General features: G+C 34.0%; 1 protein-coding gene and 4 long non-coding RNA genes across 6 annotated transcripts; 4 read left to right on the top strand and 1 right to left on the bottom strand.

The window, feature by feature from the left end:
• The first annotated feature begins 1,191 nt into the window (after positions 1 to 1,191).
• LOC144554344 (uncharacterized) lies at positions 1,192 to 2,203 on the top strand. The gene is made up of 2 exons (XR_013511605.1): positions 1,192 to 1,449; positions 1,688 to 2,203. It is a non-coding gene; the product is annotated as an uncharacterized LOC144554344 (long non-coding RNA).
• A 5,692-nt stretch (positions 2,204 to 7,895) lies between these two features.
• On the top strand, positions 7,896 to 57,578 carry LOC144554584 (uncharacterized). Of its 2 annotated transcripts, none has more exons than XR_013511655.1 (3): positions 7,896 to 8,046; positions 9,555 to 9,636; positions 10,640 to 10,852. It is a non-coding gene; the product is annotated as an uncharacterized LOC144554584 (long non-coding RNA). The 2 variants fall into 2 exon arrangements; XR_013511654.1 differs by lacking the exon at positions 10,640 to 10,852 and adding an exon at positions 57,260 to 57,578 and having other exon boundaries at positions 7,897 to 8,046.
• On the top strand, positions 19,034 to 20,315 carry LOC144553988 (uncharacterized). Its single transcript, XR_013511499.1, has 2 exons — positions 19,034 to 19,256; positions 20,021 to 20,315. It is a non-coding gene; the product is annotated as an uncharacterized LOC144553988 (long non-coding RNA).
• Positions 30,461 to 31,339, top strand: LOC144554830 (uncharacterized). Its single transcript, XR_013511770.1, has 3 exons — positions 30,461 to 30,545; positions 31,060 to 31,123; positions 31,310 to 31,339. It is a non-coding gene; the product is annotated as an uncharacterized LOC144554830 (long non-coding RNA).
• Positions 36,090 to 39,795, bottom strand: LOC144554426 (uncharacterized). Its single transcript, XM_078302746.1, has 3 exons — positions 37,493 to 39,795; positions 37,072 to 37,368; positions 36,090 to 36,981 (listed from the first exon to the last, which is right to left on the bottom strand). The coding sequence occupies exons 1-3, from the start codon at positions 39,793 to 39,795 to the stop codon at positions 36,090 to 36,092; spliced, it is 3,492 nt and encodes a 1,163-aa protein (XP_078158872.1).
• Positions 57,579 to 65,498: the final 7,920 nt, after the last annotated feature.

Genomic DNA, 65,498 nt, shown 5'->3' with positions numbered 1-65,498 from the left:
TTCATTGTTTGTTCTTTTGCTAGATGGGCCCCTTGAATATCACCATTAGCATCTACATTTAGACTAATCAGATATGTACCAGTATGTGCTAACATACAGATAGACTAATCTGATAAGTGAATTTCTATATTGCTACTTATATGTACCAGTATGTGCTGACCTCCACTGGTTCAGGTCTTCCATTTTCTGTTAATATCATTCTTCTGTGTGTAGTGCTAACATGTGCTTTTGAATGTGTTTTTTTTTTTTTGGGTACAGAACTTTTGAAATGATCAAGTAATTAAACATGTGCTTTTGAATGCTATTTTGAATAATCCAAAGCTACTGTAGTTACAGGTTTATATATTCTTTATACATCTAGATCTTTGCTTATCCTTGTTAATTTTTAAGCTTTCCTTCTGACACAACTGAAATTAGAAAAATAAATTCTGAGCACTCTCATAGAGTGGGGATACCAATTAAGAATGCATGCCATTAGTAGTGTTGTTAACCTCAATACTTAATCTATATATACTGCCTCAAAATTCTTTGATTCATGTATATTATGAATTAATCACAATGCATCCTTCTTTTGTGGAATTAAAGCAGGGTGTGAAGCAAGTGCTGGTAAAACTTGGGTGCAAGGTTCAGCTCTATTCATTGAAGGGGAGGAAACAATAAGACAACCTGTCATTCCTGCATCAAAGGTTGTCAATAATGAGTAAATTATAAATCAACTTCTTTTTTTCGTTCTTTGTTTTTTTAGCATATATAACCCAAACTGTACCAATTGGCTACTAACACCAAACATAATTGAACATTGCTAGGTTTTTTTTTCTTTTCTTTTTTCTTTGACTATCTAGAGGCGATTTGTTTCTGAACATGTATGGAGGTCAAGTGTAGTTTTGACAAAATGACTTTAACAATATCAAGCTGTTATGTAAATAGTGCCAATCTAACGAAATGCTACAGCTTGAGTTTGTCAGTTTAATGCCCGCTGCCTAATCATCCCAAGAAATAGATAACCTGAATTATGCCTTGCATTAGTTATTGATCGAAATCAGAAATAGCATCTTCATTGATTTGATTTGTCTCAATGCAGGAAACTGGTACAGCTCACCTTGATTTAATTCACAAGACTCGTGAAAAGGTACAAGTTTGATGCTGATTTAAAAATTGTTTTTACTTGTTGACCTGGTATGCTTTTTTAATTTTTTACTTATTTTTTCCATTGCAAATAAACTATTTCTCAGGTCATGATAATGAAACTCTGTTTGATATTATCAGTTTGGTTCATATGCTGATTTTTCATTTTGTTTTTTATATTTTTTATGTAGGTGAGGATGGAGTGATAACAGTATGCTACTTAGTTTTGGGAATTTGGTCTGAGAATGAATCACCGGGCCGGGTCACAAGGTACTGGCTGCATTGGGGTTTAATAGTGAAAATGCTAAAGAGCTTTCCAAAATCGTAAGCTTCTTTTTCTTTTCTCTAAAAAGTATTCTTTTTTCTTTTTATTCAATTGTTAGGTAGCCTGGTAGATAACCAAATAAAAGAATGATAAGGGTAAACCGCACAAATTTTGGTTTCTAATTTCAACCTTGCAATAATTTCTGTAATTTTTTTAAGTTACAAAGAATATATATTCATTTACATTTCTTGTCTTCTTTTCTGTATAATCATTTCAATTACTTGTGTTTTGTTGCAGGCCCATAATGATGCTCCTTTTGAGTTACAGATGATATAAATATGATTAAGAGCTTGTTAATTTTTTGATGAAGAAGAGCTTGTTTATAAATCAACAGGCGATTTATGGGACAAGTTGCTTCATGTGTTGGTGTTGGTTTGTTTGCCGCCCCCATATATTTACACATAAAATTGCCTGTTTATAATCCCATTGTCTCTGATGTGATGAAAATTTGATGTTATTTCATATTTATGTTATTTTAGTAAAAATCTTTGGATATATTAAATACTCATAAGAAGAGAGGGTCTTTTAAGTGAGATACTAAATGCTGCAATTTATATTCACGTAGAGAAGTGATATAGGTATTATCTAAAGGTATCATTTTGTAATCAAAGTTTTAGACTCTTATTATCAAACATTATAATCTGTAGACATGAAAATTGGAGAGGCATTTGAACCCTAAAAAAAATAGGAACATCCCGCGACAAAGGTTTGCGCAACTACTGCATTAATATTTTCTTCTTTGATTGGAAATAATTATTCATCTTTGTTTGCCAGTTAATTATTTTTTAGTTTAGTAGCATCTTATATCGATAATACAATTATCAACAATTTCCTTTTATGTTCCGCATTTAGCTATAAATGGTTAATATTTGTTCTCTGTATTTTATGTTTGTTTTATTACATATATATGGAGAGTTGGCACCAGGGTCTAGCCTCCTATTGAGGAAGACTGGAGGGCTTTTATGAAAATTAACCAATCATGGGAGGCTATGAGGAAAAATGAGGGATACTTCTGCTTGTATGTTCGGAGAGGCCAAAATGAATTGGCAGACTACTTAGCTAGAAAAGGTAGATTACAGAACTGGAATTATATTGGTTTTTACTTATCCCATGTTTTAGAAGTTGAAAGGAACATATATAATGCATAAAATAGGAACACTAATGTCTTGGATGTAAAATTTTGGCCTACGGGCATGAGAAATGCAAAATAAAAAAAAAAAAATCAATTTGACTTGCTTGTTGAGGCTTCATCTTCAATTGCACTAGATTTTTGTTGAGGCTTCATTTTTAATTCTCACGAGTTATAATTATTGAAGAGAAATAGTTGATGTTATTTACTGGTACGACCAAAAGCTCAGTACCGTATCAATATTACTTTGTATTAATAAGGGAGAAATCATCATATCTTTACTAAACATTATATGTAATCGGACACAAGTGTCATTTTAGTTTCGATGAAATTATTTTTCTTGTATTATGTATATTTTTTAATTAATAATTTTAATCATATTTTTTAATCATTTTTCATCTGACTTTTTAAGTACATATCATTAGATTATGCTACAGATAAAACAAATTTCCATCTGATTTTTAAAATACATATCTCTGTATAATTGACTACAAAAATTCAAATAATTGCATTTACATTCATTTCATAAAAGTGAGCAAAGTTAAAAAGGATGAAATAATTGTATAATTGATTTTTCAATCTCCACGACAAACGAAAACATAATGAAGAAATTAATTAAAAATTAATCACATTTAAAGAAAGTGATCAAAATAATATTTCACTCCCCGTTGCAACGCACGGGCACTTGACTAGTTTTTACTAAATGAGCTATCGATATGTAGCCAATCATAAACTGAAATATGGCTGTGAAGTTTCATACAAAATCTCGAAACAGATCGTGAGATATTAAGACTATATATCGGTCAATTTTCGTATGGAACTTCACTAAATTCCAAAAAAAACAAAATTCGGACCGTAAATATTCTATGCGGTCTGAAAGAAAAAAAAATTTCGGACCATAAATATTCTGTGCGGTCCGGAATTTTAATTCCGGGCTGCAAATATTCTGTACGGTTTGGGCATTTTTATAAATTTTTGTAAAACCTGGTTATTTTTAATAAAATATTTATTTAAATGGGTAAAAATAAAAATCACGGGATGAACAAAGACAAAAAAAATGAGACAATTTTTTAGTGCTTCTCGTATGATTCATTTAAATCTAATAAACAGAAAAATGGTGCTAACTTCTTTAGAATTTATAGAGAACTAATAAAATTTAGTAATTTAGAAAATGTGCCATTAAATATCACAAAATTTCCTGATAAGGTATTTAAAATGTAAAAAACTCAGTTAAGAAATATATTTACAATAGCAACTAATTAACCATGTGTACAAGAAAAATTACAAGATAACTGATTTTTTATTGACTATGCTTCGATTTCTTTTGAAAGGAAAAATCACAATCCATTAGGATTTATGTGCGTATATATGCAATTGATTATATATCGTAGATCACCTTCTCAAAATAATCAAACAATAAAGTAAGAGTGAAATAAATGAATTCGATAAATAAATAAACGCACTATTGAATTTGATCCATAATCCATGCTATCAAATATAAAATGTTGATCTATATATATAATAATAATATAAATTGGACCGTAAGACACTTATAATAAGTTGAAATTTACAATTTAAAGGGATAAGAAGGCACCTAAGGAGATGAGAACACTCATATAAATTTCTCAATTCATATTGTGGAGAGAAATATGTGCACCATTGTTCAGAGGCAAGTACAAACAGAAGAACGAACTGGTGCAAGAGATTCTAATGGTTGGGCTGAGTTTAGCCGAGACCACCATCTATTCAACACAGACTTAGGTGATATATATATATGTTTACTTGTGGATGCCATGGCCATTTCTTTGTTTTTCATTTTTGACAAAAATGGAACATTAATTGGTAGTAATTAAATCGTTTTGTACCACCAAAGATTGAAGAATGCAATTATTTTCTTTATCAAAGAAAAGGCCATTGAAACTTTTCAACCGCATCATATAACAAAATTCTGGAAACCAAAGACCAGACACAGAGCAAGTTAAGGGAAATTCACCTTTTTCTTCTTTGAAAGTTACTTTTATCTTTGCATGAAACTGATATTTAGAAAATATTTGTACTAAAGCAGTGCTTGAAACCTCAGTCAAGTACCAACAGAATAAAACAGTTTATGTTCTGGTAAAAACTGAACATAGGACCTAACCAGTATAATTAAATTCATTTAGTTTTATTATTTATTCAATGATAATAGCAATGACAAAGAAGCTCAGTACCAGAGCAAAAAGGAAATGACAAATGGATGCACTAAATTTATAAATCTTCTTTAATTGACCGCTTAGCTTAACACAAAATTAATCAAAAATTTATTTATTCTTTTATAAACTTTTTTTGACCGATTACAACGTACGACTTAGATTCACTAGTTAGAGAAATTCAATAAATTGTGGAGTAAACTTCACAAGAGATTTGGTGCGCTTAAGAAACACCGTAGGTCTACTTTTATTTATTGTCACAAATTAAGTTGACAAATTAATAAAATGATAGTTCATGGTCTTGGGGAAACATTAATTTATGGGTGGGGAATCTTCATTTATGGGTGCTGATAATCTACGGTGAAAAGACAGCTACACTCCAAATTCAAATTAATTTGATAGTGGAGGTCAGCAAATCAGCAAAGTTACCCAAGGCATTTGCGTTCTACTTTCACCGAAATCTTGTTAGAGTTTGTATCCATGAAGTAACTAAAATTTTAAATTTGAGTTTAGATTCGGTCTGATCAGAACCTAGACCAATCTGATCTTAGATAGAATGCACTGGTTTTCTTAATATCCGTGCCAAAGTTGATCGGATGGTCCGGATTCAAACTCAAAATTTGAGTTACCTTAGGTGACATGAATTCATGCTGTTATTAGTCAATTCCATGTAGCAAATGTTAATCAAATTGAGAGTGGAAGCAGAGGCAGGACAGGATATGATTTAAAAAAATATAACTGATTAAATTATAGCTATTATTAAAAAGTAATACTTAAAATATCCAATCCGGAACCAATATTATAATGGTAAGATATGAATTTGATTTAATTATCCGACCTGACTTGACTTCGGAGTTGATTTGCTCAAGTCCTGTTATAATTTACCAGTATAAAATGATGAAGATGGAAGAAATCAAGGGTCAGTGCTAATATTACTGGTATCAGTAGTGTACAATATTTTGGGACAAAAATGACGAGTGAATTCATGATCCTCTGTTTGCTTCTCAACACTATGGCCATGCAAACTGCTATTATTGGGGGCACAACGTTAGATCCGGATAGTCCCCTTAGCGCGCCCCCACCCCCTCCCACCAAAGATCTGGATAGTCCCCTTAGTGCCGCCCCCCCACCCCCTCGTGGAGGTAAGTGTTATATCTCGTTCTGAGTAACAATCAATATTAATTGATAGTTGTAGTATTTTCAAAATCAATAGATCAAACCATGTCTTAATTTCCTGTACAATGTAGTACGTCTTTCTTTTAAGCAAAGCTAACTTTAATTTTTCAATTTTTACTTTTTACGCTGTTTGATATATATAACCCGCCCCCCATATTCATATATATATATATGTTCTCAATTTTTTTACAAATTCAGCTATAAGTACTGCTCCGCCGGACCTTGTTCATGAGAGAGCCCCTGGTCGTGGTGGCCCTCCAGAGTCTAGACTCTATATATCCTGGACGCCACCCCCAACATTTTAATTTTTTTTACTGGCTATTGAAATATAGACTGCTTCTCTTTTCTATATGTATTATAGCCCCCTATATATAAATAATATAATAAACTTAAAGGGGTTAATTTATATATGCATGATTGTATTATTTAATAATTACCTAGTTTCAAGCAAGTTAAGAGATCTAGTTTGTATAACTACATTTTACATATTGTATCCATTTTGTTTCGGCTTATATATATTAATCTAGTGATTATTTATATATAGATGAAACATGCTGAAGGAACATTTTGAAGTGTTGACCTAATGCATTCAGTTCTAAATTCCTAAATTTCATCAATATATTTATTGGCAAAAGAAAACATTATTTATACATGCTCTAAATTGATTTTTCTTCCACTCCAACATGGGATGCCATTTACTTGTTGTACAAATTGACAAATATATACACAAATTGATCAAACTCAATCTGGAGCTAGTTGGAACTGTAGGGGGTTTGTTTTGAGATTCGTGCCACATGTAAAGAACAGTCCAAATTTGCAACATGCACCTCAGGTACCTGGAGTGATACGGATTCCTCCTCCTCAGTCCTCACCTATGAACAGGACTTAAAACTCTGCTGGGCCTCAAACAGGCTGGAGATGGATGGAGCTAAGGCATGCAGCAGGGAGACGAGGTGCTTGGCGCACCAGCTAAGCAGGGGAATGGCTGACGGTGGGAACCACACGCTGTCCCTGAAAGGTGCAGTGTTGTCAAGGAAGACATCCTAAGCTACTTGGCAAAGCACCTTCTCCTCGATATATTTACGAGTAGAACGATTTTGTTCTTAATTTCAACAACTTTCTTTGTGAATTCAACTCTAAAATCTATTATATGGACTTCAAATGACAAATTCGAACTGTTAAAACCCGTCTACTTTGTGAGTGATTCATCTACATGTAAATTTTTTAATATTTTTACTTAATTTAGTATAAAGTCAAGCGGTCAAAATTAAAAGACTTATAAATTAATTTTAATGCATTCATTTTTTGAACATTTTTTGTCCACTTGACTCTATACAAAATTAATTTGAAATTTTAAAATTTTTGCATGTAGATGCATCACTTGTAAGGTTGACGGATGTTACATTAAGAAATTTTTAATTATAAAAATTAGAATGTTTAAAATATAATTGAAAATTTTATTGGCAAACTAGGAGTCAAAAATTTAAAACAAATATAACCTTGGTCTGAATTTTCGAAACAACCAAATTTAATCGAATCTTGAAATTTATATCTTATATAAATTTGGATCAAGATACAATCTTTTATGCATAAAAATAGGTATAAAAGTTTCTTTTATTAATATCCAAAACTTTGAGGGTCTATTTAGCAAAATTTCCAAAACAACTCAACTCTTCTCTCTTTCTCCTTCCCTCCATCCCTTCTTTGTTGCTGCTGCCCCCTTTTGTGTTCCCCCAAAAGAAAGAAAAAGAGAAAAGAACCCTCTCTTCTCCCATGAAAATCCTTGAGAAATTGAAGAAGAAGTTGGAAATTGTTGATTCACTCTCTAGTAGCCATCTTGCTCTCCATTGGTACTCACTTTCTCTCCTCTTCTCTCAAATCTAAAATTCATCTCTAATTTCTAGGGTTTTTGATCAAATCCAAAATTTGTGTATAAATTGTGAGTAATCTATCTCCATTAAGCTTCTATGTTGTTAATTTGGTGTTTCCTCTCTCAATTTCATCTTAATCTTCATTTTCTATCTAGGGTTTGGTTCAAATTCGAAAATTAGAGAAGGGTTGTGATTAATCTAGTCTAATCCAACAAATAAAGGTGTTAATTGGTAAGTTCTTCTCTCACTCTCTTAAAATCTGGAATTATTTTGATTATGATTGATTTAGGGTTTGTGTAGTTGGGAAAATTGATAAATCTGAATTTTTATGTGACATTGTCGATTTATGCAATGTTCTTGACTTCATGAAGTTAATTAGTGTTGTTGTGCTTGATTCAAACCGGCCCTTACAAATTTTATATTTTCTACTAAGGCTTGAGTGTTTTGATCGGTTGAAACTCTCGTGTTAAATTAAATTTGGTTATTGAGATTTTGAATGGATTGAATCAGTTTTGATAACCTTTTATCTCAACATACGTATGTCATTGATTAATTAAATTTCCTTTGCTTGAATGACTTGTCAACAATTGCTTGATTTTCCTTCTAAAATTCTGAATTAGTCATGATTACCCTTGAAGGGTTGATTAACCTATTTATACAACTTTGAATAACCAAAATTTTCCTCCTCTTTATGCTGGTATTGATTTCCAGTTCAATAGTATTCTGTTTCAGCATTTTCTGGTATACTGGTATGCTATTCTGAGTTGCCCAAGGTCATTTCTGTAATTTTTCAGCATTCTGCACAGTTCTGCATTATTCTGCAACATTCCAGGGTCTGTTATGTAAATTTCCAGTATTCTGAACAGCTCTAGGTCAATTCTGGTAAATGACAGGGTTTGTAGTGTAAAAATTCAGGTCTGACAAGGTTTAGGGACTGATTGGTGACAGAAAATAAAATTGTTTAGAAAACAGTCCCTAACTAGGGACCTCTTTGTGACAGGATGTAAAAAGTTGTAGGATAAGTCTTTTCTAATGGGAATTTCATAGAAATACTAGTTGCAAAATGTATTAAATTTAAGTAATGTTTTCAAAAGAAATTTGAATAGAAGAAATTATTATTTTGAAGTTTATTTAATAATTTGTGAGCACAGATAGCTACTCAAGAATAAATAAACAGAGTACCAAATTGATATAAGTTGATCTCTTTTCTTTGTTCCCTCTTTTGTGCATGTTGTTGTTCAATTGGAATTCTAAAAATCGAACTTTGCATATTCTATGATGTCCAACATATTGAATCAAAATAGCAAGTGTTGATGAACAAACTTGATTTACCATTAAATTCGTGACTGTACAGTGGGCAGATTTTTAGGCTGATTAAGGAGCTAATTTGAATGGACAATTCTAAATCATTTTGGACAAATGAGAAGTCTATTTGATGTGTCTCGGAGTCTAGTTTCTAGTGGTTCAAGTTTCAAGTTGTTTGGAGTTTCCTATAAAAAGTTATTGCAATTTTAGTAACTAAGGGTCAGAATTTAGGGCTGCTGTCTAGAATTCTGTTTTTCATTTATTTTGTGTTCTTGTTTACTCTTCCTCCAATAGCACTCTCTATTTTTAACATAAAGAAGGTGGATACAAAATTATATGGATTACGTTAAGGAAAGTATAAAGAAAGTAATATCACTCAAGTAAGCATATCAATCGTCGAACAAAGATTGAATTAAGTATATATGTTGATATAGGTGTAGGCTCGGTTGAACAAGATTTTGCGGGACCTTTCGAGACGTCCGAACCATAGGTGTGCGATACGTTTTTCGTAATCAGGTGCGGGGTTCTTGGACTTATTTGATGTTTCATTTTCAGAAATTAAATTATCTTTTCCGATTGTCATGTTATGTGATTGATTGTTGCTTACTTGAAATTGTCATGTTGTATGTTTGATTGTTGCATAATTAGAATTATGTGAATTGTGTGCATAATACATCTAAAACCGAATTGTTGCGGTATGGTTGATTTGCATATTTGTATGGTTGTCATTTTGATTGTTCTCTTATGAGTTGACTATGGATAAAGGTCACCACAAATTGATGATTGTGAAATGATATGTGAATGAAATGGCAAGGTTGAGCTGTATCAGCTAACTTTGAGATGATATGTGAATGAATTTGCAAAGTCTGCTAGCTGACTTTGATCCCAGGATTCTAATGGCCTTAGGTGAACGGCCCTCGAGGTATCCCAGTAGCGGTTGGGACGAGGGGTGGGTGACTATATGTATATGTTGATTGTGATTGTGGGTGACCTATGTGTGACGTCTGTGGCTCGGGGGCATTACCCTACGTGGTAATGCATTTGGACGGTCAATTGACTATGACGACATTCTGATTTATTTCATGTGAATTTTTATTTTATGACTTGGAACCAGACTTTAGTAAATGGTTAAGCCAAAGCATTTATAGATGGGTGTTAGATAAAGGGTCCAGCTCGGTGGAACATCTGTAGGTGCTAGTAACCCTACAGATGAGGGTTTGATAAAGGGTCCAGCTCGGTTGAACATCTATAGATGCTACCAGCCATAATAAAATGAGTCAGGCCAAAAATGTGTTTGTTTGAACTTCATCTTGGAAATTCCTTAAGTTGTTTTTCATTCGATTATTGTTGTCGAGTACATGCATTCATTTATATATATATTGTTATAGAACTGCTAATGTGATTTTGTATGGATTTCATTTTTGAACATGGAGTCTGATTACAAGTCCAATAACCTGATTGTGGCAAATTCGCATTGAAAAATTTATTCTCACCCCTACCCTTTGGGTTCTTTTTATAGGCATCGGTGCGGCTGGGTCTGGAGAGACACGCTAGTAGTTGACCCTTGGTATAGATCACCATATTACCTTAGTATATGTTTTGTTATTTGACTAGAGATGTATATATGTTGTGTTGTTATATAATTCTCTATGTCATACCTTATGACTTGTATCCGTATGAGATACAATTTATATGTTCTACTTTTACCAGACACTTTGTACCTGGACTATTATATATAAACTTGTTTTACGTCTTTTATTGTGATGTGATGAAAATATTGTAATTGCCTTGTAAGCATACATGAAGTTGTATGCTTACGGCGGGGCTCTGTCACGACCTGTGGCTGCGGGGTGTGACAACGGATTTCAACAGTTCAGCTTCGTCATTTGAAATCAATCAGATTGATTTTAAAATTGAGTTTAAAAAATAATTGATGAACTTAGAAACACCCTAATTCTACTCTATACTTACAATAGCAACCAATCAAGTGTACAAGAAAAACAAGATAACTGATTTTTGGTTGATTATATGCTTCGATTACATTTGATAATAAATTAATAATAAAAAAAAATAAAACGAAAGAACATCACATTCCATTGGGCCAAAGAAAACATCACTTTATGTGAAATTAGGATTTATGCGTGTATGCGGTTGATTTTATATCGTAGATCTAATATAATAATATGTTGTCTTTTAATATATTAACCCTTATCAAAAGAATATAAAGCGAGTGAAAAAAGTGGATTCCATAGATAAATCAACCCACTCTCGAATTTGATCCATGATTCATGCTATATATCAAATATAACATGTTGATCAAAAAATTTCTCAGAAAAAAAAATGTTGATCTACAATGATATAACTCATATTTAACTTCAGAAATTATTAAGTTCAGGCCATATAAATTGGACCGTAGGACATTTTTAATAAGTTGAAATTTTATCGCAGCTGCGCAAAGCGTATGATTATATATACGGGTCAAATTAAGGATCTTTAATGGGCCATAGTGGGCCGGGTCCAATCATAGTGGGCCAGGTCGCAAATCTTGTTACAATGCATGGTTCAGACTTCAGACTAGTGAAGTGGTAATGATGCTTAAAAGGTTAAATTATAATTACATCCCAACAAAATCACAAACAGTAAAATATTTTAGGGCGAGTTACCAAAAATTAAGTACAAAGTTAAGTAATGTATTTACATACAAAATTTATAATTTTTCAAAACTAATTTAGTATAAAGTCAAACGGTGAACAAATGATGAGAAATGAAAGCACTAAATTTATAAAAAAAAATTATTGACTGCTTGACTTGATACAAAATTAATCCTAAAATTTATTAATTCTTTTATAAAATTTTTTTTGACCGATTTCAACGATTTAAATTCATTAGTTAGAGCAATTCAATAAATTTTGGAGTTCACTTCACAAAAGATTTGGTGCGCTTAAGAAACAGAAACACCCTAGCTAGGTCTACTTTTATTTATTGTCAAAAAGTTAACAAATTAAAGGTGTGTTCGGATATCAGGAGATTACGGAATGAGAACTCACTTTTGAAAAAATGGAAACCACAGGTACGGAATTCACGGGATTAATTATGGGAATATGAGAAAATGAGTGTTCGTTTGTATCATGGGATTAATTGTAAGAAATCTTTATTTATTTTAAAATATGTATATTTATTTAATTGCTTTAGTTTAGTTTAGTTATAGATGATTTTTTATTTAATTATTATTTTTGAATAGTATAGCGTTCTGTTCTGTATTAATAAAATCATATAGTACAATTAAATGAAATAGATTAATAATAACATTAAATAGATGAAACATTACCTCAAAATAATATTACTAAAATAGATACAATACAATAACGATTTTTTTATGAATAAATACAAAACAATATGAAAACAACAATTAAAAATATTTACAAAAAAATGATCATATATAAAAAAAAAATTAAAAAAATATATGAAATGCATGTATTCAACTTTTCTAATACAAAATATTTTTGTAATTTTTCAAGTCCGTGAATAATTGTACACATTTTTTGTATGTATTCAATTATTTCTATATAGCCAAGGCCAACCAGTACACATGACCTATTTATTAAAAAAAAAAAAGTCGGGATCTAAACTTTTGATTAGTCCCACATTAGAATTATTGGTATTAATAAAATTATGATAATGTAATTAAATAAAATATATTAAATAATAACATTATATGTAGATGAAACATTTCTAAAAAGATATTACTGAAATGGATACAAATAATTTATGAAATTATTTATAAATAAATAAAAAATAAGAAAATAATAATTAAAAATAATTACAGAAAATAAAAATTTATAAACAAATAAATATTTAAAATATGTGAAATATATGCATTTAAATTTTTTTATACAAATGTTTATATTTTTGTAATTCTTAAATCCGATGGATGAATATATATATTTATTTAACATTTTGAAAGCGTTGCATCTAAATTTTCAACATAATTTTATTATTGTTTGAATTCAATTGAGAAATTTCTTATAAAAATTAGAAGGTTTGATTTTTATTTTTATTTAGAAAAATTAAAAGTTAGCATGAAAAATAGTAGATGGGTATATCTATGGGTATATCTACGGACATAACAAAAGAAAAATAAAATAATTGGATTATTTACATCTAGATGTCAAGGCCCACCAATAGCCGCAAGTTCTAATTATTAAAATAAGTAAAATACGAAGTCCGAATATGAACAATTTCATTTGTCCCACATTTGAAAAGGACAAGTACTTTGGATTCTTTATATATAGGAGTAAGTGCTTGATTAGAAAAAAAAAAAAAAAAAAAGAGTTAGAGATAGTGCACAGTTGGAGGCCACATGTGAAAGAGATAAAAGTTGCACGGTTTTTGAAATGGACCAAAAGGAGGAGAGGGATGATTGGGAATAGAAAAATTCAGTCTGAGCTCCGGTTTTTGGTTTTTGATCCCGCAAAATTACACTAAGGGCCTGTTCGGCATTCGGTAATCCCATGGGTTTTGGTTGGATTTTGGAATTTCCTCATTTATTTTCCCAACAGCCGTTCAGCAGGTCCAAAATTTCCCCTCAAACTTCCTACCGTTGTTCCCAATATGATTCTCTGCATGTTAAAATCACGGGAAAAAAAAATGAAGTCGGATTGAATTTTTTTTTCCCAATCATCTCTCTTCTCTACTTTTTCATGCTGGGACCCACCATCTTTTTGCTTTTCTACCTCCCAACACCACGTGTCTCTCTTTTTCTCCTTCTCTTTCTATCAACCTAATCCAAGGAGCTCATGTATATATAAGGAAAGAGGAAGTTTTTTATTTTCTATAGTGGGACTAAGCTGATCCGGTACCTCTTTATTTTTATTTTGTAATTCATATTTTAAATATGTTTGTTTAATGTTGTAAGTGTTTCTTTTTCCGTAAATATTTTTAATTTGGGTTTGTTTATAAATATTTATTTTTTTTAAATGTTTTTAATAGTTTTTTTTTTTTAATATTTTTAATTAAATATTTTAAATATTTGTTTATTTTCTAATTTTTGTGAATACATAATTTAAATGTGTTACATTCCGAAATTTTAAAACATGATTAAATTTCTAAATCGATCATTTGGCTTAAATAAAAAGTTTAATTAACTTAACGATCGTTCATAAATTTTCTGACCGACTAAAACGAAACTAAAATTTCGTAATATAAATAATGTATGAAATTATGTATAATAAAATTTAGAGATTTAAAAATAAAATAAAATATAGCACTAGGAATAAAATTATAATTATTCGGTAAATTAGAAACTTAGAAAATCCGTTACAATTCCTTTGAATTTTTAGGAAAGAAGAAATTGATTTAATTAGATTCGTGTGAATAAATAAGTAATTGAATTCCAAATAAGAGTATAATGATACGAAATTATTCGTACAAATAAATTATATAAATTATAAAACTCGTTCATTTAGAATTTTTAAAGAACTAATTGAATATATATAATTATATAAAAGGAGAACGAATTATTCGAATCTCAAATTGAGAGATAAATACACAAATTATATGTACAAATATAGTTACAAAATTTTATGAACTTTCGATTTGAATTTATGAAAGAAACAGAATTTAAACCAATTAAAATAAGACCATAATGAAATTCTGAATTGTTTGGATCGTCCGATTAAATCTAACACGGATCTTAAATGTTGTAATGTAAATTTTGGAATTATATCAAACACTCATCTCATCCAGCACGAATCTTAAAGCATCCCATTTAATACCCCCACCCTCTCCCTTCTCTCTTTCTGTCCTCTCCCTCTACCCGTGACAGAACCCCCCCCAACCCGTCCCCTTCCTCTTTCTATGCCAAAACCAGAGGGGCTCCGCCCCCTCTTCCCTCCTCCGTCGTCGGCGAGCCGCGCACCAGCCCCACTCTCTCCTCTCCTCCTCGGTCCGTGAAACCGCACCAGCACCGCCCCCTCCCTGTCTCTTCTCCGCCTCCCTCTTCACCTGCCGTGGAAACCCTAGCCGGCAACCCTCACCTATCGCTGACCCCCGCCACCACCACGAAAACCTTTCTCTCCCCTCTCTCTCTGACCCGTGGAACTAATCTCTTAGATTCTTCACAATTGCTGCTGATTTTTGCGAGTTTTCGGGAAACCCTAGAAATTAGGGTTGTGGTGCTTGCTTGGTGCCGTGCTGGTGTTGGCGTGGTGCTGCCCTGGTGCTTGCTTGGTGCCGTGCTGGTGTTGGCGTGGTGCTGCCCTGGTGCTTGCTTGGTGCCGTGCTGGTGTTGGCGTGGTGCTGCCTCGGTGTTTGCTTGGTGCTGTGCTGGTGATGGCTTGGTGCTGCCTCAGTGCTTGATTGGTGCTGTTCTGGTGCTTGGTTGGTGCTGAGCCGTGTTAATTGTGGGTTGTTGTTGCTCCGGTGTCGATTTCCCTTTCTCTCTTTATATCTCTCCATACCGGGCTATCTCTAATTGGGTAAATTATCGAGCCTCTTGATCAATTGGTTGGATTTTGTAAAGGGAATTGTAGTTAATTTCACCTTTGCTCGGATTGTTGATTTTCCCGATAAATGGTGCTGACTTGAGGCTTGAGCCGTGTTGTTGTTTTCTGGTGTGCCTATTCTGATCTGACCTGTGGCTTGGTTCTGTTTTGCTGGTTCTGTTGTTGCTTGGCCTGGTCTGTTCTGTTTTGCTGGTTTGTGTTGAGAATGTGGTACTTGTGGTACTTGTGGTGCTTGTTGTTGTGTATGTGCTGCTGGTACCAGTCGGTACTGGCCCAGTGATACCACTGGTATTGTGTTGAATTTTGGTGTGTATACCAGTCTTTGAACTGGCAGGGACCATATTGCAAATTAATTATATTTAGGGGTCTGAATTGTAAAATATAAGGCCTTACGTAGAGTAGTATAAATTAAGAGCCTAGATGTGAAAATGTGAGGTTTTGAATTAATGGCCGGCCTATGCATTAGAAATGTTATAAATGGACTTGGAGTAAATTGTGAATTGTTAATTAGAGGCTTAAACCTTTGCTAAATTATGGGCCTTTAATTAAATTGAATTGGAATAAAATAATTGATACTTCAAATGGGCCACAGTGTAATAAGGTGAAAGTTTATATAAGGGCCGACCATATATGTAATTTTGGAATTGGACTTGAATTAAAATGATTATAAATGAGCCGAAAGGTATAAAAGAATTGACGAATTAAAAGACGGCTTTTGAAATTTAAGTTTTGATGATGTAACCGAATTAAACCAAGTATACGTATAATATAGGTGTAGGCTCGGTCGAGCAAGATATCGCAAGGTAATTCGAGACGCCCGATCCTTAAATTAAGCGGTACGCTCGTCGTAATCAGGTGCGGGATTCTTGGACTTGTTTGATACTTTATTTTCAGGAATTAAACTGTGTATTCGTTTGTCATGTTGAATATCATTGATTGCATCATTGAATTAAGAAAAGCATTTGCATAGCCCAATCAAATTAAACTCGAATTTATGTGACTTGAGTGATTTGCATGCTGGTATGGTTGTAGGTTGTGTCGATCTATTATGATCTGATTTGATTGAAAGTCATCACGATTTGATATGTATGTGAATGGATTTACGAAGTTAAGCACTTGGATCAAATGAATTTGCAAAGTCGGGCTGTATGCTGGCTTTGATTCCCAGGATCCTAATGGCCTTAGGTGAACGGCCCTCGATGTTTCCCAGTACCGGTTGGGACGAGGGAGGGTGATTATGTTATGATGTGTGATTTGGAATTGTGGGTGACTAGTGTGTAACGTCTGTGGCTCGGTGGCATTCTCATACGTGTTAATGCATTTGGACGGTCAATTGACTATTACGAACATTGGAATGATTCCAAAGAGGATTTTCTTTATATGATTTGAACCAGACCTTAATAAATGGTTAAGCCAAGCGATTACAGATGTGTGTCAGATAAAGGGTCTAGCTCGGTTGGCCATCTGTAGGTGTCAGTAACCCTACAAATGTGGGTTTGATAAAGGGTCCAGCTCGAAAGAACATCTGTAATTGCTATAAGCCCTAATGAATTGAGTTAAGCCAAAAATATCTGTTGTGTTTGAAATTCATCTTGGAAATTCCGTTAACTGTGATTCATCTGATTAATTGTTGTCAAGCATATGCATTCCTTTTTATTATGAATATGAAATGATTTGAATTGTGATTGTTGTATGGTTTTATTTTTGAATATGGAGTTTGATTGCAAGTCCAATAATCTAAACTATGACAAATTTCGCACTGAGAATTTATTCTCACCCCCACCCTTTGGGTTATTTTCAGGTTTATTACACGGATACAGCAAATGAGGATACTGGTAATGCATATAAAAAGATCCACTGCCTTGCGTGTATTTATATGTGACACTTAATAAATATACGCGGCAGGCTGTCAGACCCGGGATTTGGGGTGTGACAAAATGTTTGTTTTTTCGTAAGTGTTTGTAAAAGTTTATTTTTTGTAAATGTTTTTAATTACATATTTTAAATGTTTGTTTGCTTTTCAATTTTTGTAATTATATATTTTAAATGCTTGTTTGTTTGTTTATAAATGTTTATTTTTTGTAAATATTTTTAAATGTTTTTAATTGTTGTTTTCTTATTTTTTTAATTTATTTATAAATATTTTCTTATTTTATTTGTACCATTCTAGTAATATTTTTATTAGAAATGGTTCATTTTTTTAATATTATTATTTAATCAATTTTATTTAATTTCATTAATATAATTTAAAAAAAAATTATGTTTACCATTGGTTCACATCAACACAAAACATAACGCTATACTATTCAAAAACAATAATTAAATAAAAAATCATTTATAACTAAATTAAACTAAACCAATTAAATAAATATACATATTTTAAAATAAATAAAACTTTCCCACAATTAATCCCATGATACAAACGAACACTCATTTTCTCATATTCCCATAATTAATCCCGTGCATTATGTACCCGTGGGTTCCCACTTTTTCAAAAGTAAATTCCTATTCTCATTCCCATTCTCATTCCGTAATCCCGTGACATCCGAACACGCCCTAAAGTACTGTTGATTGGGAATAACTCATGGGGTATAGGAGGGGAAAATACTAAACCGCCGAACGGGTGCATAGGATTGTAAGTGGATTTTGTCCAATACCATCAAATTCTCACTGGAATTTTATACTGTTGATTGGGAATAACTCATGGGGTGTAGGAGGGGAAAATACTAAACCGCCGAACGGGTGCATAGGATTGTAAGTGGATTTTGTCCAATACCATCAAATTCCCACTGGAATTTTGCACGCCGAAAAGGCTCTAATAAAGTGATAGTTCATGGTGCAGGGAATCTTCATTTATGGGTGCTAAAATTCTATGGTGGAAAGACAGCAACACTCCAAATTCAAATTAATTTGGTAGTGGAAATCAGCAAATCAGCAATTAATTTGATAGTGGAGGTCATCCAATCATCAAATCATCAAAGCAATTCCTTCTACTTTGACCGAAATCTTGTTAGAGTTCCTAACCATGAAGTAACTCAAATTTTAAATTTGAGTTTAAATTCGGTCTGATCAGAATCTGACCAATCTGATCCTGGATAGAATGCACGTGTCTCTTTTGATATCCGTGCTAAAGTTGATCAGATGGTCTGGATTCAAACTAAAAATTTGAGTTACCTTAGGTGACATGAATTAATGTTGTTATTAGTCATTCCGTGCAGCTAATGTTGACCAAATTGGGAGTGATGAAGTCAAATAAGTTTAGACTGGGAAAGAAAAAGCAGGTGGGAGACTTGAGTCACTTGACTAGTTGATTTGCTCAAGCCTTACTATAAATTATAAGTATAAAATGATGAAGATGGAAGAAATCAAGGGACACTAATACTGTTACTAGTATCAGTAGTGTAAAGGTTTTTGGGAGAGAAATGACAAGTGAATTCATGCTCTGTTTGCTTCTCAGCACTATGGTCATGCAAACTGCTATTATTGACAGCTCAACCTTAGATCCGGATAGTCCCCTTAGCGCGCCCCAACCCGCTCCCACCTTAGATCCGGATAGTCCCTTTAGCGCACCCCAACCCCCTCCCACCTTACATCCGGATAGTCCCCTTAGCGCTGCCCCACCCTCTCCTCAACGTAAGTGTTATATCTCGTTCTAACTAGGGTATGTTAATTTCGATGGGAGCTATAATAGTTAGAATACCAAAATTTGGTATTAGTAGATGGAAATAGAGAAAATATAGTGATTTCAGATTAGTGTAAAAATGGTGCAATTTAGATTAGTAAAAATGTTGTTTGAATTGTAAATTTAGAATAGTAAATAATTGTAACCGAGAAAAATTGGTGTTAACAATGTGCTAATTAAGAGAAAAAAATAGACAAGTAGAGTTTCAAATGAATTGTCATGACATGGAAATCACATAAGTGATGTCAACTTTGTCATTTTGGACTGTGTTGGCAGAAATCCAAGAAAGAACCATTTTTTTTTCTCTTCACACTTATGAATAATATCTATTCCAACATTTAATTACAAGAAATAGAGAATAATAGCTATTCTAACTATTCCAAATAACAAAAATATTATTTGTACACATTGCTATTTCAGATAGCCATATTTTCGAATATCCCATATTCTTGATGCATCCAAACATACCCACAACCAAATTAAGCTGTGGTACGTACGCCCAATCCAAAGTAGTATTTTAAAAAAAAAATAGACAAAGCCAAGTCTTAATTTCCTTTACAATGTATATAGTCTTTCTTTTAGGCAAAGTTAACTTTGTTTTTACAATGTGTCCATGAATATTAACCTCAAGGTCTTTTTTACTTTTTACTCTGTTTAATATATATAACCCGTCCCCCATATTCATTATGTTGTCAACTTTTTTTTACAAATTCAGGTGGGTATGACGGTGTACAAAATAGTTATCACCCTAGAGCTTCAGATATCGTTGGACCCGGCAGGCGCTGCTGCACAGAGAGATGTGGCGGCTGCTAGCGATGCTGGGAAAAAAATTATGAGGTTTCTGGATACTAATATCAACAATTATATATGTATGATTTAGTATTTAATAATTACCTAGTTTCAAGCAGGCTAAGAGAACTTATATAACTACATTTTACATATTGTATCCATTTTATTTCGACTTGTATATATTAATCTAGTAATTATTTATAAATGAAGTGTTGACCTGATGTGTATTCAGAAGTTAAGATTTGTTTGACATATTATCCACTAAAACCTTTTTTTGGTGACACCGAATTACAACCTGCATTTTTAAAATCCAAACAGTCGATCCAAACCGTTCAACATGATAGATATATTAAAATGTGTTTGCAGCTCAAATTTTATTTTGTTTGAATTTTTTTACTATTTATTAAGATGAGTACAATAATTTAATGGTCTGAAAACAACGATTTTGTACAAAAATAATTAGTTATTCAAATTTTATCCATCTATATTAATATCTTTACTTTTTGATATGTATTCGTATTCATTTAATATCTGATCTCTATCTATATTTATGTAATATATGACCTGTATCCGCATCAAAAATAAAATAAATACGGATATGATTATATTATTGTTTGATCTGTATGTATCCAATCCATTTCAATCCCAGAGCCCGGTGTGTACACTAGATCTGTCTAATTGATTGACTCAAAATTTTTCTTAGTGCTTTCTTTCCAATAAAAAAGAAAGATGCACTGATGTGAACATAGAAATCAATTTAATTTAATTGTACCAATGCACCCATTTACCCGAACAACTTTACCCGTTTATCCTTTACCCTTTACCCGTTTTTTTTTAAATTCAAAATTTAAAATTATTTTGCCGTTCGAAAAAAAAACGGAAAAAAAAACAGAAAAAAGGGAAAAAAAACAGAAAAAAAAAGTAAAAAAAAACAGAAAAAAAAAATAACAGAAAAAACAGTATTAAAAACCGAAAAAAACTATAAAAAAAAAAAAAAACCCGTACCCTACCAGAGGTACCCGTTACCTGAGACGGGCACGGGTTTGAAACGAGTAGGGTACACTTTTAAAAAAAATTACCCGGCCTACCCGTGCCCGTTCTACCCGACTACCCGTCCTACCCGTACCCTTCCTACCCGTTACCCGTTACCCGTCTCGGGTTTACCCGAGGTACCCGTACCCTACCCGAGAGAAATCCACTAATTTGGACCTAGATTGATTTGGAAAAAAAAGTTTCTCTTTCTCGTTTCAACCCTTCTTTTTAATGGATTTCAATGTTGTTTAACTCTTAATATGTTTTCATTCTATTTGTTGCACAACCAAACAAAAAGGTAATTAGAAAGATGATTGTTTAAGGTGTGACCATATGTTAACAACTGTACTCTAAAATTATTTACTGGTACTATTTTGACTTGATTAATCGATTGAGGGCAATCAAATGGATTCGAACCTGAATATGGCGTAAATTCATAAAACAATTTCTATTTATATTAACATGGTACTTATTTTTTGTAAGATTAATAGTTTTAAATGTCATATTATTTAATTAATAATTTTATTGATAAACAACGTATTTACACTAAGTCAAATAACTTTAATTTTCAAATTTAAACTTATTTATTCTCATTAATTCATCTAAACTACTTTCATTATCTTATCTTATTTATATAAACTCTTAAACACTCTAATACTTCATTCTCCATCTCTCTTCACGATCAGATCGATTTTCGTCCCATAGCCAGGGGCGGATCCAGGATTCTCGTCAGGGTGGGGGGGGGCAAAAAATTATCGAATCAGGTTTAAATCCATTAACTTATTGGGTACTTGATAAAAAATAATATTTTGACTTATATTTTCTAATAGTCTGACTTGTAATTTCTGATTGTCTAACTTATAATTCTAATTACGAATCATAATTCAAGAAATTTTTTTTTATTTTAACCCTATATTTAACCTGAATTAGAAATTAAACATTCAGAGAGGGGTAAAAAAATTTTCAGGGAGGGACAGAGTCGATCAAATTAGACAAATCACCACTAAAACTTAAAATCCAGGGGGGGGGGGGGGGGCGGGGGCGCCTGCCCCCCTCTAGTTCCACAAGGGTCCGCCCCTGCCCATAGCCATCGCGTACTAGTGATGACTAGATCTATTCACCGCCAAGCTCTGACGGTTGAATCTATTCACTGACGTGCCCCGACAGTTGAATCTAGTCACCGCCGCACTTCGGCAGCCAAATATTTATCGCCTTTTTTTATTTTTTTCCCTCTTCCTAGCCATATTTTGGCAGAATTTCGCAAGAACACAAAAGCTTCTTTCTTTAATTTTTTTTTTTTTTTTATAGTTTCCAAAGTGAGGTCTTAACACGGTACATAACATTCAAAATCCCACTTATCCAATACTCATACTAAAATCGCATTTTATTTATATACGAATATTATTCGCACTTATTTATAATTAATATAGAAATAATTCACAAACATTATAATATATTTTAATTAGTTTCTAACAATATTGATATACTATTTTTATTATAAAAGTTAGAACTATTTTGAACTATAACCATATTAAATTTTACAATTTCGAACTTTACCGACCTATTTTGATTTTTAACTTTATACTATGTGCTAAATTCTTCCACCTCTAATTAGAATTGTTAAAAATGAGTTTACATTCAAACAATTAGCATGCTTTTATATTATAATTTACATCTTATTCATAACACTAACAAGATAATTATTCATAACAATTCAAAACACTAACAAAAATATATTTTCCTTTTTTCGTGAAAAAAAGGTTAAAATTCAAAATAAAAATATGAAATACAGAAATCAAGATAAATTAATTTTTAAAATAAATAAAAAACTATTTTTATTATGCTTGCCGATATAATTTAGTATTCTAATGGAGTTGCTATTAGTATACTGATAAATTTTAATTTTATATTTATTTAAAAATTAAATTACAAAATTTAAGAATAATCAAACAATATTGGTAGAACTTAATGTGTGTAGTTTTAACATAGGATCATTATTTCATACAAATACAAATAGATGCATTACTTCCAATGCTTCGCTTCATGCCTTTTTGTTTCCTCCAATATTTTAGCAAAATTTGTATAGGTAAAATAGTATTTTATTTAGCTATATGACTATTTCTTTTTTGAATGCAACTTTTAATTTTTCTAAGTAATAAATTCGGAAAGGGGTGATTTAAAGAATATTTTTACTACAGGAGCTATCGATATGTAGCCAATCATATAAATCATTTTGAGCCGTTCAAATAGTAAACTTTTAGCCTCATAAATTCATTTATTGCCTAAACTATCTCATGTCAAATCAATGAACGAAGACCAAAAAAATGTGACGATGTTTTAGTGCTTCTCGTATGATTCATTTAAATCTAATAAACAGAAAAGGGTGCTAACTTATTTAGAATTTACATAGAACTAATAAAATTTTGTAATTTAGAAAATGTGCCATTAAATATCACAAAATTTCCTGATATGGTATTTAAAATGTAAAAATTTCAGTTAAGAAATATATTTACGAGTATAACTATTTTGTTCTTAATTTCAACAACTTTCTTTGTGAATTCAACTCTAAAATCTATCGCATTGATTTCAAATAACAAATCCGAACTATTGAAACCTGTCTACTTTGTGAGTGATTCATCTACATGTAAAATTTTTAAACTTTCTACTTAATTTAGTATAAAATCAAACCGAGTTTTTTAAAAATACCCAAATTTATAAATATTTTATTATAAATAACCACAGTTTTGTCAAAATTTGCCCGAATTACTGAAGGAGTGCTTCTGAGCCCAAATTTGCACATCTGATTAACATATCAAAACACCTTCAAAAATCATGAAAATTTACCGACATGCATTTTTGACTTCATAGAACAATACTATGAGTTTCATACAAAATCTCAAAACAGATCGTGAGATATCGGCTCTCAAAAATTGCCCGAACTGCTGAAGGAGTGCTTCTGAGCCCAAATTTGCACCTCTGATTAACATATCAAAACACATTCAAAAATCATGAAAATTTACCGACATGCATTCTTGACTTCATAGAACAATACTGTGAAGTTTCATACAAAATCTCAAAACAGATCGTGAGATATCGGCTCTCAAAAATTGCCCGAACTGCTGAAGGAGTGCTTCTGAGCCCAAATTTGCACCTCTGATTAACATATCAAAACAACTTTAAAAATCATGAAAATTAACCGACATGCATTTTTGACTTCATAGAACAATACTGTGAAGTTTCATACAAAATCTCAAAACAGATTGTGAGATATCGACTCTCAAAAATTGCCCGAAGTGCTGAAGGAGTGCTTCTAAGCCCAAATTTGCACCTCTGATTAACATATCAAAACACCTTCAAAAATCATGAAATGCAAGGTAAGCGACAGGGCCACCGTCCTCTCCGTTCCACTACTGACAGGTAGAGTCGAGGTATGTAACATTCAACCCTGATTATATTTCATTCCAATATTGTATGAAACTTCACAGTCAAGAATGCATGTCGGTAAATTTTCATCATTTTTGAAGGTATTTTGATATGTTAATCAGAGATGCAAATTTGGGCTCAGAAGCATTCCTTCAGCAGTTCGGGCAATTTTTGAGAGCCGATATCTCACGATCTGTTTTGAGATTTTTAATGAAACTTCACAGTCTTGTTCTATGAAGTCAAGAATGCATGTCCGTATATTTTCATAATTTTTGAAGGTGTTTTGATATGTTAATCAGAGGTGCAAATTTGGGCTTAGAAGCACTCCTTCAGCAATTCAGGCAATTTTTGAGAACCAATATCTCACGATTTGTTTTGAGATTTTGTATGAAACTTCACAGTCTTCTTTTATGAAGTCAATAATGCATGTCGGTAAATTTTCATAATTTTTGACAGTGTTTTGATATGTTAACCAGAGGTGCAAAGTTGGGCTAAAAAAAAAACTAAAAAAAAAAAAAATTCTAAACCGTAAGGAATATATACGGTTTGGAATTTTTAAATAAAAAAAATTCAAACCGTAAGGAATATTTACGATTTGAATTTTTAATTCAAACCGTAAATATTCTCTATGGTTTGGGCAAAAATAAAATTTTGACAAAACTGTGGTTATTTATAATAAAATATTTATAAATTTGGGTATTTTTGAAAAACTCGGAAAATCAAGCAGTCAAAATTAAAAGATTTATAAATTAATTTTAATGCATTCATTTTTTGAACATTTTTTGTCCACTTGACTCTATACAAAATTAATTTGAAATTTTAAAATTTTTGCTTGTAGATGCATCATTTGTGAGGTTGATGGATTTCAACAGTTCAACTTCGTCATTTGAAATCAATCATATTAGGTTTAGAGTTGAGTTTACAAAAATGATTGATGAAGTTAGAAACACCCTAATTCTACTCTATATTTACAATAGCAACCAATCAAGTGTATAAGAAAAACAAGATAACTGATTTTTTGTTGACTATGCTTCGATTTAGGGATGGCAAAAGAGCCTAATTGACCCGGCGACCAGGTCTTACCCGCCCGGCCTAGCCTTTACCTGGTCGGCCCGATACTGTGATGGGTTAGGTAAAGGCGGACCTATAGCCGGGCTGGGCCTGGGCTTATGTCGAAGCCCACAGGCAGCCCATGGGCCTTTATGTTAAAAAAAATAAGCAGACTAGCCACCTTTATTTACTATTAAATTATAAATTATTTTGTTGCTCCAGGATCAAAATCACATTGTTGTTTATTATTAAACTATGAATTATTTTTTTCCATTAGAAAAATCACATTACGAATTGTTTTGTTTCTTGTACGGTTCATTTGATGTGGTTGAATATGGATGGGCCAACGGGTATGGGCGGGCCAGACAGGCCCATGGGCTGGGACAGGCAAGGGCAGGCTTGGGAGAAAGGCCCATGGGTGGGCCGGGCTTAGATTTTCAAGCCCATCAGATTGGGCCGCACAGGCGGGCCATCAGTTTTTAACGAGCAAGCCGGGCATGAACTTAGTAAAATACCCGTGGGCTAGGCCCATTTCCATCCCTACTTCGATTACATTCGATTTAAAAAAAAAAAGTAAAACGAAAGAACATCACAGTCCATTGGGCCAAAGAAAACACCACTTTTATGTAAAATTAGAATTTATGCTTTAAATGCGGTTGATTTTATATCGTAGATCTATTATAGTAATATGTTGTCTTTTAATATGTTAACCCATATCAAAATAATATAAAGCGAGTTAAAAAAGGGGATTCCATAAATAAATCAACCCACTCTCGAGTTTGATCCATGATCCATGCTATCAAATATAACATGTTGATCTAAAATTTTCTCAAAAAAAAAAAAATGTTGATCTACAAGACTACAATGATATAACTCATATTTAACTTCAGAAATTATTAAGATCAGGCCATATAAATTGGACCGTAGGACATTTTTAATAAGTTGAAATTTTATCGCAGCTGCGAATAGCGTATGATGATCCGGGTCAAATTAAGGATCTTTCATGGGTCATAGTGGGCCAGGTCACAAATCTTGTTACAATGGTTCAGACTTCAGACTTCAAACTTCAGACTAGTGAAGTGGTAATGATGCTTAAAAGGTTAAATTATAATTAAATTCCAACAAGTTCACAAACAGTAAAATATTTTAGGGCGAGTTACCAAAGATCAAGTACAAAGTTAAGTAATGTATTTACGTACAAAAATTTATAAGTTTTCAAAACTAATTTAGTATAAAGTCAAATGGTGAAAAATTGATGAGAAATGAATGCACTAAATTTATAAAACTTTTTTTATTGACAGCTTAGCTTAACACAAAATTAATCCTAAAATTTATTAATTCTTTTATAAATTTTTTTTTGACTGATTTCAACGACTTAGATTCATTAGTTAGAGCAATTCAATAAATTTTGGAGTTAACTTCACAAGAGATTTGGTGCCCTTAAGAAACACCCTAGGTCTACTTTTATTTATGGGAAAATTGTGAGAATGCCATTATAAAACCTTGGAAATGTGAGAATGCCACTATAAACTTCAAAATTGTGAGAATGTCACTATAAAACTGTCAAATTGTGAAAATGTCATTAACTGTGTATTCTTATACTATTAATCTTATTAAAAAATAAAAATTACAGTACTGACTAAAATACCCTTCACTAGTGGAAATTATGGAATCAGGATCGGTTATATACGCATATCTGTATCGGAATACAACCGATCCTGATGAATGCGATACTGATACTATCAGGATCGGTTTTTTATTTTTTAAAGAACCGATCCAAATAGTAACTATTAGGATCGGTTTTTTATTTTTTAAAGAACCGATCCAAATAGTAACTATTAAGATCGGTTGTTTATTATAACCGATCTTAATAGCAGTTATCTGGATCGGTTTTTCTTAACGAACCGATTCTAATAGTTATATTCTGGATCGGTTTTTTTCATATCCTCATTCTTAAAAAAAAAAAAAACTTTTAGGATCGGTTATTAAAAAATAACCGATCCTAAAAGTTTTTTTTTTTTCAATTAGGATCGGTTATTTTAAACAACCGATCCTAATAGTGGTAATCTGGATTGGTTGTTTAAAATAACCGATCCTGATGTTTTATTGAAGCTAAAAAAATATTTTTATTTATTTGACCAGCTTCCATATATATTTTGCTGGCCAGCATCCTAAATTTTTTTTTTTTGCACAGTAAGAAGCAATAATCAAATATCATATACACATCCTAAATTAAATATCATACACATCTTAAATTATTACAAAAAATTCATATTCATACAAAGTTTTGTGAAGCATTACATATTATAACAAGAAATTTAAATCCAAAAAAATTTAATTAACAAACATACAAGTGACTAATTGAGCTATTTCTTCAATTAACACACATTTATGCAATTAATGTAAAGCACAACAATAAAAAAAACAATAATTACCTCTTTTGCAATCACATCACTTGAGATTAGAAAAGACCCGACAAACAAAAACAAAGGTAACAATTAGATGAAAAAATATTTTACAATAAAAAATACAAAAAAAATGTGTTTTTAAAAGTATAATAATGAGAAAATTAGATAAAACTAATACCATGATAGTTGATCGGCCGGATGATTAAGTAACTTGAGCGAGTTGTCCTCAAGACTGTAAAATAATATACAAACACCATTAATTAATTTTTGTAACAATAAAAAAAATTAAAAACTGACACAATTGAGAGGCTCGGCTTTGAGAGGAAGAGACGGAGAGAAAGAGAGAGAGAGACACGGAGGAGAGGGAGAGACGGAGACAGAGAGAGAGACAAAGAGTACTGAGGATTTGAGAGGGAGATATGGAGACATAGAGAGAGAGATGCTAAGTTGAAAATAAGAGGTGCGAAATGAAAATAAGAAGAACCCTAAGCAGGTTATATAGGGAGTTATCATTAGGATCGGTTGTTTATAAAAAACCGATCCTGATACTTTGAAAAAAAAGTATCAGGATCGGTTGTTTATAAAAAACCGATCCTGATACTTTGAAAAAAAAGTATCAGGATCGGTTTTTTATAAAAAACTGATCCTGATACTTTTTTTTTTCAAAGTTGGTTCTGTAAAAAAAAAAAAATAGTATCAGGATCGGTTTTTTATAAAAAACCGATCCTGATACTTTTTTTTTTTTTTAGCCGAACCAACTTTGAAAAAAAAAATATCAGGATCGGTTTTTTATAAAAAACCGATCCTAATAATTTATATAAGAAAAATCACTGAGGTAAACCCCACTCATATTGATGGTCTATCAACCATCAAACGGCTACCATTTATTTTCTTTTTTGTTTGGTAATGCATGTACACGGATAAATAATAAGAAAAATGTGAAAAATATAAAAATTATTTATTTGTGTTTGTATGGCCAAATCAACTCTACTATGATCAATTTTGTACAATTTTATTATTATTAATGGCATCAAATTGTTAAATGGAATGCAGACCGTTCATTTCTGCATGATCATCCAACGGTGAGTCTGTATTTAAATGACATGTAATAATTTTTAAAATGATCAAGATATAACATGGAACATTAATAACGTAAAAGTGCCGAAGGCCCGACAACTGTAAGTTTTGATCCAACGTAAACTATTTACGGCCGTGCGATGTTGCTATATTGTTTTGCTTTGATGAACTAGTAAACGAATCCCGAATTGTATCAAATTTTATAATGGTGAAATGAATATGACATTCTTTCATTTTAACGGTTCCGATCGACCAAATGCTGATGTTCGTATTCGTTCCTTCACAACCCCACACAACAAGGGTTCAAGTTCTATGTATATTATTATATGGCACAAGTCATTGATGCATCATGCATGATTGTATAAAAAAATTCAATAGTCAAAATGACTTCAAAATGAAATATCAATGTCAAATAATTAATTATATTATCACATAAATTTTAATAATATAAATTACATTAATTTTCATCAAAATTTTTTTTATAATTGAACCATATGCCATATACAACAGCCACATATATATTATATTAATCATCACACTAATTACATATAACACAAATGCCTAATTACATATACTTCTCATTATTAAAATTACAAACATAAATATTTTAAAATATTGATAAAAAACTAATTATAAAATGAAATTTGCTATCTCAATTTTGAAGCCGTCACTGTGCCAATTTGTTTTTAATCCGAACAGGGCATTTTAGACTACATACAGCGCACCACACAAAGTTGGTTCTGCAAAAAAAAAATAGTATTAGGATTGGTTATTTGAAATAACCGATTCTAATACTATTTTTTTTTCAAAGTTGGTTCTGCAAAAAAAAAAAAAAAAAAAAAATTACTATCAGGATCGGTTTTTTATAAAAAACCGATTCTGATACTAATTTTTTTTTGCAGAACCAATTTTGAAAAAAAAAATAGTATCAGGATTGGTTTTTTTTATAAAAAAACCGATCCTGATAATATTAGGATCGGTTGTTTATAAAAACCGATCCTGATACTATCAGGATCAGTTGTTCTAAACAACTGATCCTAATAGTTCAACTATTAGGATCGGCTTTTTCTAGGAACTGATCCTGATAGTATCAGGATCGGTTTTTATAAAAAACTGATCCTGATAGTTCACAAATTAGGATTGGTTGACTAAAAAACCCGATATAATTAGTTTTTAGAATCGGTTTTGTTCAGAAAACCGATCCAGATAGGTATTAGTATCGGTTGTTTCATATAGCCGATCCAGATAGGCCGATCCTGATTCTTGTTTTTCCACTGGTGCTTACTCAAGCACGAACCCTAGCCTTAACAGCGCGTTAGGCCATCTCCCTTCCGCCTCCACTCTTCCTTCGTTACGCCATCTCCCATGACCCCGTAGGTTTCTCCCCTCCGTAAAAGGTTTGTCACCATCAGCAAATATCCCATGACCCGTGGATTGAAAGCTTTCCTCCCTACGTAAAAGGTTTGTCACCATCAGCAAAATTACATGCTCAATTAGTTACATAATGATTCTTGTGTTCCCTGAGCCGTTAAAAGATAACCCAGTGAACCAGTTCTAAAACGAGATTGAGACAATTAATCAAAGCATAAAACCAAGTTTTAGTTAAATACTTCTAATAACCACACAACAAATGGGAAGCCAGAGGTCTGCCTAGTTAGGATCAGCATGGAACGAACATAATTAACTGTTGTGTCTACAGAATATATCTTTGTTTTATTTTGATTATTCTAAGGAATAAGGCATGTAAATTTCAGGCCTCATTTCAATTTAATTGACAAGTAGTTGAATATTTTGTTTAGATCTAATTTCCTCATAAATATTGGTTTACTTTCCCATATGAACGAGAAATATTTTGAAATTGTCCTTGCTCATTCATCAAAACTGTAATAAACCCCCTGTTCCCTTTCCACAAATTGCAGAGAAAATTATTAGAAATAAAAAGAAACCAGAAAAGGAACGGGAAGCGTGCTGTCAGGGTTTTCATCCTTCCTGTTGGATCTGGTTTCGTCAGAATTTGGGCATGTCTGAATTTGATGCAGGTACTATTTTCTCTTTGTTTCGACATTTCCATTCATTGCATAAGATTTGAATAAATTTTACTTTAACATCCAAATTATATACATAAATGTATTCATACATAGTCAAAGTAATGCATGCATCCACTATACCTCTATAATGCTACTGTTTATGATATGGATCCTCAATTGAGTATTATTTATGTGTAGGTGAGTTTCTATCGGCTCAGATATAGGTGGAGTCTCATTTTCTTGGGTTGTTTTAATAAGATGCATTTATTCCTAAGAACATGCATAAAATGTTGATTCAAATAAAAGATTTAATAAGATGTCATGCATAAAATGTTGCTCCAGCTAACCCAACCTGTTTAATAATACCATTTTTCTATTTTTTTGTTTTTGCAGAAAAAGAAGATTAATCAATGCTTAGCAGGAAAAGAGATCACTTCTGCTGAAGGAGAAGTTTGTAAAATTGTTGCTTTTGTTGTGTTATTGCATTTGATATTTGCAATTTGATATTTGTGATATTTATTATTGTTGCTTGAAAGTGCTATTGCATACTTGCTGTATGTTACATAGCAATAGTATTTGATATTTGCTATTTGATATTTGTTATTTGTGTCATTGCTGCTTTTGTTGTGTTACAAAAATATGAGCACCAGAGTGCACAGTTCATATGAGCACCCGAGTTCACAGTTCATTGCTGCTTTTGTTGTGCCACAAAAAATGGGAATACAAAAATACGTATACTAAAATAGTCTTTTTAATTAATTCTTAATAAAAACAGTATAAGAATACACAGTTAATGACATTTTCACAATTTGACAGTTTTATAATGGCATTCTCACAATTTTGAAGTTTATAGTGACATTCTCACATTTCCAAGATTTTGTAATGGCATTCTCACAATTTTTCCTTTATTTATTGTCGAAAAGTTAACAAATTAATAAAGTGATAGTTCTTGGTGCAGGGGAATCTTCATTTATGGGTGCTGAAATTTTATGGTGAAAAGACAGAAACACTCCAAATTCAAATTAATTTGATAGTGGAGGTCAGCAAATCAGCAATTAATTTGATAGTGGAGGTCAGCAAATCATCAAATAATCAAAGCAATTCCTAACTAAGACCAAGGCATTTGCCTTCTACTTTGACCGAAATCTTGTTAGAGTTCGTAACCATGAAGTAACTCAAATTTTAAATTTGAGTTTAAATTCGGTCTAATCAGAACCTGACCAATCTGATCCTAGATAGAATGCACGGGTCTCTTTGATATCCGTGCTAAAGTTGATTGGATGGTCTGGATTCAAACTAAAAATTTGAGTTACCTTAGGTGACATGAATTAATGCTGTTATTAGTCATTCCGTGCAGCAAATGATGACCAAATTGGGAGTGATGAAGTCAAAAAAGTTTAGACTTGGAAAAATGTCAGGGTGACTTGACTTGGGAATTGATTTGCTCTCGTCTTGTTAATAATTTAGAAGTATAAAATGATGAAGATGGATGAAATCAAGGGACACTAATACTGTTACTGGTATCAGTAGTGTAAAGGTTTTTGGGAGAAAAATGACGAGTGAATTCATGCTCTGTTTGCTTCTCAGCACTATGGTCATGCAAACTGCTATTATTGATGGCTCAACCTTAGATTCGGATAGTCCCCTTAGCGCGCCCCAACCCCCTCCCACCTTAGATCCGGATAGTCCCCTTAGCGCTCCCCCACCCCCTCCTCCACGTAAGTGTTATATCTCATTCTAACTAGGGTATGCTAATTTCGATGGAAGCTAGAATAGATAGAATAGCAAAATTTGAAATTAGTAGATGGAAATAGAGAAAATATAGTGATTTTAGATTAGTGTAAAAATGGTGCTATTTAGATTAGTAAAAATGTTGTTTGAATTGTACATTTAGAATAGTAAATAATTGTAACTGAGAAAAACTAGTGTTAACAATGTGATAATTAAGAGAAAAAAATAGACAAGTAGAGTCTCAAATAAATTGTCATAACATGGAGATCACATAAGTGATGTCAACTTTGTCATTTTGGACTGTGTTAAAAGAAATTTAAGAAAGAGTACTATTTTTGTTTCTCTTCACACTTATGAATAATAACTATTCAAACATTTACAAGAAATAGAGAATAATAGCTGTTCTAACTATTCCAAATAACAAAAATATTATTTGTACACATTGCTATTTCAAATAGCCCATATTCTTGATGCATCCAAACATACCCACAACCAAATTAAGCTATGGTACGCCCAATCCAAATTAGTATTTTCAAAAACAAATATACAAAGCCAATTAAGTCTTAATTTCCTTTACAATCTATAGTCTTTCTTTTAGGCAAAGCTAACCTTTTTTTTTTTTTTTTTTTCAATTTGTACATATAACCCGGCCCCCATATTCATTATGTTGTCAATCTTTGTACAAATATATTCAGATGGGCGGATAAATATGCCAAAAGATCATCACTACCATCCGTCGGACCCGACAAGTTATCACCCTAGAGCTTCAGATATCGTTGGACCCGGCAGGCGCTGCTGCACAGAGAGATGTGGCGGCTGCTAGCGATGCTGGGAAAAAAATTATGAGGTTTCTGGATACTAATATCAACAATTATATATGTATGATTTGGTATTTAATAATTACCTGGTTTCAAGCAGGCTAAGAGAACTTATATAACTACATTTTACATATTGTATCCATTTTATTTCGGCTTCTATTAATCTAGCTAGTAATTAATTATTTATAAATGAAGTGTTGACCTGATGTGTATTCAGAAGTTAAGATTTGTTTGACATATAATATAAGATTGCTTTTATATATATATGATTGAGTATATGCAATCATATGAAATCTTAGAAAATTGCTTTAATTTTTAAGATATCCATTTCTGTGGATATGAATATGAATATGAATACAAATAATTATCTGTATCTGTATTTTTTTTATCAATTTGTTTTAATATCATTTATGTTTGGAAATAAATATTTTTTGTTGGTATGATCTTTTGCTTCAAAATATAGTTATATTGATTATGAATTATTGTTAACAAGATACATATTTAATTTGTAATGACATAACAGTTTTGAAATGCGAAAAACCATTTTGTTCATCATAATAATTATATTTGGAGGGATCCACTAAAATCTTTTTTTGGTGACACCGAATTACAACCTGCATTTTTAAAATCCAAACAGTCGATCCAAACCGTTCAACATGATGGATATATTAAAATGTGCTTGCAGCTCAAATTTTATTTTGCTTGAATTTTTTTACTATTTATTAAGATGGGTACAAAAATTTAATGGTCTGAAAACAACGTTTTTGTACAAAAATAATTAGTTATTCAAATTTTATCCATCTATATTCATATCTTTACTTTTTGATATGTATTCGTATTCATTTAATATCTGATCTCTATCTATATTTATGTAATATATGACCTGTATCCGCATCAAAAATAAAATAAATACAGATATGATTATATTACTGTTTGATCTGTACGTATCCAATCCATTTTAATCCCACAGCCCGGTGTGTACACTCTGTCTAATTGATTGACTCAAAATTTTTCTTAGTGCTTTCTTTCCAATAAAAAAGAAAGATCCACTGATGTGGACATAGAAATCAATTTAATTTAATTGTACCAATGCAGTAGATTCATTCTTAAAATTTGCATAAGCGGTTTTTAACAATTAATTCCAATTGTTGAATTGGAGATGCTCTAACATCAATCAAGCTAACACTTTTTGTTTCCCTCTCTTTTTCTCACAAGTTTTGGAAAATTAAGAATATTTATGCGCGTATGCGGTACGGTTAATTATATATCACAGATCCAATATGCTCTCTTTTTATAATAACTTGATTTTTCAGAACCACATCTTTTCAAAATAATTAAAATAATACGAAGATATTGGATGACGTGAATTTTATAAATAAACCAACACTACTAGAATTTTCGCTTTTTTCAAGGGTAGCATCTGTATTTTCAAGGGTAGGAAGGGCCCTTGGAAATAAAATCGGGTTTGCTGACACATCTAACCATTTTCAAGGGTAGTCCCTTGAAAATAGTAGCGCATGGAAATCCCTGATGCCAACCCTTGAAAATGTTTGCTATCCACCCTTGGAAATACTTTTGCATGACCCATGACCCACTAAACAGAACGAATATTATATTTTATTGAGAGCCCATATTATTTTCAAGGGACTACCCTTGAAAATGTTTTGGTAAGTTTGTTTATATTATTTTATAGTGAGGCTCATGGAAATGCTAGAGCACAATACCCTTGAAAATACTTTGTTGATTCAGTTTATATTATTTTATGCTGAGGCCCATGAAAATGCTGGAGCACACCCTTGGAAATGTTTTATTGATTCAGTTTATATTATTTTATAGTTAGACATAATATTTCCATGAGGCTACCGTTGAAAAAATTTAGCTCCTGAAGACAGAAACGTTTTTGTTTATTTGAGATGCCCCTTTGAATAATGAAAACAAAAAAATGACAACAATAAGACTAGTACAATAAATACCCACAATTTCAATTAATAATGCTAAATTATATAAAAATATTACTAAATAACAGAATAATAATATCATATTTTGTTTTCCATGAGAGCATCGTTGGAAAAATTTAGTTCCTGGAGACAGAAAAGTTTCTGTTTATTTGAGATGCCCCTTTGATTGTTTATCCAAATTAAATTACAATAGCAAGCATTATTTAATTGAGTTGTATAGAAGGAAACATTTGATTGAAAACATAAATGTTAATTAGGTCTTTGTTAGTGCAAACATATATAATTTAGATACAATTTTTTTTGACAAACATGATATCTCCCTTTGACAAATGACAACATGTACCTATTACAAACAAAAAATAAGAGAACAAGGTTAGAAAAGGCTTCGATGAAAATGAAGCACACCGGATTAATAAAGTGTAAAGTAATGTGAAATGAAAAATATAAAACATATGTGTGTTGATTTACCAATTAGTAGTCTTCATCGGGATCATCGGAGTTTAGGTCAACTTCATCATCTTGCTCCATGCCATCATCGTGCTCTATGTCGTCATTTTGCTCCATGTCATCATCATTCTCATCCTCATCTATGTTGTTTTCGTCCCTCGCCAAACTCGGCGGTTCATTTGATGTTGCCGACGGAAGGGTCGTCGTATCTATCACTAGCTCCAACTCGTTTTCTCGAATGATCATACCATCCCAATCAATGTCTTCCCCAATTGTTGGTTCAATTGGATTATCCGGTCTTTCCTCCTGGTAAAATTCAATGTTTGTATCATCTCCTTCGGAACGAAACCTTGACTTGGGGCTTGTTTTCATTGCCACCCACCATTGGCGTCTTTCGGCCTTTTGCGATGGATAAGGTAGGTAGTATACTTGTGTTGCTTGAGCCGCTAACACAAACGGCTCGTAATTTGTAAGACGAGAAGTATGCTTAACCTCAACAATACCATGTTTGCGGTCCACCTTGACACCGTTTATTATGTCAAACCAATCACACCTAAAGAGAATTACCGTGTGGGCATCATATTGTAGCTCAATGACATCTTGGAGAATTCCATAGTAATCGATTTGTGTGTTGTTTGCATCCCACTCTCCTTTAATGCAAACCCCGCTACTTTTAGTTGACATGGTTTGCCCATACTTTTGTGTGTGAAATCGATACCCGTTGACTTCACAACCTTCATAGAAGTAAGCTTCTTTGCTCGGCTTCATTCCCGCCATTCGTATGTAGTAATCGCCTTCCTCACGAGAATTTATTACCTTTTTACGTAACCAAGTTGCAAAGCCCTCTTGACGAATTTTTGGGAGATCTACCGAGCTTGTGGCTACTCCGGTGTTAAGCATGCATGTATCAAACTCTCTGCGTATTATAATATGTCAATATATTAGATTTTGATATGTTTTAGAATAGAATTTTCAAATCATCAAAAACAAATCTATAAGATTGTACCCCATGTACTTCTCACAGATCTCCGGACAATTGAGGATGACATAAGCGTGTGCCGCATCAAAATCTGTTTCAGAGAGAGGCCTTCGTCTTTTCCTGCCAATGCAACGGGTCGGAGTATCGAATATCGAAAGTTGTCCCGCCAAACGTCTACTTGTTTCAACTCCTTGGCCAATGTTAGAATTTACTGCAAAGTAGTCTTTGGAAAATGTACCAATTTCTTTGGCAATTGTAGCCTCTACGATCGAGCCCTCAACCCGTGCCTTGTTTGTGACTCTCATCCGTTGTTCTTTGTTACGCCTGTAAATGCAACAATTGTTTAGTGTTAGCGCCTTGATAAACTATTATGGTTTAGAAATAGAAGCTATAGGTAAGTTTAGTGTTCATTTATGTAAAATAAGAAGAAATTACAAACCACACGAACCTTTCACATGCAAACATCCAACGGGCCAATACTGGCCCACCCATTCTAGCCTCGTATGCTACATGCAACGCAAGATGCTCCATGGAATTGAAGAAACCCGGTGGGAAAATTTTTTCGGCCTTGCACATTGTGACAATGAAATCATCTTCTAATGTTGCAAGACGGTTTGGATCAATTTCCTTCGCACAAATCTCTCGAAAGAAGGCTGAAATCTCACATAAAACATCCCATACAGCATCCGGGACAAAGTCTCGAAATGCGACGGGGAGGAGGCGCTCCATGAACACGTGTAGATCATGACTTTTAAGTCCAACAAAGGTGTTAGTGTTTAGATTAACCAACCTTGACCAATTGGATGCGTAGCCATCTGGAAATCTTACTACATCCTTGAGCCATTTTAAAACAATCACCTTATCAGATGGAGAGAGTGCGAAGGGGGCCTTTGGTTTATGCATCTTTCCCGGGTGGCCATCCACCGGGATTAGGTGCTGGGTGGGACGATCACAATATATAGCCAAATCTTTCCTTGCTTTTTCATTATCCTTTGTTCTGCCACCTATGCTTAAAAGCGTGTATAGCAAGTTTTCAGTGAAATTCTTCTCCAAATGCATCATATCCAAATTGTGTTGCAACAAATTGTCTTTCCAATAGGGTAAACTCCAAAAGATACTCTTCTTTTGCCAATGGTGGGTAACACCATAACCCTCAATCTGAAATAATGGTGCATCTTTACCCCATTTAATAGGCGGGATCAAACTCACTATGTCGAGCAGCTGCTCTCCCGTCAATCTCGGTGGTGGCGGATCATTCTCGACTCTACCTTTTATGAAATTCTTCTTATCTCGACGGAATGGGTGATCCCGAGGTAACATGCACCTTGTACCATCGAACCAAGTTGCTTTTCCACCATACTGAAGTTGAAAAGCTTTTGTCTTCTCCATGCAATAAAAACACCCCAACCGGCCTTTTGTACCCCAACCACATAGCATCTCATAAGCCGGGTAATCACTCACCGTCCAAAGTAGTTGTGCATGCATTTGAAAATTCTCTTTTTTATACCCATCCCATGTATGTGCTCCAGTTAACCACAAACGGTTCAATTCGTCGATTAAAGGTTCGAGACATATATCAATATCCCGGCCTGGATGCTTTGGTCCCGGAATGAGTAGCGCGAGAAACATGCTCTCCTCTTTCATTATCATCCCAGGTGGTAGGTTATACGGAAAAACAAATACCGGCCAACACGAATATGGAGCTGCACTCGAGTTGAACGGCATGAATCCATCCGTTGTGAGCCCCAACCAAACATTTCTAACCTCATCTGCGAAGGTGGGATGTTTTTCAGCAAAATGCTTCCAAGCCTCGGCATCCGCCGGGTGCTCCATCATCGGTGCTTTATGACGCACACCTTCCTTGTGCCATCTCATATTCTTCGCAGATGATGCAGTCATGTACATCCTTTGCATTCGTGGTGTGATAGGTAGATAGCGAACTTGCTTTTGTGCAACGGGCATAGCCTTTTTATTAGGTCCGGGAGGCTTATACCTTGGTTCAAGACATACATCACACCGTGTCTTCTTCTTGTTATCCTCACTGTAATATAGCATGCAAAAGTTGGGACATACATCTATTTTTTGAGCCTCCATGCCCAATCCATCAGCCAAACGCCTCGCTTGGTACCAATTTTCGGGCATTTCTTCACCCGGCGGAAGCGTTTCCTTCATAACTTCTAACACATCATTAAATGCCTTTTGGCTCATTTGGTGTTTAGACTTGACAGCCATGGTACGTGACACAACCGACAATACGGTGTGTTTTTCGCATTTCATTTCACCCGTTGCGTTAAACTTCCATAGTGGTTTCTTTGATGCTGCCATCATGTCGAAGAATTGCTTAGCCGCTCCAGCCGGTTCCTCCTCATTCCAATTGAATTCTTGACCAGCGGCATCCCTCACCATGTCACTCATTCGATCAGCGGCATTATTCGATGGTGGTGGACTTTGAGGTTGGTTGTTAGCTGAATTCGGATGTGGCTCCCCGTGTTTGTACCAAACAGCATATACACTGCAAAAGCCATGTTGATAAAGATGCAGTTGAACGGTTTCTATATCCTTGTTGTATAGATTGTCACATCTTTCACATGGACACGGGATACATTTATTTCCACTTGCATCAACACTCACAACAGAAGGATGGGTCAAAGCAGAAGCGATGAATTCGTCAACACCTGCCATGAATTCGGGTTGAAGAGTTCCTCCCGTATTTGATCGGCCATTGTACATCCATCCCCTATCAGTGGCCATTCGATGTAACCTTGACAAATTAATTCAAGTTCATTAAATAACTGTACAATAACATAGAGAGTGACATGAAGGCTTGGCGTTTGATTCACATGACAGTGGGTATATATTTTACTTGGGTTGAAGTTTTCATTCTTCACAAAACAGTGAGTAGTTTCACCATTGATACTGTTATGGTATTCTAAAATGAGTACTTTATGTTGTTTGATTCATTAAAATGGCTCACTGGTGCATGGATTGTAACTTACTGTCACAGTGGAAAAATTCAAGTTACTGTCACAGTGGAAAAAGTCACAAATGGTTATTTTCTAGTCCTAGAAAAACAGATTTGTTTCCTTATTTCCTCTTTTTTTCTCTTGATATTATTGAGAGTGGAGATAGAGTGAGTGTTACCTACCTAAATGCAGTAACCAAAGAGGATGAGACCACAACAGAAGGTAAGATGGTGGGACAGGGTGATCGAAAGTTCTCCTGAAGAGAGAAATGGCGATGGGGTTTATCAGGTCTCACAGAACGGCGACCTAAATAGGGTTAGAGGCGATGGGTTTTCAATCGCAAGCTGAGAACGGCGACAAGGTTTTCACACAAAGAGAGAATGGACAGCAGATAGTTGCAATAGATAGGCGAGAAGGTTCTGATAGATAGTTGCACTTATTTCCCTCGGTATTCCAACGGAAATAGGGCCATATAATTGTTGGATAAAATATATATTGTTGTTTGCGTACCCATTGTACGCATAAATTTTGATTTATTACACACCAACAATTTCCATGATTAATCCACTACCCAAAGCCCTATGCCTTCAATGCACAAAGCACAGCATGCATACTTTGTACACATGTACAGATCCTTAGAAATCAAAGTACACTACATTGACAAAGCACAACATGCATAAATTAAACACATCATACACATCCTACAATTATCAGTTTCAACCATAGCATTTTAAAACATTAACAAGATCACATCCTGCACATCCTTTAGCTAACGAACCTGAGTTAAAGCATTAACAAGTCGACTGCTACACATCACAGTTCATACACATCCTACACATCACAGTTGCATGTTTGCCTTACCAGTATTAAACAGTTCATACACATCCTACGATTACCAGTTTCAACCGAAACATTTTAAAACATCATTACAATAACATTTCAAAATACTGTTCAGTCCTACGATTATTACAATCATCACATATATAATCCAACACCATGCGTCGATTGGTGTGCTCTGCCCCTTCAAAAGCTCTTCGATGCCCCATCATCCGTCTGTCCACCGCTGTTGCCCTCACCACCGTTGCCTTTTTTTGACGGACCCTGCCCAATCAAAGAGCAAACAAAGACTCGGGGTTGGAAATTATTCATATAAGTATCATACGCATAAATTATTTTATGTTGTTTAGTTGCTTACCTTGTACATTGGAGGTGGACGTGGAGGTCGACTGCCGTGAGCCTTGAAGAGCTTGTTAAAACAGTCCTGCGTGTACTCATTGTATCTTTGAACATCACGCATTTCACATCTGTGCCGCTCATCTTGGGCAACTATGTCAGCAACAATCTTGGCACGTTCAGCAGCAAATTTGGCACGTTCAGCTTCTAATAATTCTGTCACCTCCTCCTTTGAGAATTTTTTATCTGCATCACTGGCAGAAGTGGCAGTGCTCTTGGTTGGAGTAGACATGTCTGCCTCCAATGTCTCCAAGACGCGGGTGGCTTTGCTTGTCCTTGATTTGTTGCCAAATCCAAATAACCTCCCTCGCTTGTCCTCTCCGTTCACAGCTAGCTCCCATATTTCCTCATCAGAAAGCCTCCCCGAATACTTCTCCTTAAGGGCAGAATAGGTTTTCTGTATTTGTTAGAAATAACTGTCAGTGATTGAAAATCTTTGGACTAACAAACACAACAGTTGATTTGCAAATTTGCTTTCTTCAATGTTAGACCCTCATATACATCAAATCATTAAAACAATGTATATATATTGTTTTCACTATTTATCCTCTAACTCATATATGAAAGGTATATGAAATTGAGAACCCTTAAAACACCCTTAAAAGGAAGAAAGAAACCAGAGTGCACGTTATCTCCAGGTGGATTAAGAGGCACTCACCGCTGCCTTTTCAGCGCTAGCGTTCACGTATTTCTTTGGCCCTTCCGGTGTTTTTATCATGTGAGTTAAATCGAAAACCTCCTTCAACTCCACTGGTGCACCCCCCTTCTCTTTGCACTGCAGATTGGACAAAAATGTAGATGATGTTAATAAAATAAATACATTTGTAATTTAATTCAAGTTAATGTAGTAAATCAATACCATGGCTTGCTTGTGTCGATACATACTCCTAGAACCAGTCACGTGGTGGATCGGATGTTTTTGCTTCTTTTTGTTGTCACTGTTGGTCAACGATTGACTTGCAAATTTGTCAGTGGACCAAATGTCACACAACCCCTTCCAGGCTTCTACATTTTTGCACCATTTAGGAGGGAAATCTTTCCATTTCGCCTTATCTTCCCCGTGTTTCTTCGTGTACGAAGCTCTGTCCTCTGCCAAATGGGAAGCGTAAGCGACCGCCGCTATATTCTCAAAAACATCGAGACAACGCAGAATTCTTTCACCTTCACCCCATCGATACCTCTGTAGGAACTGTTGTAGGATATTCAACCTCGTTTTACTTGGAAACCACCGGTATGACCTGCAAGGTCCTGGTAGGTTCTCCAAAGTCAGGATCCGAATCGTTGTTATGACTTTTGTGCAGAGGGGCTTAGTTGTGAACTCACAGTCACCAACCACTATGAGCTCTGGTCTGTCTTCCAGACGGGCTGGATCACGAGGCTTCGCAAGACCCCGCCCATTCCTCGGACCAGATTTGTCCGTCTTTCTCTTTCTTTTTCGCTTGCCAGTTGTCTCTTTAGCTGTAGACTCTTCAAGATCTTTCCCGCATGCTGCAATAGCTTCGGGATAACACCTGAGGGGCAGATGGTTGTGCATCCTCCTACCACCATCATCATCCAATAATATCTTTGACCCGCTCGACTGACCATCGTCAGATTCATCTTCTGAGGGATCTGAATACTGGTTCGCAGCCTCCTTCTGGCCCTCAGGCGGCCACCGATCCCATGGTTTCTGTGTACTATCCATAGGTTCCACAGGTGGCCTATAAGTGGACTGCTCAGCTTGGTTGGTGTCAGACGAAGACAGCGACCGAGACGGTGAGGGAGCCGGGACTGATGTCAAGGAGAAGTATTCATCTGATTGAGCCGGCTCTGATGCCTCTGACAGAGCCAGCTCTGATTCCTCTGACGAAGCCGACACTGATGCCTCCGGTTGGGTCGGACCCGTTGACTGAGGAGGCACTGATACATCTGGTCGGGCCGGACCCGTTGCCTGAGCAGGTTCTGATTCTGATTCATCTGCACCTCCCTTGTTTTCTGCGAAAATTAACAATAATTAAACACACAGTTATTTTGATTATTGTTATTTTCTAAATTCCTGATAACATCCTTACAATTAAACATATGGATATATACCCATCATAACTTCATCAATTAGATATTTCCCCATCAAAATCTTAAAATTAGTTATTTCCCCATCTAAATTCATTTATATTATTAATATACCCATTTGTTGATTAATCCAGTACAAACACTGATATTTATTAATAAAATTATATAAAATTACAATTCTGCCCTCCTTTTCATCTCCTCCAACTCAGAAAATAAAAAATATGCTTCTTCTCTCTAGTTGATTATATATCTATTCTTCAGTTTACAGATTCAAAAAATGATTTTGTGGTTTTTTTCGTCTTCTTCATTTCTCCCACAAATTTGTCATTCTCCTCAGATAAAAGCTTTCATTCCCTCAAAAGTTTAGTAATTTCATTTTTGGTTTCTGGACTTCTTGTAAATAGAAACTCGACTTCTCCATGTCCATCTTCACACTCTATCTCTGTTTCACCTTCTCCACATTTCCTCTATTCTTAATTTTATAGAAATGTGGAACTGAAGAAGGTGAAACAAAAATGGAAAGAGTGTGAAGAGGAGGTGAAGATGGACATGGAGAAGTTGACTTTCTCTTTACAAGAAGTCCAGTTAAAAAAAAAAAAAAAAACGAAATCACTAAACTTTCTATAGAAGAGGCAATAGATGAGACCCATAAAAGAATAAAAATCTTATGAGAGGAGAATGAGAACTTATTAGCGAAATGAAGAAGATGAAAGAACAGATGCAAAATTAACTAGAGAAGCATATCTTTATTCCCTGAGTTGAAGGAGATGAAATGGAGGGTAGAATTGTAATTTTATTTATTTTTACTAATAATAATTAGTATTTTTAATGGATTAATTGACGAATGGGTATATTAATAATATTGATGAATTTAGATGGGGAAATAACTAATTTTAAGGTTTTGATGGGGAAATATCAAATTGATGAAGTTATGATGGGTATATGTCCAAATTTCTCTAAAATATATAGTGTAGCATATGAACAAATGCACTAATTTACTAACCATGTAATTTTCTAAATGCACAAATTTGCTAACCATGTAATTTTCTCTCAACTAAATCTCAACAAATGCACCCATGATTATTTGTATGTATTGTTCACAGTACACACAGTAATTGGGACCCTTGAGTTCAATCCAACCAAATAATTTCATAACACAGTGATAAAAGAAAAACACAGTTTGACAAAAAGGGCAGTACCTGCATGTGGTTTTGTGGGGTTGATTTTCTTCTTCAATCCCGGTTTACCCTTTGCCCAGGATGGATTTGGTCCAAAAAATATCTTTGGACTTGTCGCTTTTGCGGATGTATTGTCCTTCTCGGGTGGATTGAACCTCGGAGATCTCCTAGGACTTGGCGCTTTCACAACTAAGGCTGGTACAATCGGGGGATCAGATTCCTCAGTCTCCATCGTTTGTGGCTCTACTGACTGAGTTACAACCGGAACCTCGGATTCCTCAGTCTCCATCGTTGCCTTATAGTCACGATTGAGTCTCGCAGATGTACGGCGAGTTACGACCCTGTACTTGGAGGCATCATCGTCCTTGGCCATGTTTTCTGTACCAATTAACACCATTTCAGCAATAATTATAAAAAACTAAAACAAAGATGCTTTCAAAACATATTGATTATTCCTAAGATGCTTTTAAACCGTGTCTTCTCATCTAAACACATTGATTTTGCCTAAGATGATTTTACTCACATACTGCTATGGTCTAATTTGTGTATACTCCTTTAAACCGTGTCTTCTCATCTGATTTACTCACATACCGCTATGGTCTAATTTACTCACACATTGATTTGTGTAGACTCAGCTAAACCGAGTAGCCTCATCCAATCTTCTCATCTAAACCGTGTCTTCTCATCTAATACACGATCAATATACAGCATCCCCGATTTAAAGACCTATTGGGTAGACCCTGATTATTGGTCTTAATTCAGTTGAAGGTGACAAAATTAACAGCGAAACCAACATAAAATAGTGACCTAAAAGTGATCCACGTACCGGAGTCCTCCGCACCGTCGGTTTGCTTCGTACCGGACTCCTCCGCGCCGTCAGTTTGCTTCGTACCGGAGTCCTCCGCGCCGTCGATTTTCTTCGTAGTTTGTCCGATATCAGCGGTTTGCCGATCGATTAGGCCGTCGCAGTGTGGCTAGGAGGCTAGGGTTTTTACTGTTTTCGTTGAGAGGGTTTGGCGATCGATTGAGCCGCCTTAGTGTGTAAGAAGAGGCTAGGGAAATGGGGTTCGAACTGATCGCCGCGGAGTTAAAAGGAGGGGTGCCTCTGCTGCGAAGTGCGTATCCTCTGAGATATCTCAAATTTTACGTGACCGACGTGTCCGGGGAGTGATGCAGGATCAGAATTATGTGTGCTTTGAGATTCGTGCATAACGTATTTAAACGGTTGGGATTTTCCATAAAGTCACGCAAAGTTTGAGATATCTCAGAGGATACAAATTCTCTGCGGAGAACGTTTGAAAGGGCGTTTTTTTCCAAAAAATTTTCTAAGTGCCAATGCTTACAGAGAGCACTCCCTTGTATCGCATTTACTGTCCACCTACCAAATATTTTGTATCGACTGGGGTAACGCAATATGCCATGTGAAATCAGGGCCATAAGATCATAATTGGCACGATTATTAACATATTTTAAGATGCTACGATGTAAACAGAAATATAATGGTACCTCAGAGAAATTCTCCTCCAGCCCTCTCACAATCTAATGGACGCTTCCATTGATAATCCAAGCTCTTCATCTCATATTAGACGGTTCACATCAGAGATTGATTAATTCAAATTAATTTTGTACAGCAACTAATAGAAATAAATTTCCAAATATACATTTTATAAATTTTTACATACAATGTGACCAGATAATGTCTGAAATAGTCAATTTCATTTAAATTGAAAGTTATTTTTTTTTAAAGATTGAGCAAATAATTGCAGACCGTTCATTTTCACGTACTCGATCGACGGTCGATCCGTAATGAAATCATCTCAAAATAATTGTTACATGATCAAGGTCAAACATTGAACGTAACCAACAAAAAAAAAATTCGTTGTCATATGTCGAAGCATCGATCCAACGCGAAGAAATTGTGACCATACGATGAATGTATATTGCATGAGCTTGATCGATGAGTAAATAAACGCCATATGACATGAAATTTCAATACAACAATTGTAATATGGTATGTTTCACATTTAACGGTTCCGATCGACCATCGGACTTCGTAAACTTGTCAGTCTTCATTATGTCACACTTCGAGAGTTCATGTGCTATGTACAACACAGAAGCACACATCCTATTTGTGCAACAACCATGTCTTGATATATAATTTTTTGCTTAAATCATTTAATAATTCATAAACATGCATGTATTTCAATCATAATTGCGTTAATTAGATCTAATATCACTTAAAAAAATATTATAATACAATAATGGTCTAAATTAATTCACTAAACAATATTACTAATTAATTTACTATTTGTAATAAATAGCATATGCTCATTCTAATAAGTTAAAATAAACAATTTTATAAAATACTAAATTATTTATAGAATTATGTATTGTAAACAGATTCTATATTGTAAACAATTTAATTCACCATCCTAATCAATTAATATCACAATTCTATATTGTAAACAGATTAAGGGCTTTATTAACAGCACCTATTTAACTGGGAACAGTTCTCATCCTATAACAACACAAGAGCTTCCAGAGTATTTAGTAAACTGAACAAAGAACAAACTGCTCTGTCAATTATGTCACCTAGTAATTAACACAATAGTTTTCAATACAAGCAGTGCTCATCCTAAACAATGTCCACTGTTTATATGCAGATATAAGACTGCACGAAGAAGAAGCTGATCTGTTATATTAACCCTAAACATTTCGCAGTTCAACTCCAGATGCACTCTTATTAAGTTGTATCCTAGCTCCGGATGTAACATTAAAGATCTTGTACCGTTGAACTGTCATCCGCGTGAATATTAAAGTTATCAATGCGGATTACTGCGGAGACCCAACGACTCAGATCACCATGAGGCATCCGATACGCATAATAGCTCCCTGTGTATTCTACGATCAATGTAGAGAAGACGCAAAAGCTGAAACTTAGCCCCAATTTTCATTTCCCCCCAATCTCTTCCGAAAAAAAGTAAAATTTCCCTCTCCGGAGTACGATCAATGGCCGCCAGAATTTCCCTCTCATTTTTCACCAAAATTTCGCCCTCCTATAATACACCGCTCTCTCCCAATAAATCATGTTGCACAAAAATCTCACCCCCGCTGTGTATATCCGGTAGCACTTCTCAGCGACGGCTTGAGAGAAAATTGGAAGAAGTCCTTCAAAACTTCATCAAATTCGAACTAAATTGGTAATGTCCCTCCAATTTTCATTTATCGAGTCTTTACTTGAGAAGGAAACCTAATTTGAGTCTAGGGTTTTGCATATTTTTGCCTCTCCCATTTTGTGAGGCTTATACCAAGGATTTGACCTGCTTCTTATGGGTTTGTAAATTTCAAAACCTAGGCTATGATTGATGCAACTAATTAGGCTAATTATTATTAATGAGCTTCCATGAAACTGTTATATCATTTTCCTTATTTTGATTTGTTTGTCTCTTTTTTTTTTCCTCTTGAAATGAGTGATTGAGGAAGCATCCCAGATAATTTTGTCAGTAGTTAGGGTCAGCAGTAAAGTGTTGGGTTGTCTCTATAAATAATTACGTACAGCTAGGAAGGTTGACTCGTTGGTGATATTATATATGAAATGAAACCTAAGGATATTTGATTTCCAAAAAAAAAAAATAAACAATTAGATTATATATATATATTTTGCTGCAACTCATATGTCCTTAGATTTCATTTCATTCATAAGTCAAACATTAGAATCGAGTATGTGAATGTATGTATACAAAAAGATGACCAACATTTCTGCTCTATGTAAACATTAAAATAGCACCTCCCATTGGAAAAATGCATTATTATTGGCAATTTCTGTGCTTATATATTATCTTAGCCAGTGCTTACTTATATCCTTATATAACTCATTAATGTTGGTTTTTAACACAGCAAATATGCCCCCCAAAAAAACTGGTCTAAAAAGGGCAACTTCCAGAAAATTTTCAAAGAGAAAGGGCAGTTCACAGGCCATACCTGATGCCCTTGACTGTTCAAATGCTAGTCCAGACCGTGAAATTGCACCACCGGAACCCCCAAAGAAGAAGGGACGAGGTCCTTCAATTATGAGAAAATCAACGGATAAACTAGAAGACCGCCCGATAATCTGGCCTGTTGGGCCTCGCGAGTTCACATGCGACGACAATCCAAATCAAATTAAGACAGCAATCACTAGGTAACCTGTCCTTTCATCTAAAACTATTCATGGTGTATTTATAAATTTTAAGCTTTTGGCACAGTATAATCTACTACAGAACTGTATGTCTTTTGAAAAAATTTCCTATCTGGTTCATACCTTTTGAGTACAAAAATATGTAGATTTTCTACAGAACTGAGTACAAAATATTTCCTACATATCGGTTGAGTGCAACATTTTAATGCATGTTGTTATCAATAGGCTTGCTCTGCAGAATATGCCAGGACCATTGAGAAGCTTCCATGCCTATGATGATAAGACAAAGGATAATATCGAGTTTCTCTTTTTGGTACCCTTTTTTTAAATTACAGTATATCATGGATTATAATCCTAGCCTTTGACGTCCCAAAACAAATTGATTGGATAAGTCATGAAAAGTTAATTGAATATTTAGGGTTAATATGCACAGTGACTTAATTGAACGGTATGAAAGACATTCAAGTTCAGTTGCACTTTTCACGATTTTAGGGTCAATGATCACTATTAAGGCAGTGCATATGTGTTTTTGCAGAAAAAATTCAGGTACAAGGAAGGGGAAGACCCCGATCATTGTAGAGATGTTTTGGAGGCCATAGCAACCAAAAGGGTTACCGAGGAGCTTCACACGGCGAGGGTTACATGGACATTAAGATATGGTACAAACATACAATTATGGAAGGCCACGGTTCCGCATTGGTGCCTTGACCACCCCAACTGGCATGGTTTGTGTGATTTGTTTTTCACAGAAGATTGGAAACAAATTAGTACACAAAACCAGGAAAACCGCAAGCAACGTAATATCACGGCACACCACGGTGGGTCAGCAAGCGCACACCAGCACCATCAAATGCTGGTAAACTCTACAAACTATTATGTAATTTTGGTACTGTTCAGCTGCTGATTTTTTAAAATGGATTGGATTATGTAGAAATTAAAGGTTTGGGTTTCTTTTTGATATGTTTTAATATGTGTAGTGCTGAAAAAATATTTAGTTAACTCTTATGCAATTAGCGAATATTTTCTAGTATAATCAGAAATAAGGTCATTTAATAAATTGCACAGGAAATCAGATTACTCTGATGTTCATAAGATCAAATTGGGTTGTTTATATTTAGATCTGATTGCATACCAACCTGAGTTGGATAATTTTGGTACTGTTCAGCTGCTGATTTTTTAAAATAGATTGGATTATGTAGAAATTAAAGGTTTGGGTTTCTTTTTGATATGTTTTAATATGTGTAGTGCTGAAAATAGATTTAGTTAACTCTTATTATATCTAATATATGTGATTCCTTCTATTGGTCTTGTAATAAGATTTGTTAAATCTTGCATGTACTGTATATATTGGATTTGTTCATGTTTGACTATAGAACCATGAAAAAAAAATGCCATTAGATATTTCAACATATATTATGAGTCTGTGACTGTTGTTGTGTGAACTTGAAAGACTTGCTAACATTCTAATATATTATGGGAAACCAACTTATTATGTGAGTTTTTTTTAACTAGTATCACACTGGGCTGGTACTTGAACATGGGTGAGTTACCCAAAATATACCCACTGTGCTACGAGTTAACAAAAATTCACATAATAAGTTATTTTGCTTTTCTGTGCCTTTTAAGTTATTTTGTTTTTTTGTGAGTTCGATTTTGGATAACTGTTGTGACCTTTACTATTGCTTGTTTATTATTTTTTCATGTGGAGACAAAATTGCGCAAAGGAAAAGAACCGTCAAAAGTACAACTTTATGCCCATCTTCATTGTTCTAAAGTGAATGGCAAATCACCGATTGTGGCCCAAATCGAAGCTGCCATGAAGGCTGCGGAGGCCAACACCGAATTTACTGATGGTAACGGGCCAATGGAGTCAATTACCGATGAGAGTTGCACGGAGATTCCTGCTTTGGATGTCAATTCCTTACATTTTACCAACACAGATTCACAGGCAGTTTATGTAAGTTGCATTACATACATTGCAATGCATTCAATTTTTTTATTTGAAAGACTGGGTAGTAGCTACCAACTGTAAAAAAGATATATCTACTTACAACTCTACCTATTACATACATACAATTTATTGAAAAATTCAAACCACTAAGTGCCACAGCACCTCCACTGGTACTGACAAGCTTCAACACTTTATGTTGTTTTTTAAGCCTTGCAAACTTTAGCCTCTGTCATTTTCAGTATAAGTACAACATGTACAGTATTTATAGCACAGGGCTGATTGAGTAATGATTTAATTTTTTTTCCCCCTCTTATTTCAAATTTGGAACAACTCATAGCAAAAGGTGAGGGACATGATCGCTGATCAGGCCAATTCTGACATGGACGAGAACACCATGTTTCTCTCAGCTGTTGGTGGATCAAAACATGGTAGGGTCCAAGGATTTGGAAGCATGCTTCAAAACAAGGTGCAACCAGCAACCACCCGAGCCAAACAGCACCACACATCTTCTATTTCTGGTGTGCTAAATGGGGAGCAGTCAATGTTCTCTCGCGCAGAAGTAGGATTGCTCTTAGCTCAGAGTGAACGTCGTCAAAATGAGGCGGAGGCTGAGAAGGAAAGAAAAATGGCAACTTATGACTGGTACTTCAGCCAATTATTCTCAATGTGTGGTGTACCAAAACCTACTTTGCAGGTATGTGAACTACATTTGATTAGTGCATTATGGGTCATAAATTAGGGCTAAAATTGAATATTTCATAATACACTACATAAACCTCTAAGTCTATATAAGATTTGAATCAGATACACAACTTATAGTTCCATAATTCTACTTCAAAATAAAATCAAATACACATAAACCTTGTTGTGGATGTATACTAACATTAAACCTTTCGAATTGTGAAACTTAGGCTCAAGCTAACAGTTCTGGAAATGAGCTAGGTGTACTTGGCAATTTGCCTCCTATTCAGGTACCACTATTAACCTATGGACTCATTTTTGTATTTATGCAACTATCATATGCATTATTTACAACTCATGTATTAGTGTTGCAAGCTGTGTAAGGCTTATTTGCTACTGTTGTGGATGTATACTAACATTAAACCTTTCGAATTGTGAAACATAGGCTCAAGTTAACAGTTCTGGAATTGAGCAAGGTGTCATTGGGAATTTGCCTACTACTCGGGTACCACCATTAACCTATGAACTCATTTGGTATTTCTGCAATTATCATATGGCGTATTCTGACACTGTTGTGGTTTTCTAGTAAAGCATTGGTAATAAAGGTACAATAACATTATGCATTGTGCATTGTTAAACTTAGGCTCAACCGAACATTTCTGGAACTGAGCAAGGTGTAACTAGGAGTTTGCCTACTTTTCAGGTACAATTAATGATCCCAATGCTTAAATTGCAAAATTAATTATTTTGAGGGTGTACATGCAAAATCCCTCATAAATATAACATGCTGTCTCTATATATGTGGTAATTGGTAATACATAGGGTCTTTCTTTTCCAATGCAACCAAATCAGAGAGACTCGTTTCAAGCACTATTGAATCAAGCTCCACTTGGAAATGGAGAAATTGCAAGGGGTGACGAATGGTGGGCCAATTTACCTTCAAACTGAACCATGCCTTATAGTGTGTCAGAAGGTTTAGATTTTTGTGAATTTACAAGTTAGCATATCAGCAAGTGAATGGGTCTTGCGTAACTTATTATGTGAATTTTTGTTAACTCATGGTATAGTGGGTATATTTTGGGTAGCGTATTATGTGAATTTTTGTGAATATTTTGGTCATAGTGTGTATATTTTGTTTATATTAGCAATGTTCAAGCACACAATACTGTGTTGTAAAGGGTTTTCCACCTTATTTTGATACAATGTGTTGATTATGCTATGTTAATGATTATGCTTATTAAATGCTTTGCAATCTCTTTTCTCAATGTGTTTTCTATCGATTTGTAAGATGTGTTCTCAGTTTGAATGGGAATTGGGTATTGTAAAGGAATACTGGGTTGGTACCGGGAGGATTGTCTAATGAAAGCGTTCTGGTACCAAAAATAGGAGTCTAGTAATTCCAAGGGTATATCCTGGAAAAAATGCACGGACCCATTCAAATAAAAGCGCCAATTTCTGACCAGGTGGGGCCCACATTTGCTGGTCATGGATATGCTGGGGTGGGTCCCCCGTAAACTACCCTTGAAAATACTGTAGTGGGTCCCAGGGGTGTCACCCTTGGAAATGTTCAAGTGGGACCCATGTTCCCTCCCCTTGAAAATAATCTGGTGGGCTCCACAATGCTCCCCTTGAAAATAATCTGGTGGGCTCCACAATGCTCCCCTTGAAAATAATCTGGTGGGCCCCACGATGCTCCCCTTGAAAATAATGTAGACAGTGGCCAAGTTTGAAAGTATTTCCAACGGCCCTTTTTTCAAGGGTAGTCTCTTGAAAAAAGTTACAAAAGAGTATTTCCAACGGTCCTCTTGGAAATACTGACTATTTGCAAGGAGGGTATTATCAACGGTAGTATTTTCAAGGGTAGCGCTTGAAAATAGCGATTTTTGGGCTTTTTTCAAGGGTAATCCGTTGAAAATAGCCATTTTCGGGAGCATGAAAAAAGAGTGAATTCTAGTAGTGCAACCCACAACTGAAACGATTCATGATCGATCCATGATGTCAGATAAAACATGTTAATTGATATATAATATATAGTTTTAACTCATATTTAACTTCATAAATTATCATTTTAATTCCATTTCATATAATTAATCCGTGGGACATTACTAACACCGACATTTATCGTAGCTGGGAACGGAGTACGAATGATGAGCCTAGTAAAATAAAGGAGCTTTCATGGGCCACAGTGGACCAGGTCCATCTTTTACAAAGGGTTTACAATTATTAGGCTACTATGCTCACAAGTGACACAAATGACAAACCCCTTAAAATGGGTACAGTTTGTAAGTCATTTGGGCCTTGAGTGAATGAATTCCAAGCAAATAAAGAGAGCCCCACGTCAGTTGGAGTTCACATCCTCTCCAATACTTGATGAGGGAATCTTTTACAATTATTAGATCTGGACCGTTCTTTTTAACTTGGTATGAATCTCAAAGCCTAAAAATACAGTCCCTTATAGTGATCCGAATTCCAAACCGGTTGAGATTTAATTTCAAACCGTAAAGTGAAGTGATCCACTGCAATACCTGAGAGGATACAGATTCCATCATTTGGACTAGAGGATTGCTAAAACCCAAACGGGTAGTACCCGTTTTGCCCGGCTCGTACCCGTTACACGAGGTACCCTTACCCGTGTTCGAGTATAGGCGGGTAAACGGGTACACGGGTATAGGTTTGAGACGGACCGGACACTATAATTTGGGAAAAAAATCCGCCCAACCCGTACCCGTCTTACCCGAAACCCGCCTACCCACACCCGTTGTACCCGTACTCGTACCCGCACCCATTTACCCGAACAACTTTACTCGTTTACCCTTTACCCGTTTTTTTTTAAATTCAAAATTCAAAATTATTTTTCCGCTGGAAAAAAAAAATGAAAAAAAAACAGAAAAAAAAGGAAAAAAAACAAAAAAAAAGTAAAAAAAAAAAAAACCCGTACCCTACCAGAGATACCCGTTACCCAAAACGGGCACGGGTTTGAAACGAGTAGGGTACACTTTTTTAAAAAATTACCCAACCTACCCGTACCCGTTCTATCCAACTACCCGTCCTACCAGTACCCGCCCTACCCGTTACCCGTCCCGGGTTTACCCGAGGTACCCGTACCCTACCCGAGAGCAATCCACTAATTTGGACCTAGATTGATTTGGAAAAAAATGTTTCTCTTTCTCGTTTCAACCCTTCTTTTTAACTCTTAATATGTTTTCATTCTATTTGTTGCACAACCAAACAAAAAGGTAATTAGAAAGATGATTGTTCAAGGTGTGACTATATGTTAACAACTGTACTCTAAAATTATTTACTGGTACTATTTTGACTTAATTAATCGATTGAGGGCAATCAAATGGATTCGAACCTGAATATGGCGTAAATTCATAAAACAATTTCTATTTATATTAACATTGTACTTATTTTTTGTAAAATTAATAGTTTTAAATGTCATATTATTTAATTAATAATTTTATTGATAAACAACGTATTTACACTAAGTCAAATAACTTTAATTTTCAAATTTAAACTTATTTATTCTCATTAATTCATCTAAACTACTTTCATTATCTTATCTTATTTATATAAACTCTTAAACACTCTAATACTTCATTCTCCATCTCTCTTCACGATCGGATCGATTTTCGTCTCATAGCCAGGGGCGGATCCAGGATTCTCGTCGGGGGGGGGGGATAAAAAATTATTGAATCGGGTTTAAATCCATTAACTTATTGGGTACTTGATAAAAAAGAATACTTTGACTTATATTTTCTAATAGTCTGACTTGTAATTTCTGATCCTCTAACTTATAATTCTAATTACCAATCATCATTCAAGAAATTTGTTTTGATTTTAACCCTATATTTAACCTGAATTAGAAATTAAACATCCAGAGAGGGGCAAAAAAAATTTCAGGGAGGAACAGAGTCGATCAAATTCAACAAATCACCACTAAAACTTAAAATCCAAGGGGGGGGGGGGGGGGGGGAGCGCCTGCCCCCCTCTGGTTCCACATGGGTCCGCCCCTGCCCATAGCCATCGCGTACTAGTGATGACTAGATCTATTCTCCGCCAAGCTCTGACAGTTGAATCTTGTTACGTTATAATAAAGATTTAACTAATAAAAATATATAAAAGGGTATTATGCACATTTAACCTTGTTGTAATTATTAAAAGTTGGAGGGTCTAATATGCAAAATTCCCAAAAATCACATGAAAACCTTTCTTCCTCTCTTCATTTCTTTCCACCGACTGTGCCCCTTTCGTGTGTGTGTGTGTGTGCGCTCCGATCCAAGAAAGAAAGAGAGAAGAGAGTGAGGGATTGTGGGAAATCGATCGGAAATTCGAGAAATTCGAAGTTAGAATCGAGCAGACGTCTGAAAATCCTTTCTGATTCATCGAGTGGTATTTCCTTTACTTATCCTTTCTCTTGAAACCCTAGGTTTTCAATTCGATCGTGTTTTCGAAACCGTAAACCCTAAATTTCTTGATTTGTCGTGTTTGTGGTTGAAATTCGGAATTAGGGTTTGAATCGTTTGAATATTAACCTATTGAACCTCTAAACCATCGGTTGACTCCGATTTGAATTGGAATTGGTGTTTTATACAGTATATAGATACCATCGGGACTAACTGGAAACATATACCTAAATTTGGAAATCGATATGAACTGAATTGCCCTGTTAAACCCTTTTATTCCTGATTCTGTGATGTATGTTGCGGGCCGAAATGGTCTCTTTGCGGGCCGCAAGACTGTTAAGAATTAACCCCGGTACCACACTTTGTCTCTGTACTAACATGTTACGGGCCGCAACACTTTTATTACGGGCCGCAAGATAAAAGACAGAGAGCATCTGAACCTGTGTATGGCATTGCGGGCCGCAAGAGAAAGCATTACGAGCCGCAAGATATAAGACAGAGAGCAGAATTTCAGACTGGTTGGTTGCGGGCCGTAACAGGTTCCATTGCGGGCCGCAATAAGATACCCAGAAATGATTCTTGCTGTATAATTAGGGCAAATCAAATGGAAATCGAACCCTAACTGTATTAGCTTTAATCGTATAGCTACCGCATATATTTAAATTATATTTATGTGTATATCTTAAATAGACCCGGTAGAGCAACAAGTTACGGAATCTCTCGGGACGTCCGACCCATAGGCGAGGGATACGTGACTCGATCAGGTGCGGGGTTTCTGGACTTGTTTGATATTTTATATTCAAAATTAAACTGTGTTTCGATTGACATGTTGTTTATTGATTAAATTGCATTATCGAATTGTGTTGCATATACATTGCATTGCCCAAATTAATTGAAACTTGAATTGTTTTATTTGATTGATCTGCATGCTGGTATGGTTATTATTTGTGTTGATCTGAATGATCTAATTTGGAATTAAAAGTCACCGTGATTTATTTCACCATCGGTTGGTGGATATGGTATTATTGTCTCCCATCGTGGCGACGTCACCCCGGAGGGTGAATCCGGATTTGTCAAAGTCTATGCATGGACTTTGACGCCCAGTGTTCTAAAGCTTTAGATCGTCTGGCCCTCGGCAGTTCCCAGTACCGGTTGGGACGAGGGGTAAGTGACTCTGTATTATGATTTTGGTTATGGGTGACTTGTGTATCGGAGGCAGTACCCAGGGGGTAATGCGTTTGGACGTTCAATTGGATTTAAATGGATTTTCCGGATATGAAATGGAACCAGACTTTTACTTAAACGGTTAAGCCTTAACTACCTGATAGTTTGAGCTCGAGTTAAACCAAATATTGTGTGATTGAATTCCATTTTGACAAATCCTGATTTGTGATTTCATTTGACTAATTGATGTCGGGTTTATGCGTTCATGTTTATATATTATTATAAACTGATCTAAGCTTTATTTGTGTTTTATTTTTGAATATAATCTGTGATTGCAAGTCCAGGAACGAAATGTGGCAAATTTATCGCACTGAGAATTTATTTCTCATCCCTTTTTTGGGTTAATTTTTTAGGTTCCGGTTCGGCAGATCCGAGAGAGGCACGAGGTCGGTAGGCCTGGTTTCACCGCTCCTTAGACTGTCTGGTATTTTGACATTAGAGATTATGTATATAGTTATGTTTTGATTGTGTATATATATATAGTCTCTATGTCATTTTGTGATGCGTATCCATCGAGATACGAGTTTGTATGATATTACCGGACCAGCGGGGATTTATGTTATTTGTTTGTGTTTTTATTTCCTATTATATCGAAATTGCCTTGTAGGCATACGGGCAACCGTATGTCTACGGCAGGAGCACCTGTCGCGCCTCGTTGGGCTGCGGGGTGTGACAGATCTATTCACTGACGTGCCCCGACAGTTGAATCTAGTCACCGTCGCACTTCGGCAGCCAAATATTTATCGCCTTTTTTATTTTTTCTCTCTTCCTAGCCATATTTTGGCAGAATTTCGCAAGACCACAAAAGCTTCTTTCTTTAATTTTTTTTTTTTTTTTTTTTATAGTATCCAAAGTGAGGTCTTAACACGGTACATAACATTCAAAATCCCACTTATCCAATACTCATACTAAAATCGCATTTTACTAACATACGAATATTATTCGCACTTATTTATAATTAATATAGAAATAATTCACAAACTTTATAATATATTTTAATTAGTTTCTAACAATATTGATATACTATTTTTATTACAAAGTTAGAACTATTTTGAACTATAACCATATTAAATTTTACAATTTCGAACTTTACCGACCTATTTTGATTTTTAACTTTATACTATGTGCTAAATTCTTCCACCTCTAATTAGAATTGTTAAAAATGAGTTTACATTCAAACAATTAGCATGCTTTTATATTACAATTGACATCTTATTCATAACACTAACAAGATAATTATAACAAAAATATATTTTCCTTTTTTCTTGACAAAAAAAAAGGTTAAAATTCAAAATAAAAATATAAAATCAAGAAATCAAGAAATCAAGATAAATTAATTTTTAAAATAAATAAAAAAACTATTTTTATTATGCTTGCCGATATAATTTAGTATTCTAATGGAGTTGCTATTAGTATACTGATAAATTTTAATTTTATATTTATTTAAAAATTAAATTACAAAATTTAAGAATAATCAAACAATATTGGTAGAACTTAATGTGTGTAGTTTTAACATAGGATCATTATTCATACAAATACAAATAGATGCATTACTTCCAATGCTTCGCTTCATGCCTTTTAGCCTCATAAATTCATTTATTGCCTAAACTATCTCATGTCAAATCAATGAACGAAGACCAAAAAAATGTAACGATGTTTTAGTGCTTCTCGTATGGTTAATTTAAATCTAATAAACAGAAAAGGGTGCTAGCTTATTTAGAATTTACATAGAACTAATAAAATTTTGTAATTTAGAAAATGTGCCATTAAATATCACAAAATTTCCTGATATGGTATTTAAAATGTAAAAATTTCAGTTAAGAAATATATTTACGAGTAGAACTATTTTGTTCTTAATTTCAACAACTCTCTTTGTGAATTCAACTCTAAAATCTATCGGATGGACTTCAAATGACAAATTCAAATTGTTGGAACCCGTCTACTTTGTGAGTGATTCATCTACATGTAAAGTTTTTAAACTTTCCACTTAATTTAGTATAAAATCAAGCCGAGTTTTTTAAAAATACCCAAATTTATAAATATTTTATTATAAATAACCACAGTTTTTCAAAATTTTATTTTTGCCCAAACCGTACAGAATATTTACGGTTTGAATTAAAAATTCAAACCGTAAATATTCCTTACGGTTTGAATTAAAAATTCAAACCGTAAATATTCCTTACGGTTTGAATTTTTTATTTTTTTGATTTAAAAATTCCAAACTGTACTGTTTGGAATTTTTTTTTTTTTTTTAGTTTTTTTTTTTAGTCCAACTTTGCACCTCTGGTTAACATATCAAAACACTGTCAAAAATTATGAAAATTTACCAACATGCATTCTTGACTTCATAGAAGAAGACTGTGAAGTTTCATATAAAATCTCAAAACAGATCGTGAGATATCGGCTTTCAAAAATTGCCCGAACTGCTGAAGGAGTGCTTCTGAGCCTAAATTTGCACCTCTGATTAACATATCAAAACACCTTCAAAAATCATGAAAATTTACCGACATGTATTATTGACTTCATAGAATAATACTGTGAAGTTTCATACAAAATCTCAATACAGATCGTGAAATATCGGCTCTCAAAAATTACCCGAACTGCTGAAGAGTGCTTCTAAGCCCAAATTTGCACCTCTGATTAACATATCAAAACACCTTCAAAAATCATGAAAATTTACCTACATGTATTATTGACTTCATAGAACAATACTGTAAAGTTTCATACAAAATCTCAATACAGATCGTGAGATATCGGCTCTCAAAAATTGCCCGAACTGCTGAAGAGTGCTTCTAAGCCCAAATTTGCACCTCTGATTAACATATCAAAACACCTTCAAAAATCATGAAATGCAAGGTAGGCGACAGGGCCACCGTCCTCTCCGTTCCACTACTGACAGGTAGAGTCGAGGTATGTAACATTCAATTCTGATTATATTTCATTTCAATATTGAACAAGATATCTCACGATCTGTTCTGAGATATTGTATGAAACTTCACAGTCAAGAATGCATGTCGGTAAATTTTCATGATTTTTGAAGGTGTTTTGATATGTTAATCAGAGATGCAAATTTGGGCTCAGAAGCACTCCTTCAGCAGTTCGGGCAATTTTTGAGAGCCGATATCTCACGATCTGTTTTGAGATTTTGTATGAAACTTCACAGTCTTCTTCTATAAAGTCAAGAATGCATGTCGGTAAATTTTTATAATTTTTGACAGTGTTTTGATATGTTAACCAGAGGTGCAAAGTTGGACTAAAAAAAAAATTACCAAACCGTAAGGAATATATACGGTTTGAAATTTAAAAAAAAAATTCAAACCGTAAGGAATATTTACGGTTTGGGCAAAAATAAAATTTTGACAAAACTGTAGTTATTTATAATAAAATATTTATAAATTTGGATATTTTAAAAAAACTCGGAAAATCAAGCAGTCAAAATTAAAAAATTTATAAATTAATTTTAATGCATTCATTTTTTGAACATTTTTTGTCCACTTGACTCTATACAAAATTAATTTGAAATTTTAAAATTTTTGCATGTAGATGCATCACTTGTGAGGTTGATGGATTTCAACAGTTCAGCTTCATCATTTGAAATCAATCATATTAGGTTTAGAGTTGAGTTTACAAAAATAATTGATGAACTTAGAAACACCCTAATTCTACTCTATATTTACAATAGCAACCAATCAAGTGTATAAGAAAAACAAGATAACTGATTTTTTGTTGACTATATATGCTTCGATTTAGGGATGACAAAAAAGCCTAATTGACCCGGAAACCCGGTCTTACCCTCCCGGCCTAGCCTTTACCTGGTCGGCCCGATACTGTGATGGGTTAGGTAAAGGCGGACCTATAGCCGGGCTGGGCCTGGGCTTATGTCGAAGCCCACAGGTAGCCCATGGGCCTTTATGTTAAAAAAAATAAGCAGACTAGCCACCTTTATTTACTATTAAATTATAAATTATTTTGTTGCTCCAGGAGCAAAATCACATTGTTGTTTATTATTAAACTATGAATTATTTTTTTTCCATTAGAAAAATCACATTATGAATTGTTTTGTTTCTTGTACGGTTCATTTGATGTGGTTGACTATGGATGGGCCAACGGGTATGGGCGGGCCAGGCAGGCCCATGGGCTGGGACAGGCAAGGGCGAGCAGGCATGGGCTTGGGAGAAAGGCCCATGGGTGGGCCGGGCTTAGATTTTCAAGCCCATCAGATTGGGCCTTGCAGGCGGGCCATCAGTTTTTAACGGGCAAGCCGGGCATGGACTTAGTAAAATACCCGTGGGCTAGGCCCATTGCCATCCCTACTTCGATTACATTCGATTTAAAAAAAAAAAGTAAAACGAAAGAACATCACAGTCCATTGGGCCAAAGAAAACACCACTTTTATGTAAAATTAGAATTTATGCGTTAAATGCGGTTGATTTTATATCGTAGATCTATTATAGTAATATGTTGTCTTTTAATATGTTAACCCATATCAAAATAATATAAAGCGAGTTAAAAAAGGGGATTCCATATATAAATCAACCCACTCTCGAATTTGATCCATGATCCATGCTATCAAATATAACATGTTGATCTAAAATTTTATCAAAAAAAAAAAATGTTGATCTACAATTAGACTACAATGATGTAACTCATATTTAACTTCAGAAATTATTAAGTTCAGGCCATATAAATTGGACCGTAGGACATTTTCAATAAGTTGAAATTTTATCGCAGCTGCGCGTAGCGTATGATGATCCGGGTCAAATTAAGGATCTTTCATGGGTCATAGTGGGCCAGGTCACAAATCTTGTTACAATGGTTCAGACTTCAGACTTCAGACTTCAGACTAGTGAAGTGGTAATGATGCTTAAAAGGTTAAATTATAATTAAATTCCAACAAGTTCACAAACAGTAAAATATTTTAGGGCGAGTTACCAAAGATCAAGTACAAAGTTAAGTAATGTATTTACGTACAAAAATTTATAAGTTTTCAAAACTAATTTAGTATAAAGTCAAATGGTGAAAAATTGATGAGAAATGAATGCACTAAATTTATAAAACTTTTTTTATTGACAGCTTAGCTTAACACAAAATTAATCCTAAAATTTATTAATTCTTTTATAAATTTTTTTTGACTGATTTGAACGACTTAGATTCATTAGTTAGAGCAATTCAATAAATTTTGGAGTTAACTTCACAAGAGATTTGGTGCGCTTAAGAAACACCCTAGGTCTACTTTTATTTATTGTCGAAAAGTTAACAAATTAATAAAGTGATAGTTCTTGGTGCAGGGGAATCTTCATTTATGGGTGCTGAAATTTTATGGTGAAAAGACAGAAACACTCCAAATTCAAATTAATTTGATAGTGGAGGTCAGCAAATCAGCAATTAATTTGATAGTGGAGGTCAGCAAATCATCAAATAATCAAAGCAATTCCTAACTAAGACCAAGGCATTTGCCTTCTACTTTGACCGAAATCTTGTTAGAGTTCGTAACCATGAAGTAACTCAAATTTTAAATTTGAGTTTAAATTCGGTCTAATCAGAACCTGACCAATCTTATCCTAGATAGAATCCACGGGTCCCTTTTAATATCCGTGCTAAAGTTGATCGGATGGTCTGGATTCAAACTAAAAATTTGAGTTACCTTAGGTGACATGAATTAATGCTGTTATTAGTCATTCCGTGCAGCAAATGTTGACCAAATTGGGAGTGATGAAGTCAAATAAGTTTAGACTTGGAAAACAGTCAGGGTGACTTGACTTGGGAGTTCATTTGCTCTCGTCTTGTTAATAATTTAGAAGTATAAAATGATGAAGATGGATGAAATCAAGGGACACTAATACTGTTACTGGTATCAGTAGTGTAAAGGTTTTTGGGAGAAAAATGACGAGTGAATTCATGCTCTGTTTGCTTCTTAGCACTATGGTCATGCAAACTGCTATTATTAACGGCTCAACCCCCTCCCACCTTACATCCGGATAGTCCCCTTAGCGCGCCCCAACCCCCTCCCACCTTACATCCGGATAGTCCCCTTAGCGCTCCCCCACTCCCTCCTCAACGTAAGTGTTATATCTCATTCTAACTAGGGTATGTTAATTTCGTGGGAGCTAGAATAGTTAGAATAGCAAAATTTGGAATTAATAGATGGAAATAGAGAAAATATAGTGATTTCAGATTAGTGTAAAAATGGTACTATTTAGATTAGTAAAAATGTTGTTTAAATTGTACATTTGGATTAGTAAATAATTGTAACCGAGAAAAACTAGTGTTAACAATGTGCTAATTAAAAGAAAAAAATAAGTAAGTAGAGTCTCAAATAAATTGTCATGACGTGGAGATCACATAAGTGATGTCAACTTTGTCATTTTGGACTGTGTTGGTAGAAATCAAAGAAAGAACTATTTTTTTTTCTCTTCATACTTCTGAATAATAGTTATTCCAACATTTACAAGAAATAAAGAATAATAACTGTTCTAACTATTCCAAATAACAAAAATATTATTTGTACACATTGCTATTTCAAATAGCCCATATTCTTGATGCATCCAAACATACCCACAACCAAATTAAGCTATGGTACGCCCAATCCAAATTAGCATATTAAAAAAAAATAGACAAAGCCAATATTTAAGTCTTAATTTCCTTTACAATGTATAGTCTTTCTTTTAGGCAAAGCTAACTTTTTTTTTTTTTTTCAATTTGTACATGAATAACCTCAAGGTTTTTTTTTACTTTTTACGCTGTTTAATATATATATATAACCCGGCCCCCATATTCATTATGTTGTCAATCTTTGTACAAATTCAGTTGGGCGGATAAATATGACAAAAGATCATCACTACCTTCGACATTCTAGTATAACCAGTTATCACCCTGGATCTTCTGATATCGTTGGACCCGGCAGGCACTGCTGCACAGAGAGATGTGGCGGCTGCTAGCGATGCTGGGAAAAAAATTATGAGGTTTCTGGATACTAATATCAACAATTATATATGTCTGATTTAGTATTTAATAATTACCTGGTTTCAAGCAGGCTAAGAGAACTTATATAACTACATTTTACATATTGTATCCATTTTATTTCGGCTTGTATTAATCTAGCTAGTAATTAATTATTTATAAATGAAGTGTTGACCTGATGTGTATTCAGAAGTTAAAGATTTGTTTGACATATAATATAAGATTGCTTTTATATATGATTGAGTATATTCAATCATATGAAATCTTAGAAAATTGCTTTAATTTTTAAGATATCCATTTCTGTGGATATGAATATGAATATGAATACAAATAATTATCTGTATCTGTATTTTTTTTATCAATTTGTTTTAATATCATTTATGTTTGGAAATAAATATTTTTTGTTGGTATGATCTTTTGCTTCAAAATATAGTTATATTGATTATGAATTATTGTTAACAAGATACATATTTAATTTGTAATGACATAACAGTTTTGAAATGCGAAAAACCATTTTGTTCATCATAATAATTATATTTGGAGGGATCCACTAAAATCTTTTTTTGGTGACACCGAATTACAACCTGCATTTTTAAAATCCAAACAGTCGATCCAAACCGTTCAACATGATGGATATATTAAAATGTGCTTGCAGCTCAAATTTTATTTTGCTTGAATTTTTTTACTATTTATTAAGATGGGTACAAAAATTTAATGGTCTGAAAACAACGTTTTTGTACAAAAATAATTAGTTATTCAAATTTTATCCATCTATATTCATATCTTTACTTTTTGATATGTATTCGTATTCATTTAATATCTGATCTCTATCTATATTTATGTAATATATGACCTGTATCCGCATCAAAAATAAAATAAATACGGATATGATTATATTACTGTTTGATCTGTACGTATCCAATCCATTTTAATCCCACAGCCCGGTGTGTACACTCTGTCTAATTGATTGACTCAAAATTTTTCTTAGTGGTTTCTTTCCAATAAAAAAGAAAGATGCACTGATGTGGACATAGAAATCAATTTAATTTAATTGTACCAATGCAGTAGATTCATTCTTAAAATTTGCATAAGCGTTGTTTAACAATTAATTCCAATTGCTGAATTGGAAATGCTCTAACATCAATCAAGCTAACACTTTTTGTTTCCCTCTCTTTTTCTCACAAGTTTTGGAAAATTAAGAATATTTATGCGCGTATGCGGTACGGTTAATTATATATCACAGATCCAATATGCTCTCTTTTTATAATAACTTGATTTTTCAGAACCACATCTTTTCAAAATAATTAAAATAATACGAAGATATTGGATGACGTGAATTTTATAAATAAACCAACCCACAACTGAAACGATTCATGATCGATCCATGCTGTCAGATAAAACATGTTAATTGATATATAATATATAGTTTTAACTCATATTTAACTTCATAAATTATCATTTTAATTCCATTTCATATAATTAATCCGTGGGACATTACTAACACCGACATTTATCGTAGCTGGGAATGGAGTACGAATGATGAGCCTAGTAAAATAAAGGAGCTTTCATGGGCCACAGTGGACCAGGTCCATCTTTTACAAAGGGTTTACAATTATTAGGCTACTATGCTCA

This window comes from Carex rostrata, chromosome 5, assembly GCF_964058835.1.
Source record: "Carex rostrata chromosome 5, lpCarRost1.2, whole genome shotgun sequence".
NCBI lineage: Eukaryota > Viridiplantae > Streptophyta > Magnoliopsida > Poales > Cyperaceae > Carex > Carex rostrata.
This window is presented reverse-complemented; position numbering and strand designations above follow the sequence as displayed.

Coding starts and splice junctions, on each gene's coding strand:
- LOC144554426 (XM_078302746.1), bottom strand. CDS start 39,795: ATGGCCACTGATAGGGGATGGATGTACAATGGCCGATCAAATACGGGA. Junction 37,369..37,492: donor TGGATGTTTGCATGTGAAAG/GTTCGTGTGGTT, acceptor TTGCATTTACAG/GCGTAACAAAGAACAACGGA. Junction 36,982..37,071: donor ATCTGTGAGAAGTACATGGG/GTACAATCTTAT, acceptor TATAATACGCAG/AGAGTTTGATACATGCATGC.